We start from the raw sequence: 72,089 nt of genomic DNA on the forward strand, positions 1-72,089 counted from the left end.
ATAATAGATATTTGAATTGAATGAGTATTGAAAATTTTTGTGTAAATGAAATTGAAATTAGAAAAGAAAAATAATACCTATTAACTTGTCGAACTAGATTCGATACAAATGGCATGCCATTGGATTTGTGATGTGATGAAGAGATTGTAGTTCGTGAGAAGATGTTTCGTTATTATATACTTGGTTTATCCGAATAGGCATTTAATGCCTTATTGGTGTGTTTGGGAGGATATATTATACGGTGTGTTATGGAGGATTTACAATATTCCGGTGTGTTTGGATTGGATATTCGGTGTGTTTGGATGGAATCCAGCGTATCATCATAGTCCGAGCTTTGTTAATAGGGTAAATAATTGAAATGAAATTTTGAAAATGAGATTATTTGTTTTAGCACTATTGAAAAGTACGAGAAAGAATTATGAACTAAATTATGAATTGAGTTAGTATGAGAAAATGAATTATGAATTTAAGATTTATGAAGTAAAATAATTATATATAAAAGTAGTTTAAATAATTATAAAATTTATGGTTGATGTTTGTAATTTATTAATATTAAATAGTCTTAATTTATAGTAATACCACTGAGAATATCCATACTCGTGTACGGTTGTTTCGTCGCTTGCAGTTAGTAGAAGTCAAGTGTTCCTACTCGAGCATCCGAACAATCCCGACTCAACACAAATTTGGTGATGTATATTTTTCTTTTGGGTAAAGGTGGCATGTACATAGGTGTTGTTTAGTCACTTAAATATGTATATTACTTTGGGTAGTGAAGGATGAATTATAAAATTTAGATGGTTAAATGAAATGGTAAGGAAAGTACATGATATTTTGATACATGAACATTAAGTTGTTAAATGAATGAAGTTTTTAATCAATTTTGAATGATGCTATAATAGTTATTAAGTTAAAATTTTGTTAATGATATAAATATTAGTTATATGAATGTGAAATATTGGTGTTAGTTGTTTTGGTTTGAATTTGCGGAGGTTTAGGTAAAATAAGCGAAATCTTTGCGAAATTTTTATTAAAAAAAATAAAAATTTGGAATACTCGAACAAGTCCCGTTCTACTTTTAATCGTGTTTGAACTTGAGAGTTCAAGATAGGGACTTAATTATTATATTATACTATGAAAGTTATATTAATTGTAAATTATTAAGTAAGTTGTCCGATATATCCGGTAATGCCTCATAACCTCGTTCCGTAGCGGTTTGGGGTTAGGGGGTGTTACAATCCCGGAAGCAATCCACTAGCTCATACGAAGGTGAAAACCTTACGAAAGCGTAGCTTCTCACTCCTACTTAAGGGTGTGACCACAACGGTCATGCAAATGCAATATACAACAATAAGGTAACAAACATATGCAGCAAACACATGTAAAAATGATCCAATTTTAAATTTTCCAAACTTCCGACATTAAAACAGAAAATACTCAATTTCTTGGCTTAACTCTCTTAAGTCCCCAGTGGAGTCGCCAAGCTGTCAAAACCATTTTTTAAAGGGATGTTTGAAAAATAGGGATCGACTTTTGAAAAACGAAAACGGGAGTCGCCACCAACCTTTTTAAGTGTGATTGAATCACCTTATAAAACGTTTTGGTCTATGAAAATTAAGAAAACAGGTTCGGGAGTCGGTTTCGTACGAGGAAGGATTAGCACCCTCGCAACGCCCAAAATTGGTACCAAATTGAATAGTTTTCAGTCTTAATGTCAAAAATTTGAAAGGATTTAAAAATAGGATCCTTTTTTTTTAAACCGGAATTATTTAAGTTGAAAAATCGAGATTCCTTAGCTCCGAAAGAATACAAACATCATATCCAGCATGTTAGGACATGATATTCTTAAACTCTCATAACTGAAATCATCTCGTGATTTACAAAATCTATTTAAAAGGATACTTTAGGTATTTAGACAAACGGGAAATCGCAACCCAGCATGTTAGGGCACTATTTCCCGAATTCCTAAATACGAAAAACATTGCCTCATTTTAGAAAAACTTTTGGATAAAATATGATAATTAAATGAAATATATATTTTTTAAAATAATGATTTGAGTAAAATTTAAAAATAATTTACTAAGAGTAATACTAAAAAAATTATTAAAAAATGAAAGAGTTTGATATAATACTAAAATTATTAAAAATTAAAATATATAAAAAAATCAGGAAACATGGATTAGATCAAAATAAAAAGGGTTGAAAAATGAAGATGAAAGAGAATAAAATAAGAACAAATCGTAGAAAATAAGAACGTAAGAGGGAGAGAAATTTGAGTGAAAGCTCTCAAAAATTTTTATTGTTTCCTAAAACTTCAGTCTTTACAATGAAGGGAGAGGCCTCTATTTATAGTTGAACCTCCTCAAATCCAACGGTACAGATTAATTACATTAACAGTTAAGATTAAAAGGTATCTACAAATTAAATCTCTAAGATTACAAAATCATATCTTCTAAGATTGCATATCAAATCTAAGATTGCAATCATATCTAAGATTGTATTAGTCTAAGATTGCATATCATATCTAAGATTGCATATCATTGAAGATTATATTTCCATATGAGTCAAGCTTGTAGATGGACCTTAAATCTTTTCAAGTAATGGGCCATTCTGATCGGGCCAAATTATATTTGTAATTCTGGACTGAACTTGGACTTCGTTTTTTTGGGGTTTATTATTTTTGTTTTTGGACTTATTTCTGGGCCCGGGCAAAATTGAGTGTCTACAGAACAATAATAATATTTTAAAAAATAGAAATTAATTAAAAATGATAAATAAATAAAAATAGGTTAAAAAATTTAAAATTTATTTGAATTGCACTATTCGTCCTTGATCTCACTAATATCATCAATTATTTCGTGTACATTAAATTTTTATGCAATTTTTTGTCTTAATGTACACAACTAAATAATTTCTCAAAAAATCATCTTTCATCTTGCTACGAAGTCGAGTCTTCACAATCTTCATAGCAAAAAAAAGCATGTTCTATAGATGCAGTTGAATTTGGAAGAGTCAACATAAAACAAATCAATCTATCAACAAGTGGGTACATGACTGACTTTCCACTCTTAATTAAGCTTCTACAAAGTTCAGAAAGTGTTAATATTTTTTTCAAACCAGGATGCTTACATACATCAAGTTCATAATGCTTCAACTCATATGGGAGACGTTCTTTCTTTTGTTGAGAAAAATCTTCTGGATAGAACTTGTTTATAAGAATGCAAATTTTATCAATATCAAATAACTTAAAAAACTCTTTGGGACCTAAAATTGTAGTAAGAGTGAGAAGCACGACAATATTTTTGTTAAATATGCTTTTCAATTCTTGCAACTGAGTATCTATTGTAGCAAAAATATATCTACTCGATAATGATGTTTCACTATAACATCTTCCTTCTTATTACGACTACGACCCAAAATGCATTGAACATTCATATCTGAAAAATCCAACTCCCAAGTTTTACAAAAAGATGTGACATTTTTCAACAATTCTTCTCATCCATCATCTCTCAACTTTTGAATTGAATCTTTTATTGTCAAAATTAAACTCATGGCATTTAATATATCTTGAGAACGATGTTGCAAAGCTTGACAAAGATTATCAATAATTCCTAAAACTTCCTTCATCATATGCAAAATAAAAATAAACTCAAAAGATCTCAATCTATTATATGCGTTATGAGCATCTCCTTGTTGAGAATAGTTAGGAGTGGTATTTTTTAGATTTTCAAAAACTGTACTAGTAGCATTGTACATCGTCAGTAAACTAGTAACTGAATTTAAATGAGAACTCTATCCAGTCTCACCAGGATGTTGTAAAGTGTCAATCTGATTCATTCCTGTTCCAGTTGCTAACTCATTGATTATTTCAGTTGTTTGGGCTTTTTGTAATTCATTGTGTTGTTTGGAAGAAGCAAAAGCAATACTAACAATATTGGATAAGTCTTTAAAGAATTAATGCGCTTCAACCACTTCTTTAGCTGTTGCAACCAACGCTAATTGAAGACAATGGGCAAAACAGTGAACATAATAAGCATATTGACAATCATTCAACATCGAAGCTTACAAGTCATTAAATTCCCCATGCATATTTCTTGTTCCATCATAACCTTGACCTCATATATTTTGTATGTTAAAACTATGTTGCAAGAGAACATTCAAAATCTCATTCTTCAAAGTCAATGTTGCAGTATCTTTATCATGGACTATATCAAAAAATAGTTCTTTTACCAATTCTTGTTTATCAACAAATCTTAAAACAATTTTCATTTGCTCTTTTCTTTTTTTACTTGTCTCTCATTTCATCCACAATGATACTGAACTTTCTGTCACCAATTTCTTCACTAATTACATTACGAATTCTACTGGCATAAATTTGCAGTATCTCTTTTTTGTATTGTTGAAGAAGTATAACTAGCATTTTGTGAAGGACTTTTCAAAATTTTTTCAATTTTCTCATCATAAAATGCTAATAGTGATAACAATTCAAAAAAGTTCCCACGATTTTTTGATCCCGAGCTTTCATCATGACCTCTAAAAGCACACCTTTGAAACATCAACCATTGAACATCTTTACTAGTTTTCAAACGCAGACGATTAGTTGCAATTTGCTGTGTTATTTGTCAATCAAGTGATACTTCAATATGTCAAGCTTGATTCATTAAATCTATATAAGCTCATTGTGCATTGTTGGATCTTTTCCTATGTGTCAAAAAAGCACAATTGCATCCATCATGTACTTTTTTCCAATTATTAAAGCCACTATGAGTAAATACAGTTGTTCCAAAACAATTACTTGAATAGCTTTTAAAAAGAAAACAAAGCAAACAAAATGTTGCATCTTTAGAAGGTGAATATTCTAATTAGGAAAATTGTTTAAACCATGATGTTGAAAATAACAATGATGCCTTTTTGAATTAGAAGCAGGATATTCTAAAAGAATAGGTTAACATAGTCCAAACTTGATATAAGCTCTTCGAATTTCATCACACATAATAACTAGATACTCATATATTTGCTTACGTAACCCAAGTTAATGTTTTAAGTTAGATAAATCAAGTGCCTCATCTTCAACTTTAGAAATATTAGAAGGATGAGCATCATAGTTTAAAGGAGTAAACGATGAAGGTGGTACATTAATTTGTGACGCTTTTGAAGGTGATTGTGTTGTTTCTATACTTTTCTTTTTAAAAAACGAATCAATTATTTTCGATTTCATAACTACAATATCTTAAAAAATAAAAAGTTAACAACTATAAAATAAAATTAATCTATAAACTTTAAAACATGATAAAAATAATAGTAAATTTGTAAAAAGATAAAAACACGAAATAATTTAGTATTTAAAAAATTGAAAAGATAACATGAAACGGAAGCTTAGAGCTTAATTTTAAAATATTTACTTAAATATTTAATAGTTGAAAAAAAAAGCGTTAGTTCAAATCTGAACACAAAACAGAAGTTAATATTTAAAAGTTGAAAGAGAAGCACTTTTATGATATTTAATATAATATATCGTTTCACATTACAACATTTTATATTATATTAATTTTAATTAAAAGTTCAATATAAAAACTATTTATTTAATATTTATTAGTTGAAAATTGGAAAAAAAAAGTGAAATTACCATTTAAATAATTAATTTTAAAAATTTCAAGGTCAAATATGTTGTTGACTATTTGCAATTTTAGAGTTGGTGCTTTTATATATATATATATATATATATATATATATATATATATATATTTATATATGATATACATCATTCTTTGCATAAAATTATTTTATCAAAATATATGGGTTATGGTGTAATTTTGTCACTATATTATAAGTGAGTACTAAAATTTATCATTATATTTTATTTTGATTGATGTTAGTTATTATACTTCAAGAATATGCATGGATAAGTTTACTGAAATTTTATGTGATTGAATTTATTCACTAAACTTTGAATTCTAATTTATTTTGGCAATATTTTTATTTTAAGTTACTTTATAAAATTATTAAAAATTAAATTTTATTTAATGGAAGGAAGACTTAGAATTTTTAAAAAGTATAAAAAGAATACTTTGTTTTTTATTTATTTATAAATAACAATTTTATTAATAATTAATATTAAGTTAATCAATTAGTTATTTTTAATCATTTAAATACAATATTTCAATTATTTTTATTTAATTTAAGTTAAGTTAATTTAATCTAGATTCAAACTTTAGTTTCAAAATTTATTCAAATAAAAGTTAAGCGACAAAATTCAATATAGCGTTGAAGTAGAGTGGTAAATTTACCATTAATTTAAAAGTATGATGGCAAAACTAAATTATAGGGGCAAATTTTAATTTTTATCTAAAGTATAGAGACAAATTTGTACATTGTCGACATGGCGTAAGTTGAATTTGAAATCACCCCTCACAAAGGCATTTTCCATGTTATTATCAGAGTTACAGATTGCAAAGTGTAATGGGCCAAATCCGCCTGAGCCCAACAGACCCAATAAACCAAACCAAATAAATAATTAAAAGTCCAGTTTTACAGCCCATTAAATAAATCCAGTACACCAAGTCCAATCTTAAACCCAAAATCCGAACACTAACCCATAACAAAACAAACCCTAGCCCAAAAACATAAAAAACAAAACAGAAACCCTAGCCTAATGCTTGCGCTACTCCACCACCAGCAACCTCCACGTTCGCACGCCCGTACCACCTCCGTACACGCCACCTAGCGCCTCCGTACCTGCAAAAAAGGGGGACAAGCACAACAACACACGAAGAAAAGGGACAAAAATGTTGTATTTTCTCATTCGACTATAAAGCCATCTTCTTTTTCAGTTGTATAAAAAGAGGAACATACAAAAATCAAATACGAAAAAGAATCAACAAGTTGTTCAAAATGGGCTAAGGTCTCATTTTATTCTTTTATTTTTCTTCTCTTTGAAACTGTTTAGATCCACATATCTCTTGTTTTTTTTTTCTTTTAAAACTATTCTATACATACACATTTATTGAAAAGAGCTTTAAAAAGAGGGAAAAAATTACCTTTTTTGTTTTCGCTGAAAAAGTGTGACTTTTGACACTTCGGCCACTGTCTACGGCGGGGCTACGATGGAGCCCCAAAGGTCCAATCGTCAGATATCAAAAGAGGAGAGAGTAAAGAGAACTCTCTCAATTTTTTTTTAATACTAGGTATAGAATGAAATTTTCAAGAAAATTTTGGCTTTTATAAAGGATTGAAACAACAACGTTTTAGGCTTTAATTCCAATGACCAAAACGACGCCGTTTAGGCTATGACCCGAATTCCGACCCGATACCCATGAGAATCCGCGTGTTTTTATTTAAAGGGATATTTGCGTGATTAGTCCCTCCCTTTCGCACTGTCATTTGATTAGGCCCTATTTATATTTTCTTTGTTTTTTAATGTTTCCCTAAAATTTGAACACCATTTCATCTTAGTCCTGAATAAAATGCTGCGTTTTGGAGGATCAGAATATTTCCTTTTTGGTCCTCCCATTTGATTCGCGCATTACTATGTTGTCTCTCATTTTGCTTTTATTCAATTTTTCTCCCTCTAAAGTTTGTTTACTTTTCAATTTCAATCCTTAATCTGTTGAATTGTGTTTTTTTAATTTGTCATTTTATTTTATGATTCATCTTTAAAGTTTTATGGGTTATTTATTTTAAATTATATATATTATTTGTATTAAACGATTTTAAATTGTTTAGATATATTATTTTAAATTATTTCATACATTATATATTTTAAATTGTTTTATATATTGTTTTTTTAAAACTTGTTTCATGTATTATCCATTTTAAATTGTTTTATCATTTGCTTTAATTTTTTTCTCATATATTATCAATTTCAAATTTTATATATATATTATCTATTTTATATATCATTTATTTTTAAGATGTTTTGTGTATAACTTGTTTTAAATTCCTTCTTATATAATATTTATTTTAAACTCATTTATATATTATTATTTTATATATATTACTTATTTTCATTTTATTTTTTCATATATTATTTATTTCAAACTTACACATATTACCTATTTTAAATTTATATATATATATCATTTATTTTTAAATTGTTTCGTATATTGTTGACTTCAAATTTCTTTTTCCTTATTATTTGTTTTAAATTCATCCATTATCGTTTAAAAATTTGTTTTACATTTTATTTATATTAATTTGCTATGTAAATTTTTTAAAATTGTTATATTTTTTTAAATTCATTGGTCTTTGAATATTAATGTTAGTAAATAGTGTATGTTGTAAGATTATTGTCATTGTGTGTATTTTAATTTGTATATTCGTATTTTTATATCATTGTCATTCATTTGTATAATAGTGTACTCACATATTATTATTCCATGCTTGCAATTATGCTTTTATTTCTTGTTATTGCATCGTGATTACAATTTCAATTTTTGCCCAATACCGATTGTCTTTTATCCTTAAGTAAACCAAACAAATATATTTTGAGTCGGTTTTATAATCGCTTATTTGAAATCTTCTCAAAACAAGGTAATATTTTGTGTTTGGAAATTCAAGAAATCGTGCCCTAACGTGCTGGGTTTCGATTTTCCGTTGACCAAACAACCAAATATCCTTTTAAAATTTCAATGCATGAGTTTTAGAAATCATGAGATGATCTTGGTATCGAGGGTTTGAAATGTTATATCCAAACGTGCTGGATATGATATTTTATTCTTTCGGAACTAGAGAATCTCAATATCTAATTCGAGTTATCCAAACTTTTTTTTAAGGAATTGTATTTTAAAATCTTTTCAAATTTTCAACATTAGGACATTAATTAATCAAAAAGGTACCAATTTTGGACGTTACGAGGGTGCTAATCCTTCCTCGTGCGTAACCGACTCCCGAACTCAGTTTCTAGAATTTCGTAGACCAAAAGTATTGTTTTAATAAATCAAAATGCTTTATTAAAATGATCGATCACACCTAAACAAAAAGGATTAGTGGCGACTCCATTCTCGTTTTTTAAAGTCGGTCCTCGTTTTTCAAAAAAGAAAAAAAATGGTTTCGACAGCTTGGCGACTCTACTGGGGACAAATAAGAGAGTCAAGCCGTAAAATTGGTTATTTTCTGTCCTTTCGTCGAAAATTGAAAATTTGATTTGAAAATCATGATTCTTTTGTTGCATTTGTTTGTGATCCTTATGATTGCTGTGGTTTGAGTCTCGTAGAATACTCTTGCATTGTATTACATGACCGCTGTGGTTACACCTTTTAAGTAGGAGTGAGGAACTATGCCTTCGTGAGGTTTTCACCTTCGCATGGGCTAGTGGACTGCTTCAGGGATACATCCGTACCTATGTTTTCGTGAGATTTTCATCTCTGCATGGCCATAGAGAAATGTATTCCCCTGAATTGAACTCGATCTATATGAGCCTATAATGGGTAAGGATTGAGGAATCTGTTGGTTCGAGTACCCTTTTCTTTAAAACCAAACCATATATAGTGAGCTTTAGGAGCCCATCCTAGGTAAAACCACCAAACCCCTAGAGGTCACCCGAATAGGTGCTATATTTGTTGTTTATTTCTTCTGTACTGACGTGTTTTGTTTTGTTTATGATTGCATTGTATTGCATCATCATAGAAAAGAGGTGTTGATTCACGTTTAGTTGCTAAATAGAGAGCTTGTCATGGAAAATAGATTTCTTGGTAAAGCGGAATATAATACGACAGTCCGAATATGGTCCGAGTAAGCACAATAAGAGAAGTCTGATAGTCCGTGGAGGAATATACGACTATGCTTTGCTGCCTGAGGAGTCAAGCCGACAAGAATTATTCGGGAGCCACCAACTTTCTTAAAGAAGCTAACGAGCCTCACGGGGAGGAGTGAGCAATGGGTCGCAGCCCGAATCAAACAAAAAGAAGCTAGTAGAGCCATCCATTGAGAAGTTCACAAGATTTGATCTTAACATCCGGATATGAAGAAAGGGATCGATGTCTACGCCTGGAATATGAGGGCAATGCCGTATATGTTTCCGCTTTATGTAAAGAGATTTGTTATCTAGAAAAGTTGTTCTAATAGAATTGAATCAGAATCAACGTCTTTTTTTGCATTCATTTTATGCATCTGCATTGCATTTCATCATATGCATTGAATGTCACAAAAGGGCCCTAATTAGTTAAAAACTATTTCAGTTAATCTGGAAACCGATAAAAACCTACCAAGTACACATCGTTATGGTACACGAAGAAAAACTAAAGCGATGGATAAAAGACTGGAAAGGTTGGAACAAATACAGAAGGAGATGCAAGAACAGATGCAAACACAAATGCAGGAGTAATTGGCTAAAATCCAACGGGATATGAGGGACCAAATGCTGGAATCACAAAGGAATATGATGAACCAGTTAAAACAACTGCTGACCAGTAGGCCAGACAAAAGAAAGGGTCCTATAGTCAATATTGGGGATGACAATGAAGATCCTCTCTACCCCCTAGTTTCACCCCGAAAAACATTCAGACATAACCCGAGGTGTACACCCAAAGGCTATCTATTATAATCAGGCCCCAACAGTTTCAGGTCGGTGATTTGGCACTGATGAATTACCAAGCCGGTTCAGGCTCTAATCTGGGGAATAACCCAACTAATCCCGTTGTCTCTGATCTCAATGGTGTAGAAGAAACAGAAAAAATAAAGGTGGAACTCTCGAAACAATTGGAATACCTATGCAAGTCGTTAGAGGAAAAGTTCAAAGCAATGGAAAGTGTTGGCTATCACTGCGAAATCGATACTAAAGATTTGAGTTTGGTTTCAAACTTAATACTTCCTCTTAAGTTCAAAACTCCAGAGTTTGAGAAATACAACGGGACTAGCTGTCTCGAAGCTCACATCACCATGTTCTATAGACGAGTGGCAGGCTATGTCAATAATGACCAATTATTGATTCACTGTTTCCAAGAAATTCTGGTTGGGGTAGTATCTAAATGGTACAACCAATTGAGCCGTACCCAGATCAATTCATGGAAAGATCTACCACAAGGTTTCGTGAAGCAGTATAGTCACGCGACGGGCATGACTCCTGATAAAATCAACTTGCAGAACATGGAAAAGAAACCAAATGAGAGTTTCCAGCAATACGCCCAAAGGTGGAGGGAAGTTGTCATACAAGTCCAGCCACCTCTCCTAGAAAAAGAAACCACCATGCTATTCATCAATACCTTAAAGGCTCTATTGATCACTCATAAGTTGGGGAGCGCTACTAAAAGCTTGTCAGATATAGTGATGACCAGTGAAATGATTGAAAACACAATAAGAAGCGGGAAGATAGATGCGAGAGAAAGTGCCAAGAGGTCAACCTCAAAGAGAAATGAAAATGAAGTGAATAATATGAGCAAAGGGTATTACAAATCAGTTACTGTAGGCCAACCGAATATAGTAACCACCAACCATCGGTCTCTTCGAGACAAGTAGAAAAGTTACAGTCACACCTATACCCATGATGTATGGAGAGTTGTATCAGGAGCTATTTGATGCACACATGGAGTCCCCTTTCTATCTAGAACTGACGCAACCTCCTTTTCCCAAATGGTACGACGCAAATGCTCAGTACGAATACTATGCTGGAATCATTGGGCATTCAATCGAAAATTGCACCGCGTTCAAAAAGTAATTGAAAGATTTATTAAAATAGGGATTGTGAAGTTTGACGACCCATCCGTACCCAATGTAGCAGGAGTTCCATAATGAAGAGGGGAATGAAATCCAAGAATGCATTGAGTTCGGGGCTCTGGTACAAGATATGATGGACAATAAAGAAATTAAATTTTATGGAGATATCGAAGGCCCGGTGGAAATGTTGAGGAATTAAAACATTAACGACATATCCGAAGAGGGAACCGGGGAATAGACTTTTCTAATCTTCTGCCCTTACGTACTTTGGGTTGTTTTGAACAATGGGACTGTGGAAGAGATCTCTGTATTTTTAGAGCTAATCTAGAGTAATATTCAGAACACGCTTGTTGCTTTAAGCCTATAGGAAGTAAGAATCCTTTTGTGAAATAGGCTTGTGTTCAAAATCTTTATTTCAATAAGATGCATCTTTTTTAGCAAATATTCTTTTATTCTTTATATATTCTTTGGTTCTTTAGAATCTCTTTCAAATATGCTTTTATTCTTCATTCATGATCATGAGTGACGCTGTCACTGACTTAGAGTCTCTTTTTGGGTGAGATATGTGTTTTGAGGGGATCTTAGGACTTTAAAGATAACAGAGATTGTAACTTATCTCCTAATTTGTTAAAAATGGTAGAACGAGATGAAAAATAGATCCTACTCTACAAAGGGTCAGTTGACATTGCAAGCCTAGGAAAGAGGTGAAGATCGAAGCCTAGTTCACCACAAAGACAAAGTGAGACATCATTGAGTTATTCCCAATTGAAAGATTTTTTCGAATGATCGCATCAAAATATGCCTAGGCTACTAAGACGTGAGGATGCTATAGGGTGTTTGAAAAGTACATGATAATGGTTTTTCAATGGCCAAGTTAATCATGAGGTTCGGGTATTGCTAGTCCACCATGGAATGGGATTGCATCGATTATCCCATAAATGCCGAATTTAGGGAGAGAAGATTCATATGCTTCATTCATTTCGTCACAAATTTTCTCTGTGGGGCATGGATGTTATTGGGCCGATCTCGTCAAAAGCTTCTGACCGACATTGATTCATCTTTTTCGTCATCAATTACTTCACTAAGAGGGTGAAAGTGGCTTCATATGCCAATATTACAAGGTCGACAGTCATCAAACCTAAAAAAAAGGATCAGGTACCGACAAAGAATGCCAGAAAGAATCATATCTAATAATGCATAACTGCACAATGTCAAAAGTTTATAGTGCAGCAAAGGCAGCCAAAAAGAAAAACAAAAGTACAAAAAAATAAAAAAATAAAGAGAGAAAAAAGAATAAAAACAACAAAACAAAGGTCATAGTGAAAGACGACCGAGACTTGTAAAGATTGGCATAAAGAAGTTACCATTTATCCTCTATCGAACGTCAACCAGGACCTTCACCGGGGAAACACATTGCTAATTGGTTTATGGGATAGAAACGGTTTTGAAGACTAGATTCCTTTTCTCCAAGTATTGTCAGAGCTAAAGATGGATAAAGCAGAAAGGATACAATCCCGATATTATCAATTGAATTTGAAGAGAGGAGGTTGAAAGCTATCTGTCGTGGTCCCATGCACCAAAAATAAATGATGTGAGCTTACGATTAAAAGGTTCATCCTAGAGAATTCCACGATGGGAACTTGATATTGAAGAAGATCCTTCCCATACAAAAGGACTTCAGAGTGATGCCAAACTGGAAAGGACCTTATATAGTAAAGAAGGCCTATTCTGGAGGAGCTTTGATATTGATCGAGATGGATGGCAATGATTTGCCCAATCCGGTGAATTCAAATCTAGTCAATGAGTATTCTACCTAAAAGGGGAGAGGCCAAGGTGAAACCCGTAAAGGGTGCATTGAGACTAAAAAAAATCAAAAATAATAAATAATAAAAAATCAATCAAAAAAATAATCAAAAAAAGAGAAGAAGAAGAAGAAAAAAAAATGAGAGGCTAAGGAGAAAACCAGCAAAGGGCGCCTTGAGACCAAAGGAGATTTGAGTTGAAAACCCGAAAAGGGTGACTCAAATTTGGATCAAAGTGGGGCATGCAGTAGTCTTGTTATACCCGAATTAACAAGGAGGAGGTATGCTACATCTTGGGGCATCGATAAAGTACTCTAGATCTCCTAAACACATGTCGAGCTCAAAATGGTCATCAAGAAGTTCGTACAGAGAAGCTCAGGCTGCCATATTTGGGGCACCTAGTCTTCATCTTACCCATATTGAATTTACTATCCTTGATTACTTTATTCATTTCAAGATACGCTTTCAATAAAATTCCTTCTTATTGCATTTGCTATCTTTGATTAACTTATTTGTTTCGAGCTATGCTCCTAATTATTTTCTTCCTTGTTATGATCTTTTTCAAGCATTTTACATTGAAATAATAATTAATGGACTAATAAAACTTTTACAAAAGAAGTTATGCGTATTACTCTGGAGATTTCTAAATAGTACAAGAACCTAAAATAGGACTGTTGTTTAGAACTCACCAAACTTAAGGGTTGGAAATGTTTGAGAAAGAGGAGTATAAATTGTGACTATCTCTTCAGATTTTCTGTCAAAGATATCAGTTGAATGAGGAGACAAGATATCACGTCGGTGATACAACCTCGACAAATAACGAGTAACCTAAGCATTAAAATGGGATCACTTTTGAAAAAATGACATTCTACATTCCTGCATACACATCTGGTCATGTTACCCAGATCAAGTGATTGAAGAAGCCACAAGTTCCATATCCCTGAATTACAGTGGGATGGATTGAAGAAGATACAAATCATATACCTTTGAGCTGCAGTGGGATGGATTGAAGAAGATACAAATCCTATACCCTGAGCTGCAGTGGGATAGATTGAAGATGATATAAATCTTATACCTTTGAATTACAGTGGGATGGATGGAAAAAACCAAATTTTATCTCCCTGAAGTTGCAGTGGAGCAAACTAGCTTAGCAAATGTGATTGTTTCTTCAGGTTTTCTATCAAATATACCAGCTGAGTAATAAGGCAACGTAATACATCAGTGACAGAACTTTGATGAACAATGAGTAATGACAATCCAAATATTAAAAAGGGATAATTCTCGTGACATATTGCAAATATCATTCATACACATCTAGTTAGGAGCATTCGATTCATTCTGATCATAGCATCCTAATCGTTTGGCATAAGCATAGGCCCATCAAATAAATTTTACAGGTCTTGTTCCACAAAGAACGGCGTAACAGACTAGTGAAAGCACAAATCCTATACCTCTAAAATTGCAATAGGTTAGATTAAGTCATCATGGCGAATCTTATCTCCCTGAAGTTGCAGTGGAGCAGATTGAAGCCACAAGCCTTGTAGCGATGTAAAAATTTTCGCTTTCGGTCGCTAATTGTGGCGATTTTATTGAAAACTTGAAAACTGAAGTTTGATTTTAAAATAAAGAGGAGAGTCGCCACCGATCCTTTTTTATAGGTGTGATCGGACACCTAATAAATTTATTTTTTTTAACAAAAGGAAGGCCGAGTTTAGGTCTACATCAAAGTCCAGAGAAAAAGTAGGGTTCGGGAGTCGGTTACGCGCGAGGAAGGTATTAGCACCCTCGCGACGCCCAAAATTGGTATCTTATAAACACGTGTTGTCTTGATTTTCAAAAATACGAGTTCAATATAAGATTAAATCGTGATCCGATTGAAAAGATGAGAAATTTCAATTCTTTTGATTTTGAGAAGGACATATCGTTTTAACACGAGTCGATTAATTTTCACCCAACATAGTGATGACATCGATGGCTTAATGTTAAATCGGTACGTTGCCTTGATTATTGAAATTAATTAGAAAACAAGAATATGGTTTTCAAAGTAATGCAAAGCAAATTAATAAATAAAAATAAATAAAAGACAAATCTAGAGGTACATTGAAGCGAATATAAATGTGATAATAATATTATAAACAGTAAAGATATATATGATACTAGAATTAAATATGAAATGGAAATAATGAATGTAGATACATGATATTAAGAGTATGTATGTAAACTATATATAATGTTTGATAGTAAGAATATAACTAATAATGTTAAAATATATACATAATATATACATATATACATATGAAAAATGTGTGCACATGACGTATATGAAAAATATATACATAGTAATATAAAAAACAACTTAACATAAATATATGTATATAAAGAATAAATAATGTATAAAGAGTTTAAGATAAAAACATAGGAAATTCAAAAATAAGTGATCCATACAAAAGAAGTTTAAGAACAAACGTTCTATGAACTTAAAATAATAAACTATTCAAAATAATATATAAAAGGGTTTGAAATAAATAAATAAAAAGCAAATGTAAAGTGATTAACATATTATAATAATTCAAAATGACTTATGTAAAAGAGGGTTTAAAATAAATGATATGTAAGGTGATTTAAGATGAATAATGAAAATAAGTTTAAAATGAATATTATGTAGTGAGAAATTTAAAATAAGTAATATACAAACATTTTAAAAATAAATGGTATATAAAAATAGATAATGCATATAAAAATTTGAAATTGATAATACATATGGGAAAGAAATTAAAGTAAACAATAAAACAATTTAAAATGAATAATACATAAAACAAGTTTAAAATAAATAATGTATAAAGCATTTTAAAATCTATAATACACAAAGCAAATCAAAGAATGACATACGAATAATTTTAAAATAAATAATATATAAGTTAATTTTAAAATGATTAATAAGGAGTTTAAAATATATGATACGTAAAAGAACTAAAATAGACAATATAATTATATTTTATAATAATAACCGTTCAAGGGTAATATAAAGAGAGTCATTTGAAATATATAATATACAATAACTTAAAATATAAAATAATTTGAAATGTATATATAACAAAACAATTTTTGAAGCATTATAAGGATATAAAAGCTTGAAATAGACTATATGTATACATATATATAATGGGTAAGGAATAAAGAAATAAATAATACATATAAAATAGATTAAAGTGACATATATACATAAAGTAAGTTAAAATAAATAATAAGAATTTGAATAAATAGTACATTAAAATGAGTTAGAATAGATGTAAATAAACAACATATAAAACATTTGAAATAACATATAAATCAAACATTTAAAAAGGGTTAATAAATGAATTAAATAGATTTAGGACATGGCTAAAAATAAATTAAAATTCGGGGTATAAAAGTATAAATATTGGATAGTTAATTAGGGATCAAAACGAAAACCAAACAAGATCTGAGGGCCAAATTTTTAAAAAACAAAAGAAGATAGAAAATGGGGGTTAATTGAACGAGGTTGCGAGAGAGGAGGACTAAACGCATAAATTTCCCTTTTAGGGAAAGTGCACAGACCCCACTCCCCCCAAATCACGTCATTTGGAATGCTTTAAAACAAAAAAATTTCTCTCCTTTTCATTCTGTCGGTTCATCTTTTAGTTGACAAAAAAAATCACAAACTCCTTCTTCCCCCCATTTTCTCTATTCGGCTAAAGGAACTCTCAGCAGTCCATCGCGCCGCCGTTGGGACCAATGGCCAGCGTTGCGCGAAAAGGACTCTTTAGCCCCATTCCAGGTGAACCCGAAAGGCCGCGTTCCAAAAGAAGTTCATGAGCCTAGCCCTTTTAATCGAAAAGAAACGAAAGAAAGGATCCCCACCCCTTTTCAACCCCAACGACGGAGGAAAAATCTCCGACGGTGAAGCCACGGGTGTTTCCGGTGAGGCTTTCTTCTCTTCTTTTTTCTTTTTATTCGTTTTGTTTAATAGATTTGTAAAAGAAAATAAGAAATAATAATAATAAATATAAATGAAATAACAGAAACTAGAAAACAATAGAAAACGAAACAGGAGATTAATCTCAACCTTTTTGCTTGTATTTTGTTTTTGATTGCTTAACATGCGTAATACAATTTTTGTATATCGAAATCCCCCTTTACAATCAGTTTCATTTCGACTTTATAGCCGATTCCCATATTAAAATATTGGTTGTCTTATTCTCTGCTACTGCTTGTGCTTCTTGCTGCCATCTTTTCCTCTTTTCCAAATGTTTTCAGGTTATGGGAGTGTCAGGCGCATTGAAGAGAAGGACATGCGCGGGGTGTGGTGGCCGAGCGTTGAACGTGCTGCCCGAGCACGTGGGGAGCGGCGGCTGGAGGCTTGGGGCTAGGGTTGGTTGCTGAAAATTCTTAAGATTAGTGGGCTGTTATTTGGGCTCTTTTTTATTGTTTTGGGTTTTGTTATTGTTTTATTTGTCTGGGCCAAAAATTGACCATTACAAGCCTTATCCTTGAAGTTACAGCAAACAGACTAAAGATGGCAAATCTTATCTCCCTGAAGTTGTAGTGAAGAAGATTAAAGCCACCAGCCTTATCTCCCTGAAGTTCTAGCGGAGCAGACTGAATATAGCAAATCTTATTTCCCTGAAGTTACAGTGTAACAGATTAAAGCTACAAATTATGGAAAATCTTATCTCCCTGAAGTTGCAGTAGAGCAAATTGAATCCACTAAACCTTATCTCCCTGAAGTTGTAGTGGAGCAGACTGAAGATAGTAAATCTTGTTTCCCTAAAGTTGCAGTGGAACAGATTGAAGCTAAATAAATAGATCTTATCTCTCTGAAGTTGCAATAGAGCAGATCATAACAAACCTTATCACCATGAAGTTGCAATGGAGTAGGTTGAAATTACCAAATCTTATCTCCCTGAAGTTGTAGTGGAGCAGATTGAAGCCATTAAACCTTATCTCCCTGTTGTTGCAGTGGAACAGGTTGAAGTTAAAGTCTTATCTCCCTGAAGTTGTAGTGGAGCAAACTGAAGATAGCAAATCTTATTTCCCTGAAGTTGCAGTGGAACAGATTGAAGCTAAATAAATAGATCTTATCTCTCTGAAGTTGTAGTAGAGCAGACCATAGCAAACCTTATCTCCCTGAAGTTGCAATGGAGTAGGTTGAAATTACCAATTCTTACCTCCTTGAAGTTCTAGCGGAGTAGATTGAAGCTATAAATGTCTTCTCCCTGAAATTACATTGGAGCAGATCGAAGCGACAATCCTTATCTCTCTGAAGTTGCAGTAGAGCAAGATAAAAATACACAAACCTTATCTCCCTGAAGTTGCAGTGGGACAGGTTGGAATTACCAAGTCTCATCTCCTTGAAGTTGCAGTGGATTAGAACAAGGCTACTTGAAGAAGAAGAGCATCAAAGAATCGAGAACCTGCAAGACTAGACAGATTTGACCTATTTTAAAGTCTTTACTCCATTCTCGTTACACGACAATAAGCAAAGAGAGGCAGCTGTAATGGGCCAAATTCGCCCGGGCCCAACAGACCCAATAAACCAAACCAAATAAAGAATTAAAAGTCTAGTTTTACAGTCCATTAAATAAAGTCTAATACACCAAGCCCAATCTTAAACCCAAAATCCAAACACTAACCTAAAACAAAACAGACCCTAGCCCAAAAACATAAAAAAACAAAATAGAAACCCTAGCCTAATGCTTGCACCGCTCCACCACCAGCAGCCTCCACGTCCGCACACTCGTACCACCTCCGTACACACCACCTAGCGCCTCCGTACCTGCAAAAAGGGGGGGACAAGTACAATAGCACACGAAGAAAAGGGACAAAAATGTTGTATTTTCTCATTCGGCTATAAAGCCATCTTCTTTTTCAATTGTATAAAAAGAGGAACACACAAAAAAATTATACAGAAATCAAATACGAAAAAGAATCAATAAGTTTTCAAAACGGGCTAAGGTCTCATTTTATTCTTTTATTTTTCTTCTCTTTGAAACTGTTTAGATCCACATATCTCTTGTAACGCCCCCACACCCGAGAACGTCGCCGGAGTCAAGTATGAGGTGTTACTAAGCTTAGTTTAACATTTTTAGAACTTTGGATTATTTGTTTCTACATTCACAGCTTTTAAGCTACTTGCGCCACAGTCACAAGAAAAATCATATCTCGAGTTACGAAACTCAAAATTAAGATCCGTAAATTTTCCCTGAATCTAGACTCATATACCTATCTACTAATTTTTTTATAGAATTTTTGGTAAGGCCAATTAGTACAGTTTATTAGTTAAAGTTACCCCTATTTCAGGACTCGACTGGTCTGACCTCTGTTTACTACGAACCACATTTCTCTCTGTAAAAAATTAATATGACTATCAGGTTTGTTTATACTAAAACTAGACTCAATAAGGATTCTGAGGATATAAAATACACCACCTAATTATATCTTTACAATTTATGGTGAATTTCTAAATTAGGAACAGGGGATTCAGAAACTGCTATGACTCTATTTCACTAAAATTCAAATATCTTCTAACATATACTTCCTTTACTTGTTTCATTTGTTTCATGTGAAACTAGACATAATAAGATTCAATTTGATATGTAGTTCACCACCAAATTCAATTTCTATGATTTTTAGTAAATTTTCAAACTCGTGTTAGTGTTGCTGCAGTATTCTGCTTATAGTAAATTTCATCCTTTTTATGAGTTTTTATGCACTAAGTATCTTAATAGTTTTCCGTAACATCAAACATAATCTAAACTAACCATTTTCATAATTTATCATTATCAAGCATTTCCTCAACCATTTCACAACCATACCATAAGATCATTTACACAAAATGGGTATATTGCTATACATGCCATACTTAAATTTACAAGCCATTTACCAAAAGTCTTTTGGATAGTGTGGTGAGCCTTCGACCTATCCCGACTCTGAGTGGCTTGTCCAAAACTACAATGAGTAAGAAGGAGGAGTAAGCATAAATGCTTAGTAAGTTCATATGCAAATAATAAGTAACATAACAAGCAGTCATACCAATCAACATTAGCATGTATCACTAAAACACATATCACATTTTAATCATTTTCATCATCTTATTACCTTATCGTGGTTGTATCAATACTAAACCCGAGGGTTAAATACATACCTGTCCAAAATATCCATTTCACATCACTTACCAATACATCTCTTTACATCTCGAATATTCCTCCATTTGAGTAGAACTTTACCCGTTGAACACATCGGAATATAATTCGGATACATGGATAACTTGCACATAAGTGTCATATATGCAATCAAGCAATCATGTAACCCGCCCATAAGCGAACTCGGACTCAACTCAACGAGCTCGGGCGTTCGCATCCATAAGTGAACTCGAACTCAACTCAACGAGTTCGGATGCCTAGTTACATCTCTCGAACTCGGACTCAACTCAACGAGTTCGGACATTCGCATCCATAAGTGAACTCGGACTCAACTCAACGAGTTCGGATGCTCAACCATCCTAGTGACATGTCACTTGTATCCTAATCTATTCCTAAGGTTCAAACGGGATTTTTCTCCTACACTTATCCTTGCCGTCTTAGTAGAATGCCAAATCAATACTCAGTAACAATTATATTTAACAAGTAGTTCACATAATTTACATATTATTTGAAATTAACCACAAAGCATACATTTCATAATGAAATTCAGCATAACACATAATTAATATCAATAACTTAAAAATAAAAATTATGCTACATTATTTACACATGAACTTACCTTGGTACCAAAATACAAAGATTTTGCAATTTAGTCCACAATCTTTTCTTTTCCTCGATTGAGGTCGATTCCACGTCTTTCTTGATCTAAAATAACACATTTAGCTTATTTAATACTCACATTATCAAATTAATCCTTAACTCAAATTTTGGCAAAATTACAATTTTACCCCTAAACTTTTGCATATTTACATTTTTGCCCCTAGGCTCGGGATTAAACTTTATTCCTTATTCTTATGTTTTACAACATGCTGATCACTTTTCTCTTCTATGGCAACATCAAATTCTCACTCTAACATGTACTTGTGACTATTAGGTATTTTTACTGATTAAGCCCTTTACTCGTTTTTGCTTAAAATCGAGTAGTACAAGTTGTCTAACATAATTTAAAACCTCATATTCTATCATAAAACATCAAAATACACAAATTTCACCTATGGGTATTTTTCCAAATATAAACCCTAGGTTAAATTATTGCTAACATAAGCTTTATCGAGTTACCAGGATCTCAAAAACGTAAAGAACATTAAAAACGGGACTTGGAATCACTTACTATGGAGCTTGGAAGCTTGAAACAAACCCTAGCTATGGATAACCCTTGAAATTTCGGCCTAATGAAGAAGATGGACAAAATTGGCTTTTAATTTTGTTTTAATTCATTTTAATAACTAAATGACCAAAATACCCTTACTACTAAACTTTCCAAAATTCCTTCCATGTCCTAATTTTGTCCATGAACTTAAAATTGGTCAAATTTCTATTTAAGACCTCCTCATTAATATTCCAAAACAATTTCATACTAAAAACTTCTAGAATGCAACTTTTGCAACTTATTCGATTTAGTCCCTACTTTCAATTTAAGCACTTTAGGCATAGAATTTCATCACGAAATTTTCACACAATCATGCAATCATATCATAAACATCAAAATCATTGTAAAATAATTATTTCTATCTCGGATTTGTGGTCACGAAACCACTATTCCGATTAAGTCTTAATTCAGGATATTACAACTCTCCCCCCTTTTAAAGATTTTCGTCCTCGAAAATCTTACCGGTAAACAAGTGTGGGTATTGGTTTCTCATAGTTTCTTCAGGTTCCCATGTAGTCTCTTCTACCCCATGCTTTTGCCACAACACTTTCACAAGTGCAACACTTTTATTTCTTAGTTGTTTGACTTCTCGAGCTAAAATCTTAATCGGTTCTTCTTCATAAGTCATATCCGTCGCAGTTCAATTTCATCGGTGAAATTATATGTGAAGGATCTGAACGATACCGACGTAACATAGATCGTGAAACACATCATGAATCTTTTCTAATTCGGTGGTAACGCTAGCCGATATGCTCTGGGTCTAACTTTTCAATTATTTCATACGGTCCAATAAAACGGACTTAACTTGCCCTTTCGTCCAAATCTAAGGACTTTCTTCCATGGAGACACTTTCAAAATACCTTATCACCAACTTGAAACTCAATGTCCTTTCGCTTTAGGTCGCATAAGATTTACATCTATCTGACGACTTTCAAACAATCTCGAATTATCTTCACTTTTCTTGATTTCTTTTATTAGATCAACTCCATAAATCGATTTTCCTTGAGTTCAGTCCAATGCAAAGGCGTTCGACACTTGCGACCATACAATGCTTCATAAGGTGCCATTTTCAAGCTTGTCTGATAGCTATTGTTGTAAGCAAATTCTACCAACGGCAAATATCTTTCCCAACTTCCTTGAAATTCCAATACATCGAGCATGTCTTCAAGAATCAATTACTCTCTCTGATTGTCCATCAGTTGTGGATGAAAAGCGATCTTGAAATTTAACCGTACCTAACGCGTCTTGCAACTTTTGCCAAAACCGCGAGGTAAACCTTGGATCTCTATCTGAAATAATCGATAATGGTATTCCGTGTAATCTAACAATTTCTTTAATATACGATTCAGCCAACTTGTTAAGAGAATAATTAAATGCGTCGGGATAAAATGAGCCGACTTAGTTAATCATCAACTATTACCCGGATGGCATCTTTCTTTCCGAGTCAATGGCAATCCTGAAACAAAATCCATAGTAATCCGATCCCATTTCCATTCAGAACCATAATAGGTGGAGTAATCCTGAAGGTACTTGGTGCTCAGCTTTCACCTGTTGACAAATTAAGCATTTGGACACAAACTTTGATATATCTCTTTTCATTCCATTCCACCAATACATTTTCTTCAAGTCATTATACATTTTCGTACTACCCGGATGAATCGAGAAATAACCACTATGTGCTTCTGTAGGATCTTTTGAATCAATTCCTCATTCTTGATACACAAATCCGATCTTTAAACATTAAGCACCCATCGAACCAATTCGAAATCGATCCGTATCGACTTCACACTTTTTTTCTTTTGGCTAGCAAATCTTGATCATTTTCCGAGTTTGAAATCTCTTGTAAAACATTGGTTTTGCTCTTAACTCTGCTAGAATCGAACCATCATCGACACTTTCAAGTGAGTGTTCATAACTTTCAAAGCAAACAACAACTTTCGCTCAAAGCATCAAGCAACCACATTCGCTTTTCCGGATGATAATCAATAACAAGCTCGTAATCTTTCAACAACTCCAACCATCTTCGTTGTCTCAAATTCAAGTCTTTTGTGACATCAAGTACTTAAGACTTTTGTGGTCGGTATATACTGACATTTTTCACCATATAAATAATGTCGCCAAATTTTCAAAGCAAACACCACCGCACCAATTCCAAATCGTGAGTAGGATAATTCCTCTCATGAGGTTTTAACGCCTCGAAGCATATGCCACCACTTTTCCTTCTTGCATGAGCACACACCCCAAACCATTTAGAGAAGCATCACTATACACTACAAATTCTTTACGATTAAATTTTGTACTAACACCGGTGCTTCATTAATAACTTTTCAATTCTTCAAAACTCATTGACATTCTTCCGTCCATTCAAATTTAACATCCTTTCGAGTAATCTAGTTATAGGAGCAGCAATTATAGAAAATCCATTTACAAACCGCCGATAATACCCACTAGCCCCAAGAAACTTCTAACTTCGATTCACGTTTTTGGTGGTTTCAATCAACAATGGCTGAAATTTTACTAGGATCAACCCGTATACCATCACCAAACAATATGACCCAAAATCCAACTTCCCGAGCCAAAATTCACTTTTACTAAACTTAGCATACAAATGCTTATCTCTCAAAGTTTGCAAAACTATCCTCAAATGCTCAAGATGCTCTGTCTCATCTTTTGAATAAATTAAAATATCATCTATAAACACCACAACAAATTTGTCCAAGTATGGCGAAATATGCGATTCATTAAATCCATAAACACAATGAGGAGCATTTGTCAATCCGAATGGCATAACTAAAAATTCATAATGACCATACCTTGTTCTAAAAGCGTTTTAGGTACATCCGACTCCTTTACTCGCAGATTGGTAATACCGGATCTCAAGTCAATCTTTGAAAACCATGTCGCTCCTTTTAGTGATCAAACAAATCATCAATTCTCAAAGAACGGATACTTGTTTTTATTGTCACCTTGTTTAACCGCCGATAATCAACACATAATCTCATAGAACCATCCTTCTTTTCACAAATAACACGGAGCACCCCAAGGTGAAAAACTTCGGTCTCACAAAACCTTTATCACCAACTCTTGCAATCTGCGACTTTAATTCCTTCAACTCTGCTGGTGCCATTCTATACGAACAATCGAAATCGAGTGTTCTCGGTATCAAATCAATACCAAATTCTACTTCCTGACCGAGGCAAACCCGGCAATTCTTCCGGAAATCGTCCGCAAATTCACACACAACCAAGACTGATTCAACTTTCTTTTCAACTTCTTTTGTATTAATTACATATGCCAAATAAGCTTCATAACCCTTTCTCAGATATCTTTGAGCCGACATTGAAGAAATCACACTAGGCAATGCCTCGATTTATCCGATTCAACCCGCAGAGTTTCACCATTTTCACACTTTAATTCTATAACCTTTTCTTTGCAATTTATTTTAGCATCATGCAATGTCAACCAATCCATACCCAAAATAACATCAAATTCATCAAACGGCAACAACATCAAGTCGGTAGGAAAGTAATGATCCCGAATCATTAAAGGACATTTCTTACATACTTTATCAACAATACACATTTGCCTAACGGATTCGACACTCTAATCATAAATTCGTATTCTCAACGGTATATTCATACTAGACACCAATTTCATGCACACATATGAATGAGTAGAACCGGATCAATCAAAGCAATAACATTAACATTATAGAGAAAATGTACCAGTAATCACATCGGTGAGGAAGCATCTTCACGCTTTAATAGCATAAGTTCTAGCCGGAGCCCTTCCTTCAGTCTAACCGGTGCATCCTCGCTACATTCTTCTTGCTTGTTTCACTTCCACTTTTCTCGGATACCTTCCCTCGAGTCTGCACCACTAGCTTTTACATTCGAAATTTTTCTTTCTCGACTCTCTCTGGCGGTCTCTAATAAAATGATCCGGAGAACCACATCGAAAACATTCATTTGCTCTGCGGACCAAAATGATTTCTACCACACGCACTTTCTCGAGTTTAACAAATCTCGTATTTCCCACACTAGCCGCAGAAGTAGTCCGAGATTTAGGACCCACATTTTGCTTCTTAAAATTTCCATATGATTGCCCAATGAAACTTGGGAACGAGGATTCATATTTCTTGACTTTCCGGTTTCTTTGTGAGGTGCATTACTCATTGGTCTTTTCTTCCAATTTCGTGTTTGATTCTACCTTTTTCTTTTCCTTCATAATTCTTCACCTTGCAAGCTCGATCGACAAGTACCACCATTTCTTTTAGTTCAAGGATCCCAACAAATACCTTAATGTCTTCGTTAAGCTTTGTCTTCCAATCGTCGGCACATCTTGGCTTCAGAGGAACATATTCCCGCATACTTACTTAATCGAACAAACTCTCTTTCATATTCGAGATCATCATATTACCTTGCTTCACTCAAGAAACTCTTTACATTTCGATCAATAAATCTTTCACTAATATATTTCTTCCAAACTCTTCTTGAAAGAATTCCCGTGTTACCCTCTCTTTCGGTACCACTTGAAATCAAAGTCTTCCACCAATTATAGGCTGAATCTCTCAACAAAGATGTAGCAGATTTCAAACATTCTTCGTGTACAAGATAATTCATCAAATACCGGATAGAATTTTCAAGCCAAAACTCGCTTTCTCGCATCATCATCAATATTTGCTCTAAATTCTTCAGCCCCTTGTTTACGAATTCTATCAACGGGGTTCGTGAAATTTTATCATATCCACTCCTTGAGGCATTGGAGGCATAGGTTGAGGAATTGGGGAGGTGGGGAGGTCGTACATTTGGGTTCGTCTGAATGAACTCGGTGTACCATGCACTCATCATTTGGAGAAAGGCTTCCGATCCCTTTCTCCTCCTCCCCGACCAACAGTGAGGGGTGGGTTTCGATCGGCTTGCTCCTTCAGCCGAGCTGGCGCATTACTCTCTACTTCATCTGCCACACCGGATCGGATCCATTTACTATATAAAAAATTCATTTAAAAAGGTCAAGTCGTCACACTATCACAATTCATACATATGGCATGTATAGCAAAATCCGTACATACAACACGTAGTCCGAGAACCGACTAAACCTGCTCTGATACCACTAAATGTAACGCCCCCACACCCGAGACCGTCATGGAGTCAAGTATGAGGTGTTACTAAGCTTAGTTTAACATTTTTAGAACTTTGGATTATTTGTTTCTACATTCACAGCTTTTAAGCTACTTGCGCCACAGTCACAAGAAAAATCATATCTCGAGTTACGAAACTCAAAATTAAGATTCGTAAATTTTCCCTGAATCTAAACTCATATACCTATCTACTAATTTTTTTCTAGAATTTTTGGTTAGGCCAATTAGTACAGTTTATTAGTTAAAGTTACCCCTGTTTTAGGACTCGATTGGTCTGACCTCTGTTTACTACGAACCACATTTCTCTCTATAAAAAATTAATATGACTATGAGGTTTGTTTATACTAAAACTAGACTCAATAAGGATTCTGAGGATATAAAATACACCACCTAATTATATCTTTACAATTTATGGTGAATTTCTAAATTAGGAACAGGGGATTCAGAAACTGCTATGACTCTATTTCACTAAAATTCAAATATCTTCTAACATATACTTCCTTTACTTGTTTCATTTGTTTCATGTGAAACTAGACATAATAAGATTCAATTTGATATGTAGTTCACCACCAAATTCAATTTCTATGATTTTTAGTAAATTTTCAAACTTGCGTTAGTGTTGCTGCAGTATTCTGTTTATGGTAAATTTCATCCTTTTTATGAGTTTTTATGCACTAAGTATCTTAATAGTTTTCCTTAACATCAAACATAATCTAAACTAACCATTTTCATAATTTATCATTATCAAGCATTTCCTCAACCATTTCACAACCATACCATAAGATCATTTACACAAAATGGGTATCTTGCTATACATGCCATACTTAAATTTACAAGCCATTTACCAAAAGTCTTCGGATAGTGTGGTGAGCCTTCGACCTATCCCGACTCCTGAGCTGGCTTGTCCAAAACTACAATGAGTAAGAAGGAGGGAGTAAGCATAAATACTTAGTAAGTTTATATGCAAATAATAAGTAACATAACAAACAGTCATACCAATCAACATTAGCATGTATCACTAAAACACATATCACATTTTTAATCATTTTTCATCATCTTATTACCTTATCGTGGTTGTATCAATACTAAACCCGAGGGTTAAATACATACCTGTCCAAAATATCCATTTCACATCACTTACCAATACATCTCTTTACATCTCGAATATTCCTCCATTTGAGTAGAACTTTACCCGTTGAACACATCGGAATATAATTCGGATACATGGATAACTTGCACATAAGTGCCATATATGCAATCAAGCAATCATGTAACCCACCCATAAGCGAACTCGGACTCAACTCAACGAGCTAGGGCGTTCGCATCCATAAGTGAACTCGGACTCAACTCAACAAGTTTGGATGCCTAGTTACATCTCTCGAACTCGGACTCAACTCAACGAGTTCGGACATTCGCATCCATAAGTGAACTCGGACTCAACTCAACGAGTTCGGATGCTCAACCATCCTAGTGACATGTCACTTGTATCCTAATCTATTCCTAAGGTTCAAACGGATTTTTCTCGAACACTTATCCTTGCCGTCTTCCGTAGAATGCGAAATCAATACTCAAGAACAATTATATTTAACAAGTAGTTCACATAATTTACATATTATTTGAAATTAACCACAAAGCATACATTTCATAATGAAATTCAGCATAACACATAATTAATATCAATAACTTAAAAATAAAAATTATGCTACATTATTTACACATGAACTTACCTTGGTACCAAAATACAAAGATTTTGCAATTTAGTCCACAATCTTTTCTTTTCCTCGATTGAGGTCGATTCCACGTCTTTCTTGATCTAAAATAACACATTTAGCTTATTTAATACTCACATTATCAAATTAATCCTTAACTCAAATTTTGGCAAAATTACAATTTTACCCCTAAACTTTTGCATATTTACATTTTTGCCCCTAGGCTCGGGATTAAACTTTATTCCTTATTCTTATGTTTTACAACATGCTGATCACTTTTCTCTTCTATGGCAACATCAAATTCTCACTCTAACATGTACTTGTGACTATTAGGTATTTTTACCGATTAAGCCCTTTTACTCGTTTTTGCTTAAAATCGAGTAGTACAAGTTGTCTAACATAATTAAAAACCTCATATTCTATCATAAAACATCAAAATACACAAATTTCACCTATGGGTATTTTTCCAAATATAAACCCTAGGTTAAATTATTGCTAACATAAGCTTTATCGAGTTACCGGGATCTCAAAAACGTAAAGAACATTAAAAACGGGACTTGGAATCACTTACTATGGAGCTTGGAAGCTTGAAACAAACCCTAGCTATGGAGAACCCTTGAAATTTCGGCCTAATGAAGAAGATGGACAAAAATTGGCTTTTAATTTTGTTTTTAATTCATTTTAATAACTAAATGACCAAAATACCCTTACTACTAAACTTTCCAAAAATTCCTTCCATGTCCTAATTTTGTCCATGAACTTAAAATTGGTCAAATTTCTATTTAAGACCTCCTCATTAATATTCCAAAACAATTTCATACTAAAAACTTCTAGAATGCAACTTTTGCAACTTATTCGATTTAGTCCCTACTTTCAATTTAAGCACTTTAGGCATAGAATTTCATCACGAAATTTTCACACAATCATGCAATCATATCATAAACATCAAAATCATTGTAAAATAATTATTTCTATCTCGAATTTGTGGTCACGAAACCACTATTCCGATTAAGCCTTAATTCAGGATATTACATCTCTTGTATTTTTTTTTCTTTTAAAACTATTCTATACATACACATATATTGAAAAGAGCTTTAAAAATAAGGAAAAGACTTACCTTTTTTGTTTTCGCTGAAATAGTGTGACTTTTGGCACTCCGGCCACCGTTTACGGTGGAGCCTCGGAGGTCCAATCGTCGTATATCAAAAGGGGAGAGAGTAAAGAGAACTCTCTCAAAAAATTTTATTTTTTAAAGCCAGGTATAGAATAAAATTTTTAAGAAAATTTTGGCTTTTAAAAAGGATTGAAACGGCTCCGTTTTAGGCTCTAATACCAATGGCCAAAACGATGCCGTTTAGGCCATGACCTGAATTCCGACCCGATACCCATGAGGATCCGCGTGTTTTTATTTAAAGGAATATTTGCACGATTAGTCCCTCCCTTTCGCGCTGTCATTTGATTAGGCCTTATTTATATTTTCTTTGTTTTTTAATGTTTCCCTAAAATTTGAGCACCATTTCATCTTAGTCCTGCATAAAATGCTACGTTTTGGAGGATTGGAATATTTACTTTTTGGTCCTCCCATTTAATTCGCACATTATAATGTTGTCTCTCATTTTGCTTTTATTCGATTTTTCTCCCTCTATAGTTCGTTTACTTTTCAATTTCAATTCTTAATCTATTGAATTGTGTTTATTTTTAATTTGTCATTTTTATTTTATGATTCATATTTAAAGTTTTATGGGTTATTTATTTTAAATTATATATATATTTGTATTAAACGATTTTAAATTGTTTAGATATATTATTTTAAATTATTTCATACATTATATATTTTAAATTGTTTTATATATTGTTTTTTTAAAACTTGTTTCATGTATTATCCATTTTAAATTGTTTTATCATTTGCTTTAATTTTTTTCTCATATATTATCAATTTCAAATTTTATATATATATATATATATATATATATATTATCTATTTTATATATCATTTATTTTTAAGATGTTTTGTGTATAACTTGTTTTAAATTCCTTCTTATATAATATTTATTTTAAACTCATTTATATATTATTATTTTATATATATTACTTATTTTCATTTTCATTTTTTCATATATTATTTATTTCAAACTTACACATATATTACCTACTTTAAATTTATATATATATATATATCATTTATTTTAAATTGTTTCAGTATATTGTTGATTTCAAATTTCTTTTCCTTATTATTTGTTTTAAATTCATCCATTATCGTTTAAAAATTTGTTTTATATTTTATTTATATTAATTTGCTATGTAATTTTTTAAAATTGTTATATTTTTTTAAATTCATTGGTCTTTGAATATTAATGTTAGTAAATAGTGTATGTTGTAAGATTATTGTCATTGTGTGTATTTTGATTTGTATATTCGTATTTTTATATCATTTTCATTCATTTGTATAATAGTGTACTCACATATTATTATTCCATGCTTACAATTATGCTTTTATTTCTTGTTATTGCATCGTGATTACAATTTCAATTTTTGCCCAATATCGATTGTCTTTTATCCTTAAGTAAACCAAATAAATATATTTTGAGTCGGTTTTATAATCGCTTATTTGAAAGCTTCTCAAAACAAGGCAATATTTCGTGTTTGAGAATTCGAGAAATCGTGCCCTGACGTGCTGGGTTGCGATTTTCCGTTGACCGAACAACCAAATATCCTTTTAAAATTTCAATGCATGAGTTTTAGAAATCATGAGATGATCTTGGTATCGAGGGTTTGAAATGTTGTATCCTAAAGTGCTAGATATGATATTTTATTCCTTCGGAACAAGAGAACCTCAATATCCAATTCGAGTTATCCAAATTTTTTTTTTAAGGAATTGTATTTTAAAATCTTTTCAAATTTTCAACATTAGGACATTAATTAATCAACAAGGTACCAATTTTGGGCGTTACGAGGGTGCTAATCCTTCCTCGTGCGTAACTGACCCCCGAACTCGTTTTCTAGAATTTCGTAGACCAAAAGTATTGTTTTAATAAATCAAAATGCTTTATTAAAATGATCGATCACAAGATGACCCGATCACACTTAAACAAAAAGGATTGATGGCGACTCTATTTTCGTTTTTTTTTTTTTTAAAATGATTTCGACACAAAGTAGACATATTTATGCTGACCAAATATGTTGGCAAGTGGGTAAAGTTTGGCGAAGGGTGCAATTAGAGGATCAAGTTATCATTTTAGAGAAATAGATTTAGGAAATCCTAAAAGATAGTGATCCTTATATACATGCATTACTTGACAAAAATAGAAGATCATCATAATATGTAGCTGCTAATGTCATTGGTACATGCAAATCCGACGATATTGGTCTTAATCCTGAATCTGAATCAAAAAAATTACCAAAGGCAAAACAGAAGCTCACGCCTTCACTGTAAATTATGTTAATTTTATGAGAAAGTTCAACAATAATGATTTACATAGATAAGTAATTAACATATTCCACTTTGTTTTTACTATATATAGTTTTGTAAATGTTTTTGTACGTTATTAATTGCAGTGTATGAACTAATGAGACCTTACTTCCATGCAAGACTAGAGATGTATGAGCTTTTTGGTGGGAAAAGGACAGGATGGCATCCTTGTTGGAAAGGTGGGCTTAGTTGATGAAAGGTGACGCTATGGTTATATGAAAAGGACAATCAATTCCATGCTGAAGGTACAAGTATGTCTCGAAACTCGCAACAAAGTGATAAGTGAAGTATTGTCCTCATGAGGATTAGTACCCAAATTTTACTAAATTCGCACACTAAATTTTATCCAATAATGAAAACTAATTCTACAATTTTAAACTAAATCCATTAATTGGTAAACTGAAATTAATATTTAAAAAAAAAGGAGACAATGTTTATGTTTTTATATGATAAAAATCTAGTATCATAATTTTATTTGACATCTTGCAATAATCTAGTAATCCTTTATTTTTCTTTCAATGTGCGGAAAAGTCCATCTAAAGTTTTGATGTAATTTATGCATAATTCTGAATAACATATAAAACTATCCTTGCAACTCCACTCCCAAAACACTTATGGAAATTAACATTAGAAAGATGATTTACTGAATAGACTCTAATCTTGACCATATATTGTTTAATTCCTATCTAATCTCATATTATCTTTTTAAGAATCACTTATTTCAATTTAATTTAAAAAATTCAATCGGTTTAAATTAAACAAAATATTTAATAAATTAAAAAATAATAATGTCGAAATCGAACCGGATCAGCTGGTACAATAGTTCTCAAAGAACCCTAAAAACTTGTTTGAATTACTAACCGACTACTAAAAAAATCAGAAAAAAACCGGATATTTAGACTAAATTAACCTAGGACAAATGGAGAAAAAAAATTAAATAGCCTAATAACAAAAGCTCAATGTTAAAACCCGCCCAAACATTATTTACCCCAGCCCCAAAAAGAAAAAAAAAATAGCAATCCCAATTGTCGGTATCAAACAAAGAATGGGGGGATTGGTAAATTACACAAATGGCTAGAAACTTAATAGAAATTGTGAGTGTATTTTTGGTAGGTATAGTCTTAGTAATCAATAAAGAAAAAGGATGTAACCAACAAGTATTAGTGCAATAATAAGGCACGTTGCATTTTTAAGGAGGATATATATACAGACTTTAGAGACAATATGAATGAGTAGTCATAAATCTCAAACATGAATAATAAAACATAAAAATAAAAGAAAGATTAAATTTTAACAAGGAAATATTTTTAATATTTTTTATTTTTAAAATTAAAAAGACAGATTGGATAGATTAATTTGATTAGTTTAATAATTAATAAACCTTGTTAAAAAATGAAATAAAAGATTACAATAATTCATGTTTAAATATTTAAGTAAATATAGTTCATGCTTGTCATTGAAAATACAAAACAATTGACAAGAAAATCAGAGAAAATTAATATAGTTAAGCTTCCAAATTCACCGACCCTTCTGAAATATTGTTGACCGTTTTTCCCAATAAAATCTAGGGGCTCTTTTTTTTATGGAAAAATAATTTCAGTTTTAGTGTGCTTAAAGAAATAGTCTTAAAATAACCCTACATATGAAAGCGTTGTCAAAGGCAGGAAACAGGAATCATCAAAATCTGGAAACCCTCTAAAAGTAGACATTGTCGGGCTTGAACTGCTGGCAGCCTATGGGTCACTTCAACGCTCTTGCTTCGAATAATGCAATGCAAGGCATATGGGGGTGCTGCAACATTTTTCTTCCTTTTATTTGTTATCGCTCGTCATTTTCATGGTTGTTTTATATTCCAACGTTGAGTCTCGTTATAATTCCACTTATCAATATTGTTGACAAAAGCCTTGAAAATCAAATGGTTATGGTGATGCGTTTTATGAAAATGCAATAAGCTGAGGACCAATTAGAACTATATTTTAACAGGCGATTTGTAGTCATTTTCACAAGTATTGAAGAAAAAGTAGACTGTGTTACATATTGTAACAAAATGTTGTTAGTGTACATGTTTCAAGTCTCAAAGCTCCAATCTCCATTAAAAAACACAACTTCCCTACAATGGGATCCAAAAAACAAAGCAGGTGATAATATCTAGGATGAAATTCCATTTCCCATGTTTTCAAAAGTCAAACCAACTTATAGTCATAAGACCCTAAATTTACTAGAGGTTAGTGCCAATACATTGAAATTAACACAAGCTTAACCCAGTCAGCTAAAAGCTCCCACAAAAATCAAGGCACCAAAATTTGACCTTAGCTCAAACTTTCCAAACTGAAATGGACAAAATTTTTACACCCTTTCAACAAAAAGGAGCCTTTACAAGATTCCCAACCCTATTGTCCCTCTCATTGTGGGGGCTTTCACCGTGCCGTGCCATGCAATACATTGCAAGCTTAGCTTACTTTGTCTTGCAATATTTCTCTATTCTCATTCACTTCTTTCTCTCTCTTTCTTGTCGCCAAACTACTACAATTCACATACCAAATCCAATCACCAATGCACAATGCCGACCCTACACTTCATGCCTTTTGCTTCCATTTTCGCCACATATATCTCCATTCATATTGCCCTCTTTCTTCGTTGCCACAGTTTTCGACTTCCTTGGTATGCACTTAGCACGCACGCCATCTATCTCCTTTTCTTCCAACTGCAACTGCGAACTCCTGATGATTCCAAAGTTCCCAAATTAATCAAATGAACAAGCAATCAAAAAAAGAACCAAAAAAAAAAACAATCTAACTAGAATAAATGCTAGTCTATTTGTTTTACACCAATTGATTATAAGCTTAAAATCTTAACAGAATTTGTTTGTTTTACCCCAATTATAGGACCATTGGTCTTGAATATGTGTATTATGAATGTGGACGGCCAGAATTTATATGATCCATCATTAAATGAACGGAGATATTCATCTAATGTTTCCAGTAGATGAACAATAGATTGTACCTCTGCAACAAAAATGAATAGCTCTAGCTGGCTTATTGCTAAAGACAAGTACGAATCTTACAAGCAAGACACAGAAAAGGCCAACTAGGGTCTCATTCAGACATAAATTCCCAGGAAATGTGAGAACAAACTTTACTTGTTTTGCAGGTAAACAACAGTTCATTTTCAACTTAAAATTCAAAGCTTGAGTCATCCCCCACTTCGAGTCATATCAAGATGTAGAATTTGGTTTATGCCTGCTATTTCCTTTCTACATAACAAAAGCTTGAATCATACTAACTGGGAATTCAAAGCTATTAAGCATTAATCTGAAATGAAATGCTTTAACAAAGTTACCTATCAGCATTGTATGAAGAAGATCTCTTGAAGGCAGGAACTTCAACTTTCTTGGTCTCAATCAAGCTCCCACTGAAGTACTCTTTATCTTCCAATCTTACCCTTGAGAAGCTCCCAATATCCCTTTCAATCCCTGCATCTTTTCCCACCTGGTTACAATCCCCACCTGCTCCACGAGGTAACCTTGATTTATAGTGCCCTATCAACGAGAACCCTTGATCCCTCTCCGAACTTGGTCCACAATCCTTGAACGAGATGGAACCGCAGGATATCAACTGCATCAAAACAGACGGCGCCTTTATTCTACCACTTTGGCAACCCTCAGAAGTCTTATTCAAGTTATCATCGTTACCCCCATTGCACAATCTCAGCCGTCCATCAGCTTTCATCAAGGTTTCGAGCGTCTCAGGACTCGAATCCGACGGCGGAGGTGAAATCTCTTCCCTGTTCAGCTCCGAAGTTTGATTCTGCTCCAACTCTTGACTTTCACTTTGCACTTCCTCAATCTCCGTTTGCTTAACCATCGCCTTTCTCCTTCTCCTCTTATCATCAGTCTGAGTCGACGCATCAGCAGCGAGTCTCCGTGCTGAATCGGAACTAGACTCGGCCTTATAAACTCTGTATTCGTTGAGATCAATGGAAGTCCAAGACTGATTCCTCCGCCGTCTGATTGACGGAAAATCATGACCGTTCTCGGATTTTTGACTCTCCAACGGTTTTGTTAGCCGAAAAGAAGACGACTTTACTTCCAAGGATTGAGTGTTTATCGGATGGTCCAGAACCTCCGATCCTTTGAGAACGTATTCTTGGCCGTGAGATGGGTAAATAAAATCGTTCTCCGCTAAGTCGTGCCAAACGAAGCCGTTTTTGTAACTCCTGAGTTTAGGAAAACCAACACTGAATAATATTAAATATCGGAGGGTGAGGGGATGTGATCAGACGGTTAGGAATGAATGAGAGTGTTACCGTTTGCAGGACCAGGAGTAAAGGCTAGCCATGCCTTTGCCTCGAAGGAGGTTTAGGCGGTTGATTACATCTGAAAGATGAAAGGAAAACGAGATAATTTTAGATTCAATTTGCTCGAAATTTAGAATAAAATCGGGTGCTTTTTCTCGGCATCCAAACAAAGAGAAGAAAAGGTTTTGATTAGAAAAACAAGGAACCAGGAAAAAAGATCACTTCTTTTAACAAATTTATTCTTTACGAGAAAACAGAAAGTTGGGTCTTTTGTCAGCTATGGAGCTGGGCACGACCATTTGGCAGAAAGCATTTCTTGGGACGTGAAAGTAAATTTAAAATTTTGAACTTTCTTACAAACCAAACAGAGAATGCTTGAAATGAAAGGAAGTTGTGCTAATTTTGAACCCAGAAAGGAAACCAAATGCATTTACCTTTGAGATAAAGGCCATGATGAGAAGAGAGAGGAACTTCCATGAAATGTGGGTGTTCAAGCTGACCATTTCTAGACAAATAGTAAACAACAGAAACTTTCTTTTCAGAGCTGTTGGTGGTGGTGGGGTGAGACTTGGGTTCAATCCAGATTTTGTGCCTTTCAGGGCTTATATCTCTCTCTTTCCATTTCCTTGAAACAACCCCAAACTCTGTAGTTGTTCCTCTGGAAGAACTGACCGCCATTGCAAGCAACTTTCTCTATCTGCAAAACCAAACAAGAAACACAGAGAGAATGAGAGAATGAAGAGGGGAGAGGAGAGAGAAAGTGAGTTTACCTGAGGAAGTAAAAGCTAGCGGAGAAGAAACGGGTAGATTTGGATTTTATAGGAAAGAGAAGAGAAAGTGTGAAACGGAGAAGAGAAGAAAAGAGTTGAAAATGAGAGTGCAGCAGACAACAGTTAGGAAGGAAAAAGATAAAGGGAGATATTGATTTCAGTTGCGCAATATGGAGCATTGACAGTCAAATTCCCAGTTTGCTTATTTATTTGTATCTACGTAGTTAAAAAGTGCAAATAGCTAAGCCTAAGCCAAACAATGCCGTCCTACCTTTACCATACGTTTTTGTTTAGGATTTGGGAAGAACGTAGATATGATGCTTGACAATTAAAGTATTTTTATACAAAACTCAGTTTTTCAAATTTAATTAATTATAAACATGATATATATGTGTACTGCTATGTCAACAAAATTAATAAATAATACTGAATTCAAAAATTAAAAGACACAAAAAATTAAATTTAAAAGTTAAAAGATCAAATAAATTATTAAACTTAATTAATATTAAATAATTAGTTTTATCATTAAATTCTATCTTCAACTTAAATTAATTTTATGGACAAATAAAAACTTAAATTGTTTTTAAAACTAGTTTGAACTAACTGTGAGATGAAATTGTAATTCACATTTGAATTTAGAAAACTGTATTTTTAGGAGGGACAATAACATACCTTAAACATGAACCATAAATAGATAAGGAGTATACTAAAAACCAAAAATAAAAGCTAATTTGGTGGTAGAGTTTTAAATTTCCTTTTTTTAAATGCTTAAAGAATTTACTTTGAATTTTAAATATTAAATATATATGTATTTTGTAATATTTATATTGAATATATAATTATTTATTTTTGGTTTATTATAAATATTAGAGTATGGCATAGTATGTGCGAAAAATAAATTTTATGCAAAAAAATAATAAAATTTTGGTTGAAATAGTAAAATTAAGTTATTTCTATATTTATTTTTATTTAATTTATTTTTTATAAATTGTATATAAATGTAAGAAAAATAAAAATACCCTATAATGATATTTTTTAATTGTTTAAATTTTAAATTTTTAGTCAGTGTTAAGTTGTCTCGTAACTAACAACTCAGAGCTTATATAACATTTTATATATTTGAATTTGCAAGGATTGTTTTAATACCTAGAATATGATTTATGTATTCAAACTAAAAGTTTACAATAGTAAGTTACACCACGAGTAATCTAATTAATTTATGAGTTTTTTTTTTGGTTATTTAATTATGAATTTTTTTGTCACCCGATTAATCGAGATTTTTTTATTTATTTCCATTAATTACACTAACGGGAGGGTAACATGGCAATTGAAAAGTCGATATAATAAAAAAGTTTGCCCATCCTAATTCTAAATTATTTTTAAGAAATATATAAAATACATAAATATTTTTAAAATATATAATAAATTTAAAAAATAAAAAATAAAAATGATTATTGAAAAATATATAATATAAAAATACATAAATAATTTCAAAGAATATAATAATAATTTTAAATATTATATTAATGTTAATATTAATATTAAATAAAACCCTCCACCCCATTTTTGAAATATTAAATAAATACATGAATACTTTTCAAGCTTACTCTTTAGATGATGCATGAAAACCAGAATATTCCTTTCCCATTTTAGTTTTCATAGAACCCTTTTTGAAACCTCTATTGCCGCAGCAACAGCAACAATAGAGAGGGGGAGAGAGAGGGAAAGGGACGGTGCGGGAGGAGAGGGTTTTTTCTTTCTATTATTTAATATCAATATAAATATTAAAATAAAATTTGAATTTTTATATATTTTTCAAAATATTTATTTTCTTTTATATTTTTTTATTTTTTTAGAAGTAGGATCAAATTGAGACTATTTATAAATTTTGAGGTTAATTTTTAAAATTATGACTAAATTGATATAATATGTAAAAGTTGATGACTAAATTTATTATTATACTAATTTTTCAATTGTCATATCACTCTCTTGTTAGTGCAATTAAGGAAATGGATAAGAAAAAAAACAATCTCAATTAGTTGGATGACCAATTTAAAAAAAATTATAGTTGAGTGAGTAAAAAAAAAAATGGCCCATAATTGGGTGACCTATAGTATAGTTTACCCAATTTACAAATAATTTATATTAATTACTTAATTAATTGCTTATTGAGCATTTAAAATTTAAATTTCATCTATTGTAATATTAATAAATTTGAATATAATTTTAAATTAATTTATTTTATTTTCTTACATCATGTTAAAATAAAGATTTCAACTTTCCATAATACTTTTTTACGGTAATGTTAATGTAACACCCCCTAACCTTTATCCGTCGTCGGAACAGGGTTATGAGGCATTACCAGAAAGTTCAGAACAAATACGGGCAATCACATAATTATTTAGCATATATATCGCAATTTAATTATAACGTCCCTTTAATGAGCCCTCAAGTCCCAAAACATATATAAATATACCTAAATCATGCTCAATCATCAACCTAATAAACTAACTAATGTACATTCATAGATACTCTACCAGTATTATCTAAATTAATCTAATAGTATACCAATAACTAATTCTATATTCGTACTTATTTGAACCAAAACATATCATTTGATAGCAATAATACATAACACATTAGTTCATATATTTTAAAATATTATCATATTATAACATCATTTAAAACCATTTCTCAAAATGACATACACAAACAACCTAGGTACATGCCATTTACCAAAAAGGAAATGTAATTCACCACTTTGAGCTCGGGATTAGCTTTGGATGCTGATTCAATAATCTGATTTTACCTAACCTGCACATGGAAACAAACCGTACACTGAGTATAAACTCAGTGGTATTTCTATAATCCGAATATTTATTAAACAAGAATTTATAATATTTATTTATATAATCACACATAAACAAAATCATTCAACAAATAATCAATTTCATAAATGCATCATTCATAACACTTTCAATTCTCATATCATACTATTTCAATTTCTTAATTGCTATTTGTAAGACCCAAATTTTGCCCAGGGCCCAATAAAATCACAGCCCAAATATCAAAACTCAACTAAAACCCAAAATACCCCAAGCCCAAATACAACCCAAAATAAAAAATAAAAAAAAAAGAAAAAATGAAGAAAAAGAAAAAAACCTAACCTCTTCACCCTATGTGCCGCCCTAAGCGCCGCCCTAGTCCTCTTTTGTCTACCACTTGTAAAAAGAAAATATAGTAAATAATAAAAAAAAATGTTGTAACAAGGCTATAAAAGCCATCATAAAACCAAATGTAAAGGGGAAGGAGGGATAAAAAAAAAAACATTGTATTTTCACATAGAGATCAAAAATCCAAAGCAAAAAAAAGGTTGATTTTAATTTCTTGTATTCCCTTTGTTCATTTTTCATTTTTGTTATTTTATTTTATTTTCTTTATTATATTATATTATATATATATATATATATATACATAATTGAATTGAATTACTTATTTGAATTCCCTTGCAAACATGTTTATATTTTTCCCTTTAAATCTATTTATGTATACCATTTATTCTCCAATTTTAAATTATACTTTGTTTATTTCAAACACTTGCCTATATTACTAATTTTTTATATACAATGTTTGTGAAAAATAAAATAGAATAAAATAAATAAAATAAAGAACACATAAATTTTACGTGGAAACCCTTTCGAAAAAAAACCACGGCGAGAGAGAAGAAAATTCACTATGTCAAAAATTTTACTCAAATACAAGAGGAATAGACTATGTCTATTTATAGGCTTGCAAAGCCATATTCTAGTAGGATTGAAACACCTTATCCTAATCAATATAAAATAGATGGAGTTTAATAAGGTTTAAAACCTTATTCTAAAATAAAATAAAAGAAGTCTAGTTCTATATGGATTTTACTTTTATTTTATTTTCCATCGTATTTTATTTAAATAAGAATTTGGGTCACTTAATTCTAACAATCTCCACCTTGACACAAATTCTCAATGAACAAGTTCTTCATCGCGAACTTTCAATAAACAAGTTCTTCACCTCTTCCAAAAACCCCTTAAGGGTTTAACTTCAACAATGAACACCAACCAAGTCTAAGCAATGCTCAAACTTGGTTATAGGAAGTGACTTAGTCATCATATCTGCAGGATTTTCATGAGTGCTAATTTTGCTCACAACAATATCACCACGAGCAATAATATCACGAACAAAATGATACCGAATATCAATGTGTTTTGTTCTCTCATGAAACATTTGATCTTTTGTAAGAAAGATGGCACTCTGACCGTCACAAAATCTTGTGGCTGATTTGAAGGTCTTCATTGAGTTCACTAAATAGTCCCTTCAACCAAATAGCTTCTTTACAAGCCTCGATGAATCGCCATGTACTCGGCCACGTTGGTAGACAAAGCGATCAGTAGTTTGCAAAGTGGCTTTCCAACTAATTGCACAACCTCCGATTGTAAAGACGTAACTTTGTGAGAGATCTTCTTCTATCAAGGTCTCCAAAGCAAAATCAGCATCAACATACCCTATAACTCCATCTTTAGTTCTTCCAAACTGTAAGCAAACATTAGTAGTGCCTCGTAAGTATCTTAAAATCCACCGAATCGCTTTCCAGTGTTCTTTACCGAGATTCGCCATGTATCTCGCTAAGCGCCTTGATTGCATATGATAAATCGGGCGTGAACAAACCATAGCATACATGAGAGATCCTCTCGCACTAGAGTATGGAACATGTGACATGTACTCAATCTCATTATCGATTGAGGAGATAAGGCCGATGAAAGTCCGAAATGGTCGCTAAAGGAGTACTAACGAGCTTAGCACTCTGCATATTGAACACGCAAAGAACTTTCTCAATGTACCCTTCCGACTTAGGTACAATTTACTTGCTTTTCTATCTCGAGAATCTCCATACCAAGTATCTTCTTTGCTGGTCCTAAATCTTTCATCTCAAATTCTTCACTTAATTGGGCTTTAACCTTTCTTATCTCTCTTTATCTTTCATTGCTATCAACATGTTATCAACATAAAGAAGTAGATACACAAAAGAACCATCACTGTTTTTCTTAAAGTAGACACAACTGTCAAAACTACTTCTTTTGAAATCATGAGAAGTCATAAAGGAATCAAACCTCTTGTACCACTGTCTTGGTGACTGTTTCAAACCGTAAAGGGACTTTTTCAGCAAGCAAACATAGTCCTCTTTTTCGAGACTATAAAACCCTCTCGGTTGTTGCATGTAAATATCTTCCTCAAGTTCTCCATGCAAAATGCGTTTTACATCTAACCGCTCAAGCTCCAAATCATGCATGGCCACAATACCAAGCAAAGCTCGAATCGAACTATGCTTAACAACCGGAGAGAACACATCTGTGAAGTCCACTCCTGGAATTTGACTGTAACCCTTTGCAACAAGCCTTGCTTTATATCTGGGTTCTTCAACTCCTGGAGTCCCTTCTTTCTTTTTAAACACCCATTTACAACGAACAACCTTTTTACCTTTAGGAAGTTTTACAAGATCCCATGTTCTGTTTTTGTGGAGTGATTCCATCTCCTCTTGCATAGCAAACATCCACTTTTCTGAGTCTTCACAGCTAATCGCCTCAGAATAATTAAATGGCTCTTGATTCGCATCTATATCTTCAGCCACATTTAAAGCATAAGCAACTAGATCAACCTCGGCATACTTCTTTGGAGGTTTAATTTCTCTTCTTGTCCTGTTTTTGGCGATAGAGTATTGCGGTGAAGAAGCAACTCTATTCTCAATTTTGTACTTGGCTTGAGGAGTTGATTCAGATTAATCGATGCTCCACCGCTTTTGGTTTTCTTTATTGGAAGAGTCTTTAAGAGATAAGTTAGGTAGCATAGCGCTTTCATCAAAAACAACATCTCGCTAATCACAACTTTTCTATTTTCGAGACACCATAACTTATAGCCTTTTACACCACTTTATAACCAAGAAAATGCATTTAATGGATCTTGGTTCCAATTTTCCATTATCAACATGAGCATACGCAGGACACCCAAAAATCTTTAAATCGAAATAATTAGCGGGATTACCGGACCATACCTCTTGTGGAGTCTTTTTCTCAATGGCAACGGATGGAGATCGGTTGATCAAAAACATGCAATGAGAGGTCGCTTACGCCCAAAATGACTTGGTAAGTTGGCATTTGACAACATACATCGAACCTTCTCCATGATCGTTCGTTCATTCGCTTCGCAACGCCGCTTTCTTTGTGGAGTATGACGAATCGTCAAGTGTCTCATGATCCTTCCGACTTGCACAATCTATTAAACTCATCGAATGTAACTCTAAGCCATTGTCTGCATGACGGAGGTATTTTATCTGCTTTTCCGTCTATTTTCAATCATAATTTTCCAAGACTTAAATGTGGAAAACACATCGCTTTTACGCTTCGGAAGAACGCCCAAACTTTTCGGAAAAATCATCAATAAAGGTTAGCATATAATTAGCTCCACCTCTCGAAGGCACTCGACGGCCCCGGATCGAATGGATATACTCCAACGTTTCCTTCGTGTTATGGATTCCTCTAGTGAATCGAACTCTCTTTGCTTCCCCAAAAACACAAGGTGCTCACGAAATTCAGTTTGCAAATTCCTTGCCCATTAAGAAGTCCTCTTTGCTTAATTACGCCATGCCATTCTCACTCATATGCCCTAGGCGCATATGCCAAAGTTTAGTAATATCATCATCGACAAGGAAGAGGAAGCGGCAATTTGCATCACCATATGATAGAACCTCAGAAACATATAACTTGGCAATCTTTCTTTGCCCTTTCATCACAACAAGGGACCCTTTGAAATCTTTAAAACCCCACTTTCACTGTGTATCTGCACCCTTTTGAATCAAGAGTACTCAACGAAATTAAATTTCTTTTCAATTCGGAACATGCCGCGTCACTAAGTGTTCGACAACTCCATCAAACATCTTAACTTTAATTGTTCCAACACCGCGATTTTACATGAAGCATTATTTCCCATCAAAACAACACCTTGAATCTTGTTTCATAAGTTGTAAACCAATCCCGATTGGGACTCATGTGGAAGGTGCAGACTGAATCAAGTATCCACTCGCCACTTTAGAATCATTGATGAAGCAACTAGAAGTTCACCATCGCGTAGTCTTCTACAACATCGCCTTCACCTAATTTTCTCGTTTGTTTTCCTTTTGATTCGCACCTCCTTTTAATCTTATTTTGTAGCTTATAGCACTTTCATTTAATATGCCCTTTCTTCTTGCGAAGTTGCAAGTTTTACCTCTGTTTGAAGATTTCGATCTACCCTTAGATTTACCACGAGGATTCCGTTCTGTGTTCTACCACGATCATCATCAACATTCGGTCTTGTCTCCCACGAGCAATGAGACCCTCTCCCCGAGAGTTGGGTTTAACCACAAGATGCTTCATCTTATCATACGAGGTTAAAGAATCATAAACCTCATCAACCGTGAGAGACTCGAGGCTATATAAAATCGTGTCTCTAAAGGTTGAATAAGACGGGGCAACGAACAAAGTAGAATCAACCCTAGATCTTCCTTATCATCTTGAACCTCCATGGCCTCCAAGTTTGAGAGAATTTCTTTAAACACCGTTAAGTGTTCGTGTCTGACGCACCTTCCTCCAAACGATGAGCATAAAGACGCCGCTTCATATGCAACTTGCTTGTTAGAGTTTTCGACATACATATTTGTTCTAGCCTCTTCCATAATGCAATGCGGTTTTCTCTTTCATCACATCCTGCAAAATTTCGTTGGACAAATGCGAGATGTAATTGTGTTAATGCCTTTCGATCCTTACGCTTCTTCTCTTCATCTGTTAATGTCGAAGGCATCTTATCTATCCTAGCAGGGGCATCCTCTAGATCCATCTGCAAGAACTGCTTGCATCTTAATTTGCCACAACGCAAATCGGTGTTGCGATCCAACAATGAATTTCATACTTCAAAGACGCCATTACCGTGATCGAGATGAATAACCCTAAGCTCGATACCAATTTGTAAAAAATAAAATAGAATAAAATAAATAAAAATAAAGAACACATAAATTTTACGTGAAACCCTTTCGAAAAAAACCACGAGGCGAGGAGAAGAAAATTCACTATGTCGAAAAATTTTACTCAAATACAAGAGGAATAGACTATGTCTATTTATAGGCTTGCAAAGCCATATTCTAGTAGGATTGAAACACCTTATCCTAATCAATATAAAATAGATGGAGTTTAATAAGGTTTAAAACCTTATTCTAAAATAAAATAAAAGAAGTCTAGTTCTATATGGATTTTACTTTTATTTTATTTTCCATCGTATTTTATTTAAATAAGAATTTGGGTCACTTAATTCTAACAATGTTTATATTAAGTTTTATGCTTTATGTATCTTGTTAATTGTTGGTAAGTAAATCTTGTTTCAAATTATTTTGTATAATTATTGATTTATATTATATAGTATGTCATTCTTATATTCTTTTGTATATTCTTACATGGTTGCATTTATATAATTCATCTATGTTACAACTTGTTAATATGTATATTATTCGTTTTAAAATTTTATATAGGTACACATTACTATTGCTATGCACATAATATATATTATATACATATATACATTTTTGAATCTTGGTTTTAAATTATTTTGCATAACACTAACTTTAAATTTCCTCTTATAATACTTATTTTGAAGCTCATTTATATGTTAAACTTCATATACTTCATGTATTATTTATTTTTATTTATTTTACGATCTATTGTAAATTTTTTGCATGTATTATCTGTTTATGTATATATATATATATATATATATATATATATAATTTAGCTACTTTTAAATTGTTCATTCCAAGTTTATTTGTTTTAACATTTTTATTACCTTTTAAAATATTTTTCTTAAAATAGATTTTATTTAACCATTAGTTAGAAACGTTAAATAGTGTATGTGGTAAGATTATTATCATTGGGCATGTTTCAATTTTCGTGTTTGTACTTTTCAAAAATTGTATAATATATTATTGATATATGTTTTCCATATTTGTTACTTTATTTTGCATCCCCATGTATTATATTATGATTGAGATTGCCAACCTATTTGCTTGAAATCAACCTATTTGCCTGAAATTATTCATTTCATTTTCTTTGGTTCAAATGAATCGAATAAATACGTTGCAAGTTTGTTTCCATAATCACTCCCTTTTAAAAAAATAAAAATAAAAAAATAAAATTTCAAAGCGAGGTAATATTTCGTGTTTGGTAATTCGAGAAATTGTGCCCTAACGTGTTGGGTTTCGATTTTCTGTTTGACCAAATAAATATTCTCTCGAGATTTCGTCCATGTTTTTTCAAATTAAAAATAAGGCAATATTTGAATTTAGGAAATTCAAGAAAATAGTACCCTAACTTACTAGGTTTCAATTTTTCTTGTTTAACCTAAATAACTAAATATCCTTTTGAAATTTTAAAAGCATCGTTTTGGAAATTATAAAATGATCTTGTATCGAGGATTTGAAATGTTGTGTCCTATCGTCTTTGGGTTGCGCTTTTCATTTGTTCAAAACAATCAAGATCCTTTGGAATTTCACTCACGTTTTCTAAAAATCTTTAAAATGAAAGAAATGTTCGATGTTTGGCAATTCGGGGAATAGTGCCCTATCGTGTTGGGTTGCAATCTCCCGTTTGTTCAAAATAATCGAATGTCTCTTCGAAATTTCACTCATATCTTCCAAGGTGAGGCAATGGTCAATATTTGGAAATTCGAGAAATCGTGCCCTACTGAGCTGGGTATCGATTTTTAGTTGGACCAAATAGTTGGGCATCCTTTTGTTATTTTCGAATTATAAATTTTCGAACGTCAAAATAAGAAGATTTTTGGCAAAGGACTCGGGTTATTCAAATGTTATTAACAAGAACCACATTTCAAAAACATTTTTAATTTTAGACAAAAGGACAATATTTAAACGATTTGGTACCAATTTTGGGCGTAATGAGGGTGCTAATCCTTCCTCATACGTAACCGACTCCCGAGCTTATTTTCTCATATTTTTGTAGACCAAAATCATTGTTTTAGTAAACCAAAATGTTTTGTTAAAACAACCCAAATTTTTAGGTGATCCGATCACACCTAAACAAGAAAAGATTGGTGGCGACTCCATTTTCGCTTTCCAAAAAGTCGATCCATCATTTTTAAATCAAAAAAAAAATGAAAAAAAATGGTTTCGACAGCTTGGCGACTCCACTGGGGACAATAAGAGAGTCAAGCCGCAAAATAGATTATTTTCTGTCCTTTTGTTGAAAATTTAAAATTTGGTTTTTAATAGACGATCCTTTTACTTCATTCGTTTCGGTTCAAGTCCCATAGAATAATATTGTATGGCATTGCATTACCACTGTGGTCACACCTTCTAAGTTGGGAGTAAGAAACTATGCTTTCGTGAGGTTTTCACCTCCGCATGAGCTAGTGGATTGCTTCCGGGGTATATCCGTACCTATGATTTCGTGAGATTTTCATCTCCGTATGGTCATACGGAAATGTATCCTCCCGAGCCGAACTCGATCTATATGAGCCTATAATGGGTGAGGATTGAGGAATCTGCTGGTTCGGGTACCTTATCTCTAGAACTAACCACATATAGTGAACCTTAGGAACCATCCTTGGGTAAAGCCGCGCCGAGCCTTAGTACTTACCCATATATGCGTCATAATAGCTATTATTGACACTAACCGGTGTTTTGTTTTGTTTTATCTTTTTTGCATAACATTGCATACTAAATGAGGCGTTAATCCGTATTCAATTACTAAGTTAGAAAATTTGACATGGAGAATGAATTTCTAAGTAAAGTCGAGGATAATGCGGCCATTCGTGCATAGTCGGAGAGGCTGCAATCGGAGAGAGGGGATAGCTTGGCAGAAGGGTATGTATCGGAGCTGCAAGATTTTACTCACATCAATGTAGTACAGAACGAGCTGCAATAGTTGAGAGACATTTGGGCTAGTTGGAATGAAGGAATCAAGCAATTGTTTTACCAAAATTATGGTGACGTATCCTAAATGCTAGACATTAGAGTGGATAAGAATTTGTTTCGAGCCTTGGTACAGTTTTGGAATTCTACGTACAAGTGTTTCGCTTTTGGAGAAACGGATTTGGTACCTACCATGGAGGAATACACTACTTTGCCCAGGTGTCCCAAAATTCAGGTCCGGAAGACTTATGCTTGGGTTTTTAGTAGTCAGACTTTCGTGAAGAAACTGATGAGCATTTCTGGGATGAGCGAGCCTTGGGTCACTACTCGGATTCAGCAAAAAGGAGATAGCAAATGTATCCCTTGGGAGAATTTGCGAGATTTGATCTTAACACATCCAGATGAAAGAAAGAGGGTTGATATATTTGCCTTAAGCATCTACGGATTAGTGATCTTTCCTAAGGCTTTGAGACACGTGGACGAGGCGGTCATTGACTTGTTTGATCGCCTTGAAAAGGAATCACACCGATCAAGCAATATTGGCGAAACGTTCGGATCTTTGAGCTCATGTCGGAAGACGGGCAAGGGCGATTCATTGGATGTGCACAATTATTGATGGCATGGTTCCACGGGCACTTTTGGAAGGTAGACAAAGTTTCCTATCGAGTCTTCTCCGAGGGTTATTTCCCGTTAAAAGAAGAAGCGACTATCTGAGAGGAGAGGATATCTCAGAGGAGAAGTGGATGGACATTCTTCAGAACCTCCAGGAGGGGGATATCGAGTGGAAAGTTTATTGGATGGTTCCTGATGAGATCATGTACCGATGTGGTAACTTCGATTGGGTGCCATTGTTAGGAATTTGGGGAGCTACCGAGTATACTCCACTATTAGCCTTGAAGAAATATAAGTCGAGGCAGTTTGTACCCACGACCTATGGGCTTGCTCAGAGTGAATTCTCATTTAAAGGTGCTCATTATAAGAAGAGAGTTCGGGAGTTATCGGATGCTTAAAAGCAAACTTGTTGGATGAAGAGGTTAGCCGTCGGTTCCATGGTAACGCCCGAGTATAGCGAGTGGTTTAAGAAGAGAATTAATGATAATATTCCTAGGCCCAGCTTGGAGAATGCTCGACCTATCAGGGAACAATTACATGTCACCCCATCAGAATTGGAAATTATAAGGCAAGATTTCGAGAAGAAGATCGAATAGTTAGAAGAAGAGAAAATGTATCTAAGGTTAGACGCTGATGCTCAGAGGTCAGAGGCTGAGAAATGGAGAAAAGGAAAAACTAAGGCCGAAGAAGACCTAAACAGCTTGAAGACATACTACAAGAAGCTGCGCCTATCTATGAGGACTGCGGGTTTAGGTAAGACTTCTGAACAATGACGCCACGAAATTCGAGAAGAAAAAGCCAATACCGACCGGTGGGAAAGAAAATTTTGAGAAGTTCAATCACGAAACGAAGATTTGAAGAAAAGTCTATCGGTAAGCAGAAATGAGCGAGGGGAATTAAGTGCTAGAGTGGCAGAACTCGATAAGTCTCTGCATCAGTATCGAAACCGCAACACCGCAATAGAGTTGAGGGCAAGCTTGAGCAAGATAGAAGAAATGAAAGGAAGGATAGAAGAGTTAGAAGCGTCACTACAGAACTGCGAGATTCGGATCCAGTTTTTCGAGGCAAACGATGATCGTTGGAAAAAGCAGCTTCACCATGAGCAAGACCAAGTCAGAAACAGAGATTACCTTATGGGGGAAGCCATAACCCAGATTCGGGAAGTAGCAGACTACTTGCAAACTTTAGCGGTTCAGACGGACACACTGAGCGTGAAGTATGAGTTGTAGTCAGACCGCGGACAAGAGCTGGCCTCGTTGCTTAGAAAAATTAGAACTTTGAGTGTTAGAGCGAGATGTTATCTGTAACTCGACCTTATGTAAAAGATTTTATTTTCAAAGTGAAATTTTCTAAGGGCAATTGAATCAAAATTGATGCCTCCTTTACATTCATACATTTGCATTACATCATATCATCATGCATTAAAGGCCATAAGAGTTTTCTAATTAATTAAAAATTATTTCAGTAACCTGGAAACCAACGAAAACCAACCAACCACGCACCCCTACGGTACAAGAAAAAAATAATGGATAAGAAACTCGAGAAATTGGAGCAATTGCAAAAGGACATGCAAGAACAAATGTAGTCCCAGATAGAAGAGCAGCTAGCCAAAATTCAACGAGAGATGAAGAAGCAAATGATGGAGTCTCAGAGAGAGATGATGTCCCAGTTATCCAAATTACTGTTGAGAGGAATAGATAAGGGAAAGGGCTCTATGGACCAAGTTGAGGAAATCAATGAAGATCTCCAATACCCTCCTGGCTTTACTCCAATGCATATACCGATGAAGCCCGAGATTAACCTACAAAAACAATCGATCACAATCATGCCCCAGCAAGTTCAGGCCGGAGCTTCAATTCCGATGAACTTCTAAACCGGCTCAGGCTCTAACTTTGTCAACAACCCAAACTATCTGCCTGTTCCTGACTTGGATGAAGTGGCTGAAGAGGAAAAAGCAAGGATGGATTCGCAAAAACAATTAGAAGAACGGTGTAGATGGCTTGAAGAGAAATTTAAAGCCATGGAGAGCGCGGATCATCATCAAGGGATTGATGCCAAGGATCTGAGCCTGGTCCTAGATTTAGTCCTCCCCCCTAAATTCAAAATGCCTGAATTCGAGAAATACAATGGAACAAGCTGCCCTGAAGCCCACATCACCATGTTTTGCAGGCGAATGACGGGATATGTTAACAATGACCAGCTACTAATCCACTGCTTTCAAGATAGTCTGGTTGGAGCGGCGTCTAAGTGGTACAACCAACTGAGTCGAGCCAAGATTAAATCATGTGACGGACATGACCCCCAACGGGATCACTCTCCAGAATATGGAAAAAAAGTCAAATGAAAGTTTCAGACAGTATGCACAAAGGTGGAGAGAGGTGGCCATACAAGTTCAGCCGCCACTTCTAGAAAAAGAGACAACAATGCTCTTTATTAACACATTGAAAGCCCCTTTTATCACTCATATGTTGGGAAGCGCCACTAAGAGCTTCTCTGACATAGTGATGACGGGAGAAATGATCGAAAATGTTGTAAGGAGAGGCAAGATAGAATTGGGAGAGAGTGCTAAGAAGTCAGTCCCGGGGAAAAGTGATAATGAAGTGAACAACACGAGTACATTCAACAAGGGGCAGTCCAAATCATTTACCGTAAATCAACCCAAAATGGTGACCACCGATCAACAAAGCCCTGAATCCAATGCAAGGAAGAACACAGAAATGCCACAATTCACCCATATACCTATGACATATATGGAGTTGTACCAGAATATGTTCAACGCTCATGTGGTATCCCCTTTCTACCTGGAGCCACTGCAGCCCCCGTATCCCAAATGGTATGACAGAAACGCCCAATGTGACTACTATGCGGGAATTACCGGGCATTCAATCGAAAATTGTACTGCATTCAAGAAAGTGGTCGAAAGACTCATTAAGGTGGGAATCGTGAGATTTGATGACTCAGCCATGCCCAATGTAGCAGGAAACCCACTCCCCAATCACACCGACCAAGGAGTGAACGGGATAAGTGAAGGCAAAAACAAGAAGATTAAGTGTGAGGTTGCGAAAGTCAGGACTCCATTGAGACAAGTGTGGAGGGAGATGGTCATGAGAGGTTTGATCGCGTTGGATTTAGGAAGAGAATCCAAAAAAGAGAGGAACTACTGCGAGTTTCACAATGAGGTGGGGTATGAAATCCAAGAGTATATGGAGTTCAGGGCCCTAGTGCAGAACATGATGAACAATAAGGAAATGAAATTCTATGAAGAGACTAAAAACCCCGTAGAGGGAGACATATGTGCGTCGGAGGGAGAGTCGACGGTACAAAATCAAATAGTTAACTACCCCGTGGTTATCATATCGAGACCCAAAAATAATGAAGCTAGAGTTCAACTACTACCAAGGGTCATAATCCAGAGACCTGCGGTCTTCCTTTACAAAGATAGCAAAAGGGTCCCATGGAATTATGATTGTAATGTGACAATTCCGGGGAAGGAAAGCCTAGTCGACACTTTAAAAGAGGACCAAGATAGGGGCTCCTATACACGTAGCGAGAGATGTTATGATACAGCGAGTGAGAAGGCACAGCCCGTAAAAGGAAAAGCCCTAGTGGTCGAAGGGGTGAAGGAAAAAGCGACCAAATCTGAACTTCCTGTCAATGAGCTAGTTAACGAAGAAGAGGCTAAGGAGTTTTTAAAATTCCTAAAGCATAGTAAATACAGCATGGTGGAACAGCTACGTAAACAACCAGCTCGTATCTCAGTGCTGGCCTTACTTCTAAGCTCGAAAGTTCATCGCAGCGCGCTAATGAAGGTCTTGAATGAAACGTATGTTGCCAATGATATCTCTGTTAACAAACTGGACCGATTGGTTAGTAACATAAGTGCCGACAACTATATCTTCTTCAATGACAATAAGATACCACCAAGTGGCATGGGGTCGACTAAAGCATTACACATTACCACGCGCTGTAAAGGGTATACGCTGCCAGGCGTACTGATTGACAACGGATCAACTTTGAACGTCCTGCTATTGACCACACTAAACAGATTACCTGTAGACAGCTCTCACATGAAAGAGTGCCAGAACATAGTGAAGGCATTTGATGACACGGAGAGAAATGTGATGGGCAGAATCGAGGTACCTCTTCAGATTGGGCCAAACATATATGAGGTGGATTTCCTAGTAATGGATATCAAGCCCTCATATAATTGCTTATTGGGGAGGCCCTAGATACATTCAGCTGGGGCAGTGACTTCTTCGTTGCATCAATAGTTGAAGCTGGTATCAGAGGGGAGGTTGATAACGATCAATACTGAAGAGGATATCATTGCAACTGTGAGCAATAATGCGCCCTATTTGGAGACAGATGACGAAGCAATCGAATGTTCATTTCGATCTTTAGAATTTGTTAATGCAACCTTCATCGCTGAGGGAAGCAAAATTCTGGTGCCAAAATTGTCCAAAACCACGAGGATGAGCCTCCAGTTAACGATTGGAAAAGGAGCCCTACCCGGAAGAGGACTTGGGAGACATCTGCAAGGAAGGGTTGAAACGCTAATGCCGAAAGACAAGAAAGACCGCTTCGATTTAGGATTTAAGCCGGATGCAAAACAAAGGAGAAGGGAGCTGGGAAAGAAGTAAGAAAGAAGAAGAGCTCGATTAACGGGGGAAGAAATCAAGTGAGAACCAATGACATTCCCCCATATATCAAAAACATTTGTGTCCAGGGGAATCATTCATCCCGAGAGAGACACACCAATGACGGGAGCTATAGAAGAAAGGCTGGAAAGCTTGGACATCAACGTCATATGTGAAGAGGAGACCGGAGGAGAGAATTTGTCGGGCATTTGCCTCTGCACGCTTGGAAGTGTTCTGGACAACTGGACTGCGGAAGAGATTCCTGTAGCTTTTAGAATGGATTCAGAGTAATGTCCAAAACACACTTATTGCTCTAGGCCTAGGAGTAATAAGAATCATTTGTGAAATAGGCCGATGTTTAAAAACGACATTTCAATAAAATGCACGGTTATTATCATTTTTGAGCAAATGTTATCTCGTCCTTTCAATTCCATTCATAACCATACAAATGATTACTTTCGAATTCTTTTATTCTTGAAACATTCTTCTAAATATTCTTTCATTCGTCATTCATAATCATATCACGCAAATAAATGTTTTGAATTCTTTTGATTCTTTGTATCTGTCTTCATCCTCATAACAGGTCCCCAGATATTAATAATACGAGTGACACTGCTAGCGACTCAGAATTTCCTTTCGAGCAAGATGTGTATATGAATGATTCTCAGGATTTTAAAGATGACCAAGGCCGTAACCTATCTCTTGATTTATTGAGGATGGTAGAACAAGATGAGAAATAAATCCTACCTCACAAAGAATCAGTCGAAATTGTGAGCTTAGGAAAAGGACAAGAGGTGAAGATCGGAACATGTATTACTGCGGAGATGAAACGAGACCTTATTGAATTACTTCAAGAATTCAAAGATGTCTTCGTATGGTCATACCAAGATATGCCCGGGTTAGACACTAACATCGTGGTGCACCGACTCCCCATAAAAGAAGAGTGTAAGCCTATTCAGCAAAAACTCCGAAGAATGAGGCCCGACGTCTTGCTAAAAATAAAGGAAAAAGTTCGAAAGCAGTTTGACGCTGGATTCTTGAAGGTGGTAAAATACTCAGATTGGGTAGCCAACATCGTCCCTGTCCCTAAGAAAGATGGAAAAGTACGAATGTGTGTGGACTACAGAGATTTGAATAAAGCCAGCCAAAAAGACAATTTCCCACTACCTCATATTGACACCCTAGTGGACAACACGGCGGAACACTCACTGTTTTCATTTATGGACGTTTTTCAAGATATAACCAGATCAATATGCATCCTGAAGATATGGAGAAAACCACATTTGTAACCATGTGGGGCACGTTCTGTTACTAGGTGATGCCGTTTGGACTGAAGAATGCGGGGGCAACTTATCAAAGTGTCATGGTGACCATTTTTCATGACATGATGCATAAAGAAATCGAGGTCTATGTGGATGACATGATAGCTAAGTCTCGAACAGAGAAGGAGCACATACAAGTCCTAGGAAAATTGTTCTTGAGGTTGAGGAAGTTTCAGCTAAAACTCAACCCCGCCAAATGTACCTTTGGAGCCAAGTCTGGAAAGTTACTCAGATTCGTGGTTAGTGAGAAAGGGATCGAGATTGATCTAGACAAAGTTAAAGCCATACAAGGGCTATCCCCACCGCACACTCAGAAAGAAGTTCGAGGCTTTCTAGGAAGATTAAATTACATTGCTCGGTTCATTTCACAACTGATCGAGAAATGTGACCCTGTCTTTCGCCTCCTCAAGAAACATAACCCAGGTGAATGGGATGAAGAATGCCAAAGGGCTTTCGACAAGGTCAAACAGTATTTATCCAACGCCTCGATGCTGATGCCACCTAACCCCGATAAGCCGTTGATACTGTATTTGGCAGTATTCGAGAACTCCATGGGATGCGTATTGGGTCAGCATGACGAGTTGGGGAGGAAAGAAAAAGCTATTTACTATCTCAGTAAAAAGTTCACGGAATGTGAGGCAAGGTATCCGCCGATAGTGAAGTTATGTTGTGCCCTAATTTGGACAACCCGAAGACTGAGGCAGTATATGTTATATCACACATCTTGGCTTATCTCAAAATTGGACCCCTTGAAGTATATGATGAGTCAACAGCTTTGAATGGAATGATGGCTCGATGGCAGATTCTACTTTCTGAATTCGAGATAGTCTATGTGAACCAGAAAGCAGTAAAAGGAAGTGAAATAACAGATTTTTTGGCCAGTAGAGCCTTGGAAGACTACGAGCCTTTGAACTTTGACTTCCCGAATGAAGACCTAATGTGTGTTGCTACCACTGAAGAAGATGACCCGAAAGAGCTTCCTTAGAAACTAAACTTTGATGGGGCATCAAATGTTGTGGGTAATGGAATCGGGGCAGTCTTGGTATCCCCAAGAGGAAATCATTATCCATTCACTAGTAAATTGGATTTTGATTGTACGAATTACATGACGGAATATGAAGCATGCATCATGGGTATCCGTGTAGCCATAGAACGTAAGATTAAAGTACTTGAGGTGTATGGGGATTTTGCGCTAGTGATTTATCAACTCAAGGGAGAATGGGAGACCAGAGACCCCAAGTTGATCGACTATCGGAAACTGGTCCTTGAATTGGTCAAAGAGTTTGATGACATTACCTTCTGTTACCTGCCATGAGATGAAAATCAGATGGCTGATGCTTTGGCCACATTAGCTTCCATGATCAAGGTGAACAAACAAGAAGATGTCAAACCATCCGGATGAGCATTTATGAAACTCCGGCCTACTGTTACAGTATTGAGGAGGATGAGGAAAAAGATGATCACCCTTGGTATCACAATATATTACAATACGTGAAGAATCGTGAGTACCCGGACCAGGCAGGCGAGAATGATAAAAGGACGCTGAGAAGATTGGCCATCGACTACGTCTTAGATGGAGAGATCCTACACAAAGGAAGAAAGGATCAAGTGCTATTAAGATGCGTAGATGCTGTAGAGGCTAAGAGAATCTTGGAAGAAGTCCATGAAGGCATCTGCGGGACACACGCTAATGGCTTTACATGTGCCTCATTCACCGCTGCATGTCATGGTCTCCCCATGGCCTTTCTCTATGTGGGGTATGGACGTGATTGGACTGATATCACCTAAGGCTTCCAATGGTCATCGGTTCATCTTTGTGGTTATTGACTACTTCACCAAATGGGTAGAAGCCGCTTCATATGCCAACGTGACAAAGTCGGCAGTGAGCAAATTTCTGAAAAAGGAGATCATATGTCGATATGGAATGCCAGAGATGATTATATCTGACAATGCCTTAAACTTGAGCAATAGTATGATAGTGGAAGTCTGCAGTCAATTCAAGATCAAACACCACAATTAAATCACCAGACGCTTAGAAAATGAATGGAGCAATGGAAGCGGCCAATAAAAACATTAAGAAGATCATCGGGAAGATGACTGAGACCTACGAAGATTGGCCATGAGATGTTACCATTTGCCCTCTTTGCTTATCGAACATCAGTCAGAACCTCAACTGGGGCAACACCTTTCTCTTTAGTTTACAGAATGGAAGCAGTTTTGCCAATCGAAGTCGAGATCCCATCCCTTCGAGTGCTGTCGGAGTTAAAGTTAGACGAAGCAGAATGGATCCAGTCTCGATACGATCAATTGAACTTGATTGAGGAAAAGAGGCTAAGAGCTATCCGTCATGGTCAGATGTACCAAAAACGAATGATGCGGTCTTATGACAAAAAGGTTCTCTCTAGAGAATTCCATAAGGGAGACCTGGTTTTGAAAAAGATTCTTCCCATACAGAAAGATTTTCGAGAAAAATGGATGCCTAATTGGGAGGGGCCTTACGTGGTGAAGAAAGCTTTCTCCGGAGGAGCATTAATTCTAGCCGAGATGGATGGTAAAAACCTGCCCTATCCCGTAAATTCGGATACCGTCAAGAAGTATTTTACCTAAAAAGGGAAAGGTCGAGGTGAAAACCCGCAAAGGGCGCTTTGAGACCCAAAAAAAAAAGATGGAAAAGCCAAGGTGAAAGCCCGCAAAAGGGCACTTTGAGACCAAAGGGGTTTTTGAGTTAAAAACCTAAAATCGGGCAGCTAAATTTTTAAATGTGGGGCATGTGGTAGTCTTGTCCTCAAAGAGGAAGAACAGTATATCTTGGGGCATTAACAAAATACGGGGGATCTCTTTAACACACATTTAGCTCGAAATAGTCTTCGAAAAATAAGAATAGTGAAGCTCGTGCTGCGATATCTGGGGCACTTTTTTTTGCACCTTATCATATTTGTTATCTTATATATTCACATCAAATTTTACTTAATAAAATTCCATTTGTCCATTATGATAATCTCTTTCGAGCATTTTTGTTGAAATCATGATTTTTGGACTTATCATATTCACACAAAAGAAGTTACGCATATTACTCTGGAAAGTCTCTAAATAGTACAAGGACCTGAAACAGGGCCACTAGTCAGAACTAACCAGACTCAAAAGTGGAAAACACTGGGAAAAGAGTAGTCCAAATTATGACTATTTCTTCAAATTTTATGTCAGAGATAACAGCTAAGCAAGAAGACACGATAGTACATCAATGAGGGAACCCGCATGAACTATGAGCAATGATACTTTAAGCGTTTAAAAAGGAATCACTCTCATAACATTTCTACATTCATAACCATTCATTTAGTTAGGAACATTTGATTCATTTCATAACATTCTAATTATTTGACATAAAGCATCACATTTAGTTAGGAGCATTTGATTCATTTCAATCATAACATCCTAATTATTTGGCATAAGCATGGATACATGAAACTGATTTTACAGATCATGTTCCTCGAGAGATGATCTTGATAGAATCGGTGAATTCACAAGTCTTAACCCCTAGCGGTGGGGCAACAAGTGAAGATATCCAAGATGATTTGGCATTTCAGTATCGGTGGGAGCGGATCGAAGACATAGCTGATTTGGCTTTCACGTGTTTACATTGAAGCAAATCCAAGATGATTTAAGCGTCTCAGTGGCGAGAGCGGATCGAAGATAATGATTTGGCGTCTCAGTGGGCGGAGAGCGATCGAAGATAACAGATTTGGTGTCTCAGAAGCGACGGAGAGCGGATCGAAGATAATGATTTGGCGTCTCAGTGGCGGCGAGAGCGGTCGAAGATAACAGATTTGGCGTCTCTGTAGCGGCGAAGAGCAGATCGAAGATAACAGATTTGGCATCTCTGTAGCGGCGGAGAGCAGATCGAAGATAACAAATTTGGCATCTCTGTAGCAGCAGAGAGCAGATCGAAGATGATTTGGCATCTCTGTAGCGGCGGAGAGCAGATCGAAGATAACAGATTTGGCATCTCTGTAGCGGCGGAGAGCAGATCGAAGATAACAGATTTGGCGTCTCTGTAGCGGCAGAGAGCAGATCGAAGATAACAGATTTGGCGTCTCTGTAGCGGTGGAGAGCAGATCGAAAATAGTAGATTTGGCGTCTCTGTAGCGGCGGAGAGCAGATCGAAGATAACAGATTTGGCGTCTCTGTAACGGCGGAGAGCAGATCGAAGATAACAAATTTGGCGTCTCTGTAGCAGCGGAGAGCAGATCGAAGATGATTTGGCATCTCTGTAGCTGTAGAGAGCAGATCGAAGATAACAGATTTGGCGTCTCTGTAGCGATGGAGAGCAGATCGAAGATAACAGATTTTGCGTCTCTGTAGCGGCGAAGAGCAGATCGAAAATGATTTGGCATCTCTGTAGCGGCGGAGAGCAGATCGAAGATAACAGATTTGGCGTCTCTGTAGCGGTGAAGAGCAGATCGAAGATAACAGATTTGGCGTCTCCGTAGCGGCGGAGAGCAGATCGAAGATAACAGATTTGGCGTCTCTGTAGCGGCGGAGAGCAGATCGAAGATAACAGATTTGGCGTCTCTGTAGCGACGGAGAGCAGATCGAAGATAACAGATTTGGCATCTCTGTATTAGACGGGGAGCAGATCAAAGATAGCATATATCGCCTTCCTGAGTTGCAGTGAAGCAGATTGAAACCGTCAAGAGGCCATTTAAAGAAGATCAAGGATCAAGAACTCAAGACTCGGTGAGCCTGGGCAAAATTGGTCTTTTTATAGTCTTTGCTCTATTCCTGTTAACACAACAATGAGCAAAGAAGGGCAGCTGTAAGACCCAAATTTTACCCGGGGCCCAATAAAATCACAGCTCAAATATCAAAACTCAACTAAAACCCAAAATACCCCAAGCCCAAATACAACCCAAAATAAAAATAAAAAAATAAAAAATGAAGAAAAAGAAAAAACCTAACCTCTTCACCCTATGTGCCGCCTAAAGCGCCATACCGTCCTCTTTTGTCTACCACTTGTAAAAAGAAAAGATAGTAAATAATAAAAAATGTTGTAACAAGGCTATAAAAGCCATCATAAAACCAAATGTAAAGGGAAGGAGGGATAAAAAAACATTATATTTTCAAATAGAGATCAAAAATCCAAAGCAAAAAAAGGTTGATTTTAATTTCTTGTATTCCCTTTGTTCATTTTTCATTTTATTATTTTATTTTATTTTCTTTATTTTATATATATATATATATATATATATATACATAATTGAATTGAATTACTTATTTGAATTCCCTTGCAAACATGTTTATATTTTTCCTTTAAATCTATTTATGTATACCATTTATTCCCCAATTTTAAATTATACTTTGTTTATTTCAAACACTTGCCTATATTACTATTTTTATATATACAATGTTTATATTAAGTTTTATGCTTTATGTATCTTGTTAATTGTTGGTAAGTAAATCTTGTTTCAAATTATTTTGTATAATTATTGATTTATATTATATAGTATGTCATTCTTATATTCTTTTATATATTCTTACATGGTTGCATTTATATAATTCATCTATGTTACAACTTGTTAATATGTATATTATTCGTTTTAAAATTTTATATAGGTACACATTACTATTGCTATGCACATAATATATATTATATACATATATACATTTTTGAATCTTGGTTTTAAATTATTTTGCATAACACTAACTTTAAATTTCCTCTTATAATACTTATTTTGAAGCTCATTTATATGTTAAACTTTATATACTTTATGTATTATTTATTTTATTTTTATTTATTTTACGATCTATTGTAAATTTTTGCATGTATTATCTGTTTATATATATATATATATATATATATATATATATATATAATTTAGCTACTTTTAAATTGTTCAGTCCAAGTTTATTTGTTTTAACATTTTTATTACCTTTTAAAATATTTTTCTTAAAATAGTTTTTTATTTAACCATTAGTTAGAAACGTTAAATAGTGTATGTGGTAAGATTATTATCATTGGGCATGTTTCAATTTTCGTGTTTGTACTTTTCAAAAATTGTATAATATATTATTGATATATGTTTTCCATATTTGTTACTTTGTTTTGCATCCCCATGTATTATATTATGATTGAGATTGCCAACCTATTTGCTTGAAATCAACCTATTTGCTGAAATTATTCATTTCATTTTCTTTGGTTCAAATGAATCGAATAAATACGTTGCAAGTTTGTTTCCATAATCACTCCTTTTAAAAAAATAAAAAATAAAATTTCAAAGCGAGGTAATATTTCGTGTTTGATAATTAGAGAATTGTGCCCTAACGTGTTGGGTTTCAATTTTCTATTTGACCAAATAAATATTCTCTCGAGATTTCGTCCATGTTTTTTCAAATTAAAATAAGGCAATATTTGAATTTAGGAAATTCAAGAAAATAGTACCCTAACTTACTAGGTTTCAATTTTTCTTGTTTAACCTAAATAACTAAATATCCTTTTGAAATTTCAAAAGTATGAGTTTTGGAAATTATAAAATGATCTTGTATCGAGGATTTGAAATGTTGTGTCCTATCGTGCTGAGTTGCGCTTTTTCATTTGTTCAAAACAATCGAAGATCCCTTTGGAATTTCACTCACGTTTTCTAAAAACTCTTTAAAATGAAAGAAATGTTCGATGTTTGGCAATTCGGGGAATAGTGTCCTATCGTGTTGGGTTGCAATCTCCTGTTTGTTCAAAATGATCGAATGTCTCTTCGAAATTTCACTCATATCTTCCAAGGTGAGGCAATGGTCAATATTTAGAAATTCGAGGAATCGTACCCTACTGAGCTGGGTATCGATTTTTCGTTGGACCAAATAGTTGGGCATCCTTTCGTTATTTTCGAATTATAAATTTTCGAACGTCGAAACAAGAAGATTTTTGGCAAAGGACTCGGGTTATTCAAATGTTATTAACAAGAACCACATTTCAAAAACATTTTTAATTTTAGACAAAAGGATAGTATTAATGATTTGGTACCAATTTTGGGCGTAATGAGGGTGCTAATCCTTCCTTATACGTAACCGACTCCCGAGCTTATTTTCTCATATTTTCGTAGACCAAAATCATTGTTTTAGTAAACCAAAATGTTTTATTAAAACAACCCAAATTTCTAGGTGATCCGATCACACCTAAACAAGAAAAGATTGGTGGCGACTCCATTTTCGCTTTCCAAAAAGTCGATCCATCATTTTTAAATCGAAAAAAAAACGAAAAAAATGGTTTCGACACTATTCATAGCTTTTCTCAATATGATACACCATTCAATTTCAAACCAATATGCATTTCATGAATCCCTGATTCATGCAATTCCATGCATTTCAATTGCATATTTTATTTCATTGTCCATTCCAATCCATATTCAATATCATTCGTTGTCAATCAATTGGCAAAATCATTTGTTTACTCCTATTAACAAGACTCGGACTTTGATGGATACACGGATCCAACCAAAACACTCTAGTATGGCACTCAGTGCCTTATCGGCCAAGTTGAAGTAAAACAGTACGGTACTCAGTACCTCATCAGAATTATCCGAAGTAATAATAAGACACTTACAGTGCCTCATCGACTCAAGGTCAAAGTATCTCTGAACACTTCCAATCTTATGGTGTAACACCCCTTACCCGTTACCGTCGCCGGAACAGGATACAAGGTATTACCAGAACATAATACCTACCATTAAACATAATCGAAATATAAATATGTCTTGAACAATATTAGCCAACTTTAATGGTTTGTACAAATTAGCTGGTCGAAATATCAGTAACTAATATTTTAAACCTAGACAAATATGACACGTAACAAAATAACTAAGCCTACTATACATGCCATAATTCAAAACGTTTAGTTCAAATACCTAAAGTAGGATAGTGCGGATAGATCTTCACGATCCTTAACTCCCGAGCAAGCCGGAGAACACTATAAGACAAAAGAGAGAAACAAAGTAAGCTTATAGCTTAGTAAGTAAGTATGTAAATACTAATTAAAAAAATCTAACATGTTTACACAACAATTCAAGTACATCTACTTTAACTTCACTATTCATTCCACTTTGATTAAGCTGTCTCTGCTGCGTCATATTCACTAAATAAATCATAACTCGAGTTACCAAACTCGAAATTCAAATCCGTAAAATTTCCTGAATCTAGACTCATAAAGATTTTTGCTAATTTTTTCTATAATTTTGGTTCAGCCGATTAGTACAGTTTATTAGTTAAAGTTTCCCTGTTACACAGCTCGACTGATCTGACCTCTGTTCACTACAAATTGAATTTCTCTCAGTACACAATTCAAACAACCCTGAAGTCTGTTTCATTTAAAAATAGTCTCAATAAGGAATTTAGGCATGTAAACTATATTTCTTAATTTGCTTTGTACAATTTTTAATGATTTTTCAAAGTTGGAACAGGGGATCACGTATTCATCCTGAGCAAGTCACATACAATTGTAAATATCTCAAAATATAGAATTCCTTTGCTTGCTCTGTTTCTTTTATATGAAAGTAGACTCATAAAACTTTAATTTCACATCTCATTCAACCTCTAATTATATTCCTCCTATTTTTGGTGATTTTTCAAAATCACATCACTGCTACCATCTAAAAACAGTTTTAATGCTAATTTCACTCTTTCACAAATTCTTTATGCTAACCTCATTTTATCTTATATTTGTATATACCACAAATCATTTTCACCATATTTCATTCACCATAAGTATAGGTCCAAACCACAATGTCACCACAAAACCATCCCGTTGAACAATTCGGATCAATCCTCGATATTTAATGGTTTCAAAGACACACCCCACCATCATACTTCGTTTAGTTCGGCTCTCTTGTACACATGGTGAACACTTAGTACCACTCATGCGACCTAGCCGATTTGTCTCGTAGCTCTCTTGTCTACATGGTGTCCGTCACTTGGAATCACGCATGCGACCCAGCTACATTTATCTTTCATGTAGCTCTCTTGTCTACATGGTGTCCTTCACTTGGAATCACGCATGCGACCTAGCTACATTTATCTTTCACGTAGCTCTCTTGTCTACATGGGATACATCTCGTATCACACATGTGACCTAGCTAATACAGGGTGTCTCGTAGCTTTCTTGTACACATGATGTGCACTCGGCATCATACATGTGACCTAGCTACGCTCCATCTATTTTATTCGATTTTTCCGAATGTTCAACCGGATCTCTCTCTATTATTTATTTCCATTCTTCCAATAGTCGATTTATACTTCAACATCAGCTAGTATATACATATAATAGGCTGAAATATAAGAATGTACATGAAATTATTGTAATATTTACATACAAACTTACCTTGGTGCAAAATGTGAAAATTTTGCAATTTAATCCAAAACTTTTTCCTTCCCCCGTTCGAGATCAATTCCGCGTCTTTCTTGATCTATAATAACACATTTAGCTCATTTAATACTCATACTATTTATTTCAATCCAAAATCACATCATGGAAAAATTACATTTTGCCCCTAACTTTACAAAATTACATTTTTGCCCCTAGGCTCGGAATTAATTTCAGCCCTTATTCTTATGTTTTATGCTATGCTGAACATTTTCTCTTCTACAACCACATCAAATTCTCACTCTATCATATAGTTATGAACAATAGGTATTTTTACCGATTATCTTGCTTTTACTCGTTTTCACTTAAAACCGAGTAGCACAAGTTATTTAACATAATTTAAAACCTCATATTCTATCATAAAACATCAAAATACACAAATTTCACCTATGGGTATTTTTCCAAATATGAACCCTAGGTTAAATTCGAGCTTCCGGGATTCCAAAAACGTAAAGAACATTAAAAACGGGGCTTGGAATCACTTACTATGGAGCTTGAAAATTGACCCTAGCTATGGAGAGAGGGAGAATTCGGCAGCAACTAAGGAGGATGATGACCAATTTTGTGTTATTTTTCCCATTTTATTTCATTTAATATCCAAATGACCAAAATGCCCCTCCTTACTAAACTTTCAAAAATTCCTTCCATGTCCTAATTTTGTCCATGAACTTAAAATTGGTCAAATTGCTATTTAAGACCTCCTAATTAATATTCCAAAACAATTTCATACTAAAAACTTCTAGGATGCAAATTTTGCAACTTATTCGATTTAGTCCCTACTTTCAATTTAAGCACTTTAGGCATAGAATTTCATCACGAAATTTTCACACAATCATGCAATCATATCATAAACCCCAAAATAATTATAAAACAATTATTTCTATCTCGGATTTGTGGTCACGAAACCACTATTCGATTAGGCCCTAATTCGGGTTGTCACAATTCTCCCCTTTTGAGATTTTCGTCCCCAAAATCTTACCGAGAAAGAGGTTTGGGTCTTGTTTCCTCATAGCTTCTTCAGGTTCCCACGTAGCCTCTTCTATCCCATGTACGTGCCACAATACTTTCACTAAAGCTATACTTTTATTTCTTAACTGTTTAACCTCTCGAGCCAAAATCTTTATTGGTTCCTCCTCGTAGGTTATATCCGATCGAATCTCAATTTCATTGGAGAAATCACATGTGAAGGATCGAATGATAACGTCGCAACATTGATACATGAAACACATTATGAATTCTTTCTAACTCTCCGGTAAGGCCAACCGATATGCCATTGGTCCAATTCTCTCGAGAATCTCAGACGCCCAATAAAACGCGGACTCAACTTGCCTTTTCGACTAAATCTCAGAATCTTTTCCATGGTGACACCTTCAAGAACACTTTATCACCCACCTGAAATTCAATCTCTTTTCTTTTTAAATCTGCATATGACTTTTGTCGATCTGAAGCAGCTTTCAAGCAATCCCGAATTACTTTTATTTTCTCTTCGGTTTCTTTAACTAGATCAACTCCATGAATCTGTTTCTCACTAAGCTCGGTCCAATATAAAGGAGTCCGACACTTACGACCATACAAGGCTTCGTACGGTGCCATTTGTATACTTGATTGATAACTGTTATTGTAGGCAAACTCAATCAAAGATAGATATTTCTCCCAACTACCTCCAAATTCTAAAACACAAGATCTAAGCATATCTTGAGTACGGATTACTCTTTCTGTTTGACCATCTGTTTGTGGATGAAATGCGGTACTAAAGTTCAATTTTGTACCCAAAGCTTCTTGTAACTTTTTCCAAAATCTCGAGGTAAATCTTGGATCTCTATCTGATATTATAGACATAGGTACTCGTGCAACTTCACAATTTCAGCAACATATAATTCGGCTAATTTATCAAGTGAGTAATCGGTGCGTCTTGGTATAAAGTGGGCTGACTTTGTTAATCTATCAACCACTACCCAAACAAGATCCTTCTTTTTAGGAGTTAAAGGCAAACCGGTTACAAAATCCATGGTAATCTTGTCCCATTTCCACTCGGCACCATTCTTGGTTGAAGTAATCCACGAAGGCACTTGATGTTCACTTTTACTTGTTGAGATCAAACACTTGGTTACAAATTCGAAATGTCCTTTTCATACCGCCACCAATACTTCTTTAAATCATTATACATTTTGTGCTACCAGATGAACCGATAAATGACCATTGTGCGCCTCATGTAATATTTTCGAATCAATTTATCGTTTTTCAAGACACATATCCTGTCTCGAAACATCAAACAATCATCCGGTCCAACTCGAAAATCTGAGTCGTAACTCGATTCGCATTGAGTTCTCTTGATCCGCAACTCACTATCATTCTTTTGAGCATCACAAATTAATCGGAGAAATAACGGTTTAGCTCTCATTTCGCTAAGATTGACCCATCATCGACAATGCTAACCCGTGTTCATGGCTCTCAAAGTAAAAAGAAATTTTCGCTCAAAGCGCCAAGAACTACATTTGCTTTTCCTGGATGATAATCAATCACTAGATCATAATCCTTTAATAATTCAAGCCATCTTCATTGTCGCAGATTCAGATCCTTTTGATTCATCAAGTACTTCAAACTTTTGTGATCGGTAAAATTCGGCATTTTCACCGTACAAATAATGTCGCCAAATCTTCAAGGCAAAAACAACAATGCCGGTTCCAAATCATGTGTAGGATAGTTCTTCTCATGCGGTTTTAACTGTCTCGAAGCATAAGCTACCACTTTACCCTCTTGCATCAACACACATCCAAGGCCTGTCAATGATGCATCACTATAAATTACGAACTCCTTTCCTGACTCGGGCTGTACTAAAATTGGTGCTTCAGTCAATCGTGCTTTCAATTTTTCAAAACTTTGTTGACATTTATCAGTCCATTCAAATTTAACATTCTTTTGCAACAACTTAGTCATAGGAGAGGCAATCATCGAAAATCCTTCAACAAAACGTCTATAATACCCGGCTAAGCCTAAAAAGCTTCTAACCTCGGATACATTCTTGGGCGGTTTCCAATCGACGATCGCAGAAATCTTACTTGGATCCACCCGAATACCATCACCTGAGACTATATGCCCCAAAAATCCGACTTCACGAAGCCAGAACTCACTTTTACTAAACTTGGCAAACAGTTTCTTTTCTCTCAAGATTTGCAATATAGTTCTCAAGTGTTCGGCATGTTCAGACTCATCTCGAGAATAAATTAAAATGTCATCTATAAACACTACTACAAACTTATCCAAATATGGCCGGAAGATCCGATTCATTAAGTCCATAAATATAGTTGGAGCATTTGTTAAGCGAAAGGCATCACAAGAAACTCATAATGTCCATACCTTGTCCTAAAGGCGCTTTTCACACATCGACTCCTTAACTCTCATTGGTAGTAACCGGACCTCAAATCAATCTTTGAAAACACTGTGGCCCCTTTAACCGATCGAATAAATCATCAATCCTCGACAATGGGTACTTGTTCTTTATAGTCACCTTATTAAGTCGACGGTAATCAATGCAAAGTCTCATTGAACCATCCTTCTTCTTCGAATAATACAGAGCACCCGGGAGAGAAACTCGGTCTCACAAATCCCTTGTCATTAACTCCTGCAATGAGCCTTCAATTCTTTTAATTCAATGAGCCATTCTATATGGAGCAATCGAGATCCATGCAAAGGTGCTTAAGAACAAATCAATAGCAAAATCTATCTCTATTCGAGGCAACCTGGCAATTCCTCCGAAATACATCTGAAACTCACAGACTATCGATCGATTCAAATTTCAGTTAGGGCAACTCAATATTCATTACATAAGCGAGATAAGCTTCACCCCTTTTCTCATGTATTTACGTGCGGACATGTGCGAAATCACCATAGGCAATTTATTTGATTCATCTGTTTCAACCCACGTAATTTCTCCATTTTCACATTTCAATTCTAGTGTCTTTTGTTTACAATCTACCTTAGCATCATACAATGTTAACCACCCATTCCCAAGATAACGTCAAACTCACCAAATGGTAACAACATCAAGTTGGCGGAAAACAGTGACCTTGAATCATTAATGGGCAATTCTTGCAAACCTTGTCAACTAGCACATATTGGCCTAAGGGTTCGACACTTTAATCGTAAACTCAATAAATTCAACAGCAACTTTTTATTGGATACTAAATTCATGCAAATATAGGAATGAGTGGACCGGGATCAATCAATGCAATAACAATAGTATCATAGAGAAAATGTACCATAATAACATCGGAGATGATGCATCTTCTCGCACGATAGCATAAACTCTAGCAGGTGCTCTAGCTTCTGATCTTGCCGTTAAATCTTTCATCACAGTTTTACTACTAGTCCCACCTCCAGTATTTCTCGATGGTATTCTGTCTAGCACTCTGAAATCTTTCTTCTTTAACTTTCTCCGGACAATCTCTAATAAAATGCTCGCGAGAACCGCACCTGAAACAAGCTCGCTCGGTCCCCCAACACTCACCATAATGTTGCCTGCCACATTGCTGACACTCGGGCTTTCTAGGTCGCACATTACCCACACTTGCCACCGAAGTAGCTTGAGCTTTAGACCCCGAATATGCTCTACCACGATCTCTGTGTGAATCCCCAATTGAAACTGTCATTCGAGGGTTTGTCTCTTTGGACCTCTTTGGTTGAGATTGAAATGGCTTGCTTATCTGTCTTTTTCTGACATCTCGGGCCTCAATAGCAGCTTTTCTTCTTTCTTTGTTCAATTCTTCGGCTTTAAGAGCTCGATCAACCAATACTACAAATTCTTTCAACTCCAAAATTCCTACAAGCACTTTAATGTCCTCATTCAGCCCATCTTCAAATCTTCTACACATAATGGCCTCGGTGGACACACATTCCTGGGCATACTTGCTGAGTCTTACAAATTCGCGTTCATACTCTGCTACAGACATTTTCCCCTGCTTCAATTCAAGGAACTCCTTCCGTTTTTGATCAATGAATCGCTGACTTATGTATTTCTTTCTAAATTCTTCCTGGAAGAAATCCCAAGTAACTTTTTCTTTTGGCACCACTGCAACCAAAGTCTTCCACCGTGGTGTCAATCTCTCAAAAGTGATACAAGACACTTTAAGCATTCCTCGGGTGTACATGAGAGCTCATCAAATACACGGTAGAATTTTCAAGCCGAATTCCGCTTTCTCGGGATCATCATCGATCTTTGCTCTAAACTCTTCAGCCCTTGTTTTCGAATCTTGTCAACCGGAGGCTTGTTCATTCTTACCAAATCTATACCTTGAGCACTCTGAGAATCGTCGAGGTATAGGAGGGGTGGAGGAGGTTGAGCATTTGGATTTGCTCGAATAAATTCAGATACCAATTGTTCATCATTTGGAGAAAGGCATCCCAGCCTCATCTCCTTGTCTCAATGTCTCAGTCTACTTTCCACAGTGCGGTCCTTGTGCGGAGCCGGCGCATTACTAGCAAAGATCATTAGCCATAGCCTTCAGGATCCATTACTATATTAAAACAAAACACAGTTTAGAATAATCAGGAGTCACCACACTATCACAATATTTTTATGGCATGCATAGCTAGACTTTTACACACACTTTATTAGTCCGAGAACCGACTAAACCATAGCTCTGATACCACTAAATGTAACACCCTTACCCGTTCACAAATCATTTAACAGATACAAGGTATTACGAACATAATACCTACCATTAAACATAATCGAAATATAAATATGTCTTGAACAATATTAGCCAACTTTAATGGTTTGTACAAATTAGCTGGTCGAGTACTGTAACTAATATTTTAAACCTAGACAAATATGACACGTAACAAAATAACTAAGCCTACTATACATGCCATAATTCAAAACGTTTAGTTCAAATACCCTAAAGTAGGATAGTGCGGATAGATCTTCACGATCCTTAACTCCCGAGCAAGCGGAGAACACTATAAGACAAAAGAGAGAAACAAAGTAAGCTTATAGCTTAGTAAGTAAGTATGTAAATACTAATTAAAAAAATCTAACATGTTTACACAACAATTCAAGTACATCTACTTTAACTTTACTATTCATTCCACTTTGATTAAGTTGTCTCTGCTGCGTCATATTCACTAAATAAATCATAACTCGAGTTACCAAACTCGAAATTCAAATCCGTAAAATTTACCTGAATCTAGACTCATAAAGCTTTTTGCTAATTTTTTCTATAATTTTGGTTCAGCCGATTAGTACAGTTTATTAGTTAAAGTTTCCCTGTTACACAGCTCGACTGATCTGACCTCTGTTCACTACAAATTGAATTTCTCTCAGTACACAATTCAAACAACCCTGAAGTCTGTTTCATTTAAAATAGTCTCAATAAGGAATTTAGGCATGTAAACTATATTTCTTAATTTGCTTTGTACAATTTTTAATGATTTTTCAAAGTTGGAACAGGGATCACGTATTCATCCTGAGCAAGTCACATACAATTGTAAATATCTCAAAATATAGAATTCCTTTGCTTGCTCTGTTTCTTTTATATGAAAGTAGACTCATAAAATTTAATTTCACATCTCATTCAACCTCTAATTATATTCCTCCTATTTTTGGTGATTTTTCAAAATCACGTCACTGCTACCATCTAAAAACAGTTTTAATGCTAATTTCACTCTTTCACAAATTCTTTATGCTAACCTCATTTTATCTTATATTTGTATATACCACAAATCATTTTCACCATATTTCATTCACCATAAGTATAGGTCCAAACCACAATGTCACCACAAAACCATCCCGTTGAACAATTCGGATCAATCCTCGATATTTAATGGTTTCAGCACACAGCCCCACCATCATACTTCGCTTAGTTCGGCTCTCTTGTACACATGGTGAACACTTAGTACCACTCATGCGACCTAGCCGATTTGTCTCGTAGCTCTCTTGTCTACATGGTGTCCGTCACTTGGAATCACGCATGCACCCAGCTACATTTATCTTTCACGTAGCTCTCTTGTCTACATGGTGTCCTTCACTTGGAATCACGCATGCGACCTAGCTACATTTATCTTTCACGTAGCTCTCTTGTCTACATGGGATACATCTCGTATCACACATGTGACCTAGCTACTACAGGGTGTCTCGTAGCTTTCTTGTACACATGATGTGCACTCGGCATCATACATGTGACCTAGCTACGCTCCATCTATTTTATTCGATTTTTCCAATGTTCAACCGGATCTCTCTCTATTATTTATTTCCATTCTTCCAATAGTCGATTTATACTTCAACATCAGCTAGTATATACATATAATAGGCTGAAATATAAGAATGTACATGAAATTATTGTAATATTTACATACAAACTTACCTTGGTGCAAAATGTGAAAATTTTGCAATTTAATCCAAAACTTTTTCCTTCCCCCGTTCGAGATCAATTCCGCGTCTTTCTTGATCTATAATAACACATTTAGCTCATTTAATACTCATACTATTTATTTCAATCCAAAAATCACATCATGGAAAAATTACATTTTGCCCCTAACTTTACAAAATTACATTTTTGCCCCTAGGCTCGGGAATTAATTTCAGCCCTTATTCTTATGTTTTATGCTATGCTGAACATTTTCTCTTCTACAACCACATCAAATTCTCACTCTATCATATAGTTATGAACAATAGGTATTTTTACCGATTATGCTTGCTTTTACTCGTTTTCACTTAAAACCGAGTAGCACAAGTTATTTAACATAATTTAAAACCTCATATTCTATCATAAAACATCAAAATACACAAATTTCACCTATGGGTATTTTTCCAAATATGAACCCTAGGTTAAATTATTACTAGCATAAGCTTAATCGAGCTTCCGGATTCCAAAACGTAAATAACATTAAAAGCGGGCTTGGAATCACTTACTATGGAGCTTGAAAATT

At 34.7% G+C, this 72,089-nt stretch overlaps 3 protein-coding genes and 1 long non-coding RNA gene across 4 annotated transcripts; 2 read left to right on the top strand and 2 right to left on the bottom strand.

The window, feature by feature from the left end:
- Window positions 1–10,575: 10,575 nt before the first annotated feature.
- LOC108475651 (uncharacterized) lies at window positions 10,576–11,448 on the top strand. Its single transcript, XM_017777639.1, has one exon. It carries the CDS (start codon window positions 10,576–10,578, stop codon window positions 11,446–11,448), a length of 873 nt encoding a protein of 290 aa, XP_017633128.1.
- A 17,091-nt stretch (window positions 11,449–28,539) lies between these two features.
- LOC128295154 (uncharacterized) lies at window positions 28,540–29,313 on the bottom strand. Its single transcript, XR_008285476.1, has 2 exons — window positions 29,242–29,313; window positions 28,540–28,774 (listed from the first exon to the last, which is right to left on the bottom strand). It is a non-coding gene; the product is annotated as an uncharacterized LOC128295154 (long non-coding RNA).
- A 4,835-nt stretch (window positions 29,314–34,148) lies between these two features.
- Window positions 34,149–37,487, bottom strand: LOC108477107 (protein SOSEKI 5-like). Its single transcript, XM_017779561.2, has 5 exons — window positions 37,206–37,487; window positions 36,870–37,132; window positions 36,445–36,514; window positions 35,479–36,354; window positions 34,149–34,859 (listed from the first exon to the last, which is right to left on the bottom strand). The coding sequence occupies exons 2-5, from the start codon at window positions 37,111–37,113 to the stop codon at window positions 34,709–34,711; spliced, it is 1,341 nt and encodes a 446-aa protein (XP_017635050.1). The 5' UTR covers window positions 37,114–37,132; window positions 37,206–37,487; the 3' UTR covers window positions 34,149–34,708.
- A 13,274-nt stretch (window positions 37,488–50,761) lies between these two features.
- On the top strand, window positions 50,762–53,729 carry LOC108478831 (uncharacterized). Its single transcript, XM_017781291.1, has 4 exons — window positions 50,762–51,031; window positions 51,123–52,937; window positions 53,073–53,437; window positions 53,528–53,729. The coding sequence occupies exons 1-4, from the start codon at window positions 50,762–50,764 to the stop codon at window positions 53,727–53,729; spliced, it is 2,652 nt and encodes an 883-aa protein (XP_017636780.1).
- Window positions 53,730–72,089: the final 18,360 nt, after the last annotated feature.

The sequence above is a fragment of the Gossypium arboreum genome, chromosome 7, assembly GCF_025698485.1.
Source record: "Gossypium arboreum isolate Shixiya-1 chromosome 7, ASM2569848v2, whole genome shotgun sequence".
Taxonomy (NCBI): Eukaryota; Viridiplantae; Streptophyta; class Magnoliopsida; order Malvales; family Malvaceae; genus Gossypium; species Gossypium arboreum.

Excerpts from the sequence above, each read along its gene's own strand:
- LOC108475651 (XM_017777639.1), top strand. The coding sequence starts at position 10,576 with ATGAATTACCAAGCCGGTTCAGGCTCTAATCTGGGGAATAACCCAACT.
- LOC108477107 (XM_017779561.2), bottom strand. The coding sequence starts at position 37,113 with ATGGCGGTCAGTTCTTCCAGAGGAACAACTACAGAGTTTGGGGTTGTT. Across the intron at positions 36,515-36,869 it reads TCATGGCCTTTATCTCAAAG|ATGTAATCAACCGCCTAAAC; the intron begins GTAAATGCATTT and ends TTCATCTTTCAG. Across the intron at positions 34,860-35,478 it reads TCTTCATACAATGCTGATAG|GAGTTCGCAGTTGCAGTTGG; the intron begins GTAACTTTGTTA and ends TGGAATCATCAG.
- LOC108478831 (XM_017781291.1), top strand. The coding sequence starts at position 50,762 with ATGGATTCGCAAAAACAATTAGAAGAACGGTGTAGATGGCTTGAAGAG. Across the intron at positions 51,032-51,122 it reads ACTGCTTTCAAGATAGTCTG|AATATGGAAAAAAAGTCAAA; the intron begins GTTGGAGCGGCG and ends ATCACTCTCCAG. Across the intron at positions 52,938-53,072 it reads ATGTGATGGGCAGAATCGAG|TTGAAGCTGGTATCAGAGGG; the intron begins GTACCTCTTCAG and ends TTGCATCAATAG.